Source organism: Bombus vancouverensis, chromosome 9 (assembly GCF_051014615.1).
Source record: "Bombus vancouverensis nearcticus chromosome 9, iyBomVanc1_principal, whole genome shotgun sequence".
NCBI classification, from domain to species: domain Eukaryota; kingdom Metazoa; phylum Arthropoda; class Insecta; order Hymenoptera; family Apidae; genus Bombus; species Bombus vancouverensis.
In genome coordinates this window covers 6,369,775-6,441,863 of record NC_134919.1, presented here as the reverse complement: position 1 = coordinate 6,441,863, position 72,089 = coordinate 6,369,775, and the positions used below count along the sequence as shown (strand labels likewise).

General features: G+C 32.9%; 5 protein-coding genes across 8 annotated transcripts; 3 read left to right on the top strand and 2 right to left on the bottom strand.

Annotated features, from left to right (window-relative positions):
• Positions 1-26,535: 26,535 nt before the first annotated feature.
• LOC117163389 (uncharacterized) lies at positions 26,536-28,333 on the top strand. The gene has a single exon (XM_033345625.2). The coding sequence runs from the start codon at positions 26,887-26,889 to the stop codon at positions 28,102-28,104; it is 1,218 nt and encodes a 405-aa protein (XP_033201516.1). The 5' UTR covers positions 26,536-26,886; the 3' UTR covers positions 28,105-28,333.
• Positions 28,334-28,417: 84 nt separating this feature from the next.
• Positions 28,418-33,061, bottom strand: Mfe2 (peroxisomal multifunctional enzyme type 2). Its single transcript, XM_076621270.1, has 17 exons — positions 32,905-33,061; positions 32,688-32,835; positions 32,469-32,606; positions 31,812-31,964; positions 31,463-31,735; positions 31,271-31,387; positions 30,856-30,986; positions 30,703-30,774; positions 30,570-30,630; positions 30,301-30,464; positions 30,114-30,237; positions 29,858-30,033; positions 29,613-29,789; positions 29,359-29,476; positions 29,059-29,256; positions 28,890-28,987; positions 28,418-28,783 (listed from the first exon to the last, which is right to left on the bottom strand). The coding sequence occupies exons 2-17, from the start codon at positions 32,749-32,751 to the stop codon at positions 28,664-28,666; spliced, it is 2,184 nt and encodes a 727-aa protein (XP_076477385.1). The 5' UTR covers positions 32,752-32,835; positions 32,905-33,061; the 3' UTR covers positions 28,418-28,663.
• Positions 33,062-33,676: 615 nt separating this feature from the next.
• Positions 33,677-35,428, bottom strand: veli (L27 and PDZ_signaling domain-containing protein veli). Of its 3 annotated transcripts, none has more exons than XM_033345626.2 (6): positions 35,281-35,428; positions 35,148-35,186; positions 34,863-34,904; positions 34,513-34,625; positions 34,176-34,421; positions 33,677-34,084 (listed from the first exon to the last, which is right to left on the bottom strand). In XM_033345626.2, the coding sequence occupies exons 2-6, from the start codon at positions 35,182-35,184 to the stop codon at positions 33,926-33,928; spliced, it is 597 nt and encodes a 198-aa protein (XP_033201517.1). In that variant the 5' UTR covers positions 35,185-35,186; positions 35,281-35,428; the 3' UTR covers positions 33,677-33,925. The 3 variants fall into 3 exon arrangements, with proteins under 3 accessions (XP_033201517.1, XP_033201518.1, XP_033201519.1); XM_033345627.2 differs by having other exon boundaries at positions 35,148-35,204; positions 35,281-35,407; XM_033345628.2 differs by having other exon boundaries at positions 35,277-35,396.
• On the top strand, positions 34,614-41,008 carry LOC117163387 (uncharacterized). 2 transcript variants are annotated; one of them, XM_076621269.1, is made up of 9 exons: positions 34,614-34,784; positions 35,580-35,753; positions 35,914-36,755; positions 36,835-36,996; positions 37,096-37,301; positions 37,390-39,953; positions 40,042-40,175; positions 40,247-40,459; positions 40,534-41,008. In XM_076621269.1, the coding sequence occupies exons 3-9, from the start codon at positions 36,075-36,077 to the stop codon at positions 40,693-40,695; spliced, it is 4,122 nt and encodes a 1,373-aa protein (XP_076477384.1). In that variant the 5' UTR covers positions 34,614-34,784; positions 35,580-35,753; positions 35,914-36,074; the 3' UTR covers positions 40,696-41,008. The 2 variants fall into 2 exon arrangements, with proteins under 2 accessions (XP_076477384.1, XP_033201514.2); XM_033345623.2 differs by having other exon boundaries at positions 35,914-36,767.
• A 10,055-nt stretch (positions 41,009-51,063) lies between these two features.
• On the top strand, positions 51,064-52,854 carry LOC117163741 (uncharacterized). Its single transcript, XM_033346341.2, has one exon. The coding sequence runs from the start codon at positions 51,388-51,390 to the stop codon at positions 52,780-52,782; it is 1,395 nt and encodes a 464-aa protein (XP_033202232.1). The 5' UTR covers positions 51,064-51,387; the 3' UTR covers positions 52,783-52,854.
• Positions 52,855-72,089: the final 19,235 nt, after the last annotated feature.

Below are 72,089 nucleotides of genomic sequence, written 5' to 3'. Positions count from 1 at the left end.
ACGGTGCGTTTTTACGGGATTTTAATAAATTTTGAAATTTATTTCACAGGATTTTGAAAGATTCTGACTTTTAGGCAATTGTATGTACTATACTATAAAAATTCTTAGTATAGTAAAAATCACCCTATGTCTAGTTTCAACATCCTTGCAATGACACTTAGCATACCAAAATTTAATACGAACTAATTGCGGAGCGATTTCCTTCAAACAGCACCTTAAAAAAAAAGAGTTAGCACGAATACGAGGAATAGAGCAACAATGAGAAGAATGGAACAAATCGCTGGTATTTTACGTTGCGGGATCACGTTATTTAATTAAAAACGCGTATCCGCTAGTTCTATCTACCAGTATCTAGAAAAAAAGGAAGAATCGAGAGTACGGTTGAAATAACAAAAAAAAAAAGACAGGAGAGAGGGAGAGAAGAGGTGAGATGAAAACACAAAGCTAGAACAAAGAAGCTAACGAGTCGAATAGAATGCAGGGGAATAGAAGAGCACCGCAACCGACGAACTACAAAAGAACTAACAATACGTATTTTTCGTTGCTTAGCGAGAATTCAAGAGTAAGATGGAAGGACAGTTTTTATTAGTGGGAGAGCTAACTGATTGAAGGATTTCGTCTTGAAAGTTACTAAGAGGAAATGGTAATTTTGTAGATAATAAAGGAAGGAGAAGTACGATTGAAGTCAATCCGCGAAGTGTCGGCTATCTACAAAGTAAATAAAACGAATTCACGAAGTACGCTTCTATATAAACGTAGAGAATTGGTGGAAGTATTTGTGCTTCTTCGATTAATTATTTGATTTCGAGCTGGTAGAAAGTAAATGATGAATAAGTGTACTCGATGAATCTTCATATCGATTTATTTAGAAATAAAATTCTGTATGAAAAAATGTAGTCTATATTTTCAACTTAATTTTTTATATAGATCCATTTTTCTTTTAGGCTGTATTACGTGGAAATATATGTATTTGTTACCTGATTCGTAGTTTACTAGAAAAAATAACCATTGTAATTCTCCCATTATCAGTTGTCTTCATCGATCCAATGATATGGATAAAATGAGATTGAAATGAGTAAATAAATTAATTTACTCAATTTCCAAATGAAGTTCAGCACTCCCGTTTTACAATTAAATTTACGTTTAGGGTAATTTAATGATTCAACTCTGTCATTTTCCAATACAAAATGCCCTACAAGAAAAATACATTAGAGTTTAATAAATATGTTCTAAACAACATTCTAAATAATTACAATCTAGTTATATATAATTATTTTTAAAATTCTTTTATGTATATATAGAAGATATTATATAGATTCAGTGTTAAATAGCAATTATATAGTACATATCATGGTATAGCAAAGATTCTTGGCTTCTGACCAAATATCTAAAACGCAATTTCAGGGTAGCCAGTTAGCCAACCATGGAACGTATGTATATTAGATATTTCGTTACATTAATTTGGTTTCAGTACCTGCGCTTATGGGACGCCTGGTTACATATACTCCAAAGCAAATTTTAGTACGATGTGGTTCCATTAATCTGGATCTTTACACAACGTAAACAAAACTTTACTTCAGCATCTATCTTTTCTAAATTACTCTCTCATTTCATTCTCTACTTGCTGCTTTCTTATTCCATTCTTATTTTCGCCAAAAAGAAGATTATTTCTTCGACAATGGTAAAATAGAATTTCATTATTTTGGATTAAAAAGGAAGATATCTAAAATTATTATTTAATTTGTTTGATCCACGCGATTCACGTGACAATATTACCAAAATATGCAATAACCTATTATTATGATATTTAAGAATATTTTTAAACGATTCCTAGTTCTTTACACCAAGAGAAGGTAAATTTACTTTAGCTAAAATAAGATAATTCCTATTTCGTAGAATTGAGAGTTTTTACGATATTTCAATGGCACAGATGCCAAGGCAATCTGTGGATTAATCTTGCAATATCCAATATATAATCTGATCCTCACACGTCTGCAAACTGTTTACTCGCGTTTAACTATGCTATACTACTGAGTATTTGAACCTGTATTTGAACAAAAGTAAACATTATATCTTTCCATTAAATCGTTTTGGTATTCTTGCCAAATCTTTTTGCTGATTAATTATACTACCATAACACAAACTACAGAAGCGTAATGTGCATCCTCTTGGGTATATACTCTTGAAACAGAGATCGGGAACCTGATTAGGTACATATTTACACAGTACTATACAAATAAGTTGTGAAGACGTAGACGTCAAAGTGAATTGGTAGAACTACTTTAACATCGAGCGTATCCATGCATTAGTATTTTGCATTTATCGGGAGGAAAGTTGAAAACGGGAATACGACTATTAATTATTGAGACAGTGATACAGTGTAATGTAATATCATAAATAATAAGGAGCCTGGTACTATGTATCAGAGACATTTGAAACGGATTTTCTCTCATAAATCGATTTAATTCCACCGAGCAAATGCGATTTTATTGCAATGGAATACCATGTATTATTAACGAATGTCAACAATTAATATAATGATAGACATTCATTATAATTTATGCCTTTCTTAATAATAAATTCGGTTTCTACGGAATTTCGTGTTTTTTATATTTCCATTTTGAAGAAGGACTTTTTTCGTTTATATGCGTTATTAATTTTTGTACGGTATATATTATACAGCAGTGAACATTTAAGTGAAACATTTTGTTTACATAACTCACGTAAAATATGTATATGTACTATTTATTTCGAAATGATTATCATTACGCTGTGGAATAAAATATTCGCAAAATTATAATAGATATTCGAGGCAAGAATATAAACGACATAAATTTATTTTTAAATTAAGTAAAATGAAATATTCGCATAACTGTAGTGAATATTCAAAGAATTCTGATAATAAAATGTACATATAAAAAAATTCAATTGCCATGTACTTTTCCATCTATTTATATGTTTACTACTCTATATAGTATATTAGATGAAAAACAATATCGCGTAGAAGATACTTCGTACTTTGAAAGTAAGAGTATTTTACATTTTTTTAATAACTATTTTAAGAAATGATATTATGTTTTTATACGATATATAATACTTTTTATACGAATGCTTTATTTTTCATATGTCTCGTGACTGTATATAATGAGGAACAGTAGAATGTTCGTTGCTTAATAGACGCAGACTCGAGACTATTATCAAGGGAGGTGGGTGTTCTGGGAATGCCGACTGTTATCTCTTCGGTTCGCTTGTTTCTTGAGTGCAACAGAGACGAAAAACGTTGAATATGACTTTATTATTATTATTATTATTATTCTCTTTTTTGTTTATTATTTTATTTCATTGCTATTATTTTTGTATTAAATGATATTAAATGATTGACAAAAACCAAAAAAAAATTGATTAAAAAATCCAGAAAATCATAACACATACATTAATATAAATTTCTATCGTAATAATTTAATGTACTTATTTTATTCTGCTCACCTTTCTGGTCTGTGAAGAAACATATTTGCTTTCGAACAATTAGAAATTCGCAGAGTCGTAGGACGATTCGAATCGGGAGTGACTGATGTTGTTGTGCCTTGGAGTATTAACGCTGTTTTGGATTTGCGAAGTTCTAGAATAAACGAACTCCAGACAGAAACAGTATCGCCCTTATGAGCAATCGTCGATGTGAACGAAATACGACCTTCTGTAAGTCCGCCAGACAATATAAATAGACGAGCGTCCTCTCTAGGAGGACAGTATAGAGAAAACGAACCAGTATAGCGAATATAGCGAATTATCATAGCGAGTCATACGAACGACAGTTATAACCGACCTACACTATCTCTGTACTTGTACTTGAAGTAACTTTAATATATTTGACTATTACAAATTTCCACTCGTCTCGTTAATAACTAACACGTTTAATACCACCTCAGAGCTTTCCAGAGAAAGGGTTCGTAAGGTAAAATAAACTCCGGTTCTATTTTAGTTCTAGTTTCTTGAATATTAGCTACGTTGGTTTTGATAATTGTAACGGTTAAAGAATTTCGTTCTTCTCGTATTCACAAAATCAATCAGAATTTCATAACAGTTCAGCTCAGTTCGGCCAAAAAATTTCTTAAATCTAAGAAAAATATGAAAAGATCGGTAGTGTGCCTTGTTCCGCGAGCTCGAGACATATAAAAGAAGAAATCGAGGATCGCGGTAGAGTTAAACAGTACGTAGCATTTTCCAACAAAACAGTCATCGGTATGAGATTATATTCGAAGCGAGTTGAATTTTACATCGCTGTTGGAAAAGCACGGTTCCAACATCGAATACGAAGGAAGTTTAGGGAACCACGAAACGCAATAGAAACTAAACGTAATTGAATGTCATGTTTCATATCTGTCCTTTCTCAAGCAGAAGAAATAGCAACATTGCATCGCGCATCTCTGAATTCCCGACATTTTCCGGGGATCTTTGGTTGGATTCGCGCAACCTTTCTAGCCTATGGTGTTTACTCAAACCTGTGCCTCATGCACGTGGAACGCACGCATGTATGAGACTGATATGAGTTCCGGCAGGGAAGTGCATGGCCATGCAATGTGTCCTGGCATATCGAACGTAGCTTCAGACGACAAGGCGTCGAAAGGAAATGCTTCCGGAATGTAAACTCCCGGTCTGCGGAAACATTGAATGTTTGTGTGGCTCAGATTACCGATATTTTAGAAATCCAATGTCTTCATATCCATGATTCGTCCATATTTTATAGAACACGATCTTTTTATAGATAGTTGATATCCGATAGCGATACGAATAATAGAATTTATATATGTTAAAGTTCAAATATATATTCTAGGTTCTTATTCTATTCATATATAGAGTAATTGTATACGTATATATGTGTGAATTTCTGGATAAAAAGCAATTCGGTAATAGTTTTCTATTTTCAAGACTCAAAGTAAGGAAGATACTACAACGGTTCAGATACGTGCGGCGAGGATATTTCTAAGGTACATCTACCTTCAGAAATCAATTCATTTATTAGGTTGATTATTCTTCGTGTTCTATCGACGTTGAAGGAACACATTTTTGATGAAATAAGCAATTTTTATAAATACAGCCAGTGTTTGAATTGATATGTTTACCGCTTATTTATTTTAAACACTCTATTACCATACATTCTTCCTTAAATTAATTTTTAAAATTTCTTTCCGTGATATTATCTGATACAGAACTTGTAAAGAAATTCTCTAGAATTTAAATAATTCTTCCTTTAAAATGCACGATAACCTTTTGCAGAATGTCGTTCAGAAAATAAATGGTATCAATAGGAAACAGAATTTTTGATCCCGTGAAAAATAACTTGATAGCAGCACTCCAAGGTCTATAAGCCTAATGCGTCCATTAAAGGGGACGAGATCTTACGTAAGCCGCAAACATCACTTAATCTTTAAATCAAGAATTTTATTGCACGTCCCTTTTCCGTTTTTATAGAGAAAGATCGTATCACAACCGTGTTATAGTTATAACTTTATGATTGCACGGTTGCGAGGCACGTGGCGTATATCATTAGAACTTTTAAACTTTTCATCCACAATGTGCAATCACTTATGGATATTTTCCTACCTTTTATAAAAAAATAACACAATCTAGTCTGAATAAAACTTTTCCAAATTTCATCAGAGAAAATTAACGTGTTTCATTCTAATTGGAGGCTAATTGAACTGTTTTATCGAAAAATGGATCTCAACAAAATATTAATATAACTCGTAGTTTGAAATAATAAGAGTGTACAAAGTATTCGTTTTCTCCTTCATTTATTACATGTTTCTATAGAATAATACGTTTTATTATAAAACTTATTATTAAAGAATAAGGAATAGAATAAAGAGTATTTAAAAAGAATAAAGAATGATTCAATAAAGTTGCACTTTTATAAGATGTACCATGACTATCACGAATGACTATAGCTTCGACGATAAATCTAACGATATCAATCGATTCGCTTCAAAAATTAAACAGTTCACAATTTCGTTATATTATATGTATTCCTATCAACAAGAATAATTTTTCAAAACGAGTTACACCACTTGTTTCCTACATTCTCCACATCGTGAACCTTCGATCTCACTTCAGATCGTGTTTGCGTCCTTCGAATCGAATTTGCGAGCTTTGACAAATGGTCCAAGCTTGCTTCTGACATCTTTCTAATCTCCTCAGCTTTCGATCTTAATTCACCTGCTTTCCCGGTACATGCTGAGAAAATCCATCTTCCAGATATACTTGGCTACTTCCTCTAAGAAAATCCCCCGTAGTCAAATTCTTCCAACGAATTATTTAAAACTGACTGGCAGCGAATACCTTCAATCATGTAATACACGATGTGACTCTCTTCAATAATTTGTTTATCATTTCGAAATCGTGCACACTTTAATATGTCGGCTATCATTAGACTTTATGAAATGTTTTAATGAAATTGAATTTTAATTAACAAATATCGATAAACGCATCAAAGGAAGATTCTATATGGCAGAAAAGTTATTTTGGATGTTAATGAATTTTCATTAATCGCTAAAGTAGCAAAGAGGATGCAGAGAAAATGTTTATATTAGATGCATATGAAATATGTATCGTTTACTCAAATAAAATAAATTGAAATCCTTTTTCATACATTAAATGAATATCTGTGTGGCTTATTTTCATATATCTCTATTAAATCATTCTTTCTGTACATCCTATGAATTTAAATAATTTTTTATGTAAACAGATTTGCTATCAGTATAATTATTAATCTAGTGAGATTTCTCGGTTACAACGTCAATTAATCGAGTACGCCTAATAAAGAGACTTTAATTGTTACTTACCATAGTAAATTACCAAATCTTAACCCTATTTCCACAACATCAATCAAATTTCATGACTATTTCTGTGTAAGACATACTTTGTTACTACTTCGTCTAAAGTACAAACGTCATATGTTAACTAGACTACATATTTATATAATTATTATAAAAATATTAAATTTAAAGGTACACAAATTTGCAGTATAATATGAAATAAACAAGAGGAAATATATATATATATATAAAATATCTGAAGTGAAATACTTGTTATAATTAAATCCTATAATATATAATAATATAAAATATATTATGTATTTTATAAATATATTATTATTATATTATATATATAAAAATATAATAGATAATAATATAAAATAGGCGACAAACCACTTGGTTAGTTGATCAACTGGCATTTTAATTACCACAACCAATTTCATACATGAAATTAAGTAATGTGATTAATATTCTAGCTCGCGATGTCAAAACAAGAGACTTTCTTTGTATTCGAAGTATGACTATTTTACTCGCAGCTAGGTCCCATAAGGGTCTAAGTAAGGTGATAAGTACATCCTTCAACAGAGCTCCCTCATTAGGCTCATTAGCCGCCGCTCTATTTCATTAGCGAAGTGGCAACGAGCAAGGGAGCGTAGTCAAAGAAAATTATGACTGTCGCACGTTTTGTGCTCAGACATGTAACTTCCCTCTAAAGTGCCTTCTCTATTTGCTTTGTAACGATCCGTACCAACCCGCGGAGATTCGAACTTCTCTCCGCTGTCTAGCGGCGGCGTTAAGCATTCGACTCTGGTCCAGACTAACCCACTCTGAATTTTTATTCAGCCAGAGGAATCGTGAGAAGCTTCATGGAAACTCAGTTTCTTCATTCTGTGAGGAAAATAAAAAACATTCTCTCGATGTTTCGTAGAAAACAATTTATAAGAGAATTTGGGAAAGTAATGTAATATGTATGTGATTAAAGTTTTTGAATTAAATTTAACTCTTAACACTGGAATTACTGATTTAATTAACTAAATAACCAGATACTAAATACCATAATCAAACACCGTATATATGTGCATAACTAATATACATATTCATGTAACGTATATGATTCTGATTAAAATAATATGACAGAAATAAATTATAGATAAAAACATGTTCCTGTCATATTAAAAATTTACGTTAATCTTGTCAAAAATATCTGTATGTTTTTGATAATTACAAAAACAATTAATCTGAAACCCGTCATTTGAATAACTTGATAATTCCATAAATGTATGATCCTTTTCAAATACATATACTAACACTTTGAAATAGTAAATTTATTAGATTATTTTTAATATTTTAATAAATATCTTACGATATAATAATAATGAAAATTTAATAAGAGTTCGAATGTTATTAATCCTTTGCATTCGATGCTTATAACGATTCAATACGTACAGTTATGTATCAGTATCGAGGCGTTATTGACATTCAGTAGTGCATGGCGACATGTTAAAATAAATATAAATCCAACAAATATTGGAATATTTCTCTGATAACATTTATCGTTATATGCGCATTTGTACCTGTCATTACAACAGTTTAATTTTTTTATTATTGCACATGGTGCAAAGTTTTCGAAACAATCGCTCCACACCCATAGCTGATTTATCAAAGAATCGCAACAAAATTGTATAATAACATTCCATACTCAAATTTATGTAATATCTTTCATTTGGAAACAAACAGTTCGATGAAACAATATACGTTTATCAATTGTTCAAGATTTTTCCAATCATTTAACACGCAACCCCAGAAATTTTAAGACTTTACTTTAGAATTTACGATATTAATATTGCCTATTTGCAAGAAATAAGTTTGTGAAAGTAAGTCTTTTGCTTATTAAGATGTTAAATAATTATTATATGCACAGAAAATGAAATTGGAAACTACATAGAAAAAGACGGATCGGTTGATAACTTCCGAAACGACGTAAAAGTCAAACGAACTTATTCTGACAAACCTAAGTTTACAGTTATTTAGATCAGCAATAGTCAGTCTGTTTCATCTAGTGACGCGCATAGACTAATTACTAAAATTCTGCGGTATATACACAAAGTAGACTGTATTTGCTTCGATATAACGTATTCACATCGGATGGCTATTATTTTTACTTGACGATCCAAGGAGAAAAGGGGCAACACCCCTGCTAGGTAGTCAGGCATTGCATGTTTTAAGAATCCTTGCGGCACACCAGTACGTCGCTGCACGCTGATTGAAAATCGCGGATTTAGGTCAAGTAAAAAATCCATCGAGAGAAACACAAAACAAGAATAATCCTTCCCTAGTCACGGTATAACCATCGTCTCTCACTGCTCCGGTCTTTCTCTCCATACAGTTTCGAGCGATTTTCTTTCCCCCGATTCATCCGCAAACAACGGCACCTCACCATCAAACGCAATCAGTTAGGAAAACAGCTCGTTCGTCTTGCCTATCTGCTTCGTATGCGCTTATGTTGGGACGAACTAATTAATCCGCAGCATGATTGCAAGTAAATCGAATCCGGACAGCGTGGCAGAGAGTGGCGAAGGATCCCAGGAAAGGACACGGATGGGTGGAGAGTATGTTAAAGGAACGGCGAGGGTTCAGCACGCTCGTCGAGTTAAATATGCAAATCGAGTTGCACTTATGTCTCGGGCTGCAGAAGCTACGGGAGAGCTTGCCACAGGCAGGTGCAAACACTGCCTTCGTGCATACCCTCGAACCTGTCGGCGGTGGCGTACTTGAAGGGAAGTGCTCCCTGACCCGGTATGCGCTTTCTAATGTTTGTTCAATCGAATCCCATCCGTGAGCTACTGATTTCCTTCATCTCCTCGGCCTCGTAATTTTCGTCTTTCCCGTGCAATCTCTGCAAATTTATTACCCCCTTTTTACGTCCTGTAATTTATCGACGATTCCTGGAAATCTGAATATGAATTAAAGTATGGCACGTAAAATACGGGTTTCGTGCTTTGGAAATTGTTTCTATATGCGGTGAATAAAGCGGTTTCTACATAAGGCATTGATTCTTAAAAAAAAAATACTAGCATCGTAATTAAAGGAAGAAGAAAGTATTTGATTTATTTAGAAATTAATATGATTTATGTACGTATAGCTAAGAATCTGATGGTATAATTGTGTACATGAATAGTACAAAAGACCAGGCATGATCTATGATGTAATTACTATGGCTTCTCTACATATAGTGAAACGAGTAATAACAAAATTCGGTAAAACATTCGAATTCCCAGAGATAGCAGATGCAAATTTGGTCCAGTTCCCTATTAACATGAATGGACGTAGATTTTCCATGGTCAATGGTATTGTACATGTTTTTACATTCGACGGTACAAATACTGAAGAAAAGTAATAAATCTAGCATGAGTTTTTAATTAAAACTTTTTAATTAAAATCTACTTCGGTATTTTTTTAATGAAAATAATTCCTTTGCTCCTTTGTTTCTTGGTAACACAGTTCTAGCAATCTATACATCAACGAGTTTACGAAATATCTTTCCTCAGAAATGATTTTACAATAATTCCGGATAATCTTTCAGTGTTTTCTCCAATTTTATATAGTTGTTTTCTTATTAAATCCATCAACTTTATCCTGTATTTTCTCAATAGAAAATGAAAAGTTATAATAAACACTTGATCATTTGGAACAGTTCTTTTCTGCTTTTATCAATTGAAGATAATTTTGATAGAAATTTCAATCCATGTTCGAGATCGTGATAATCTAAAATACATTTTTTAGTACGCTAAATAGTTTTTTTTTTTTAGCCAGAATACTCGAATAGTTGAAACTTCTCGCAACCTGTATATTCAAATGGCAGTGGATTCGCATAGTTTTACCAGAATTACAAAATATTATAAGTAAAAAGTTCCTTTTAGTACTTTGAGATGAGACTGTCTCATCTACTTTAAAAGCCAGTTGTTCTTTTACTTGTTTTAGTCACATGCTAAAACATTTTCATTTGCATATGGTACAGTATGAAAAATACTTATCTCGGTTTTATTTTCCATTATTTTTCTCTCGTAAGTTTCATATTTAAGCACCCACTTTTACGGTAAGCTAAAAAAAGAAATTTCAAAAATCGGTATATTCTTTAATCTTCGAAAAGCACTAATTCCTTTTTTTACCCCAATTCAATTTTGCACCAATTCCTTCTCGTATTAATTAACACTGTGCCAGTAGAATATACAACATTTTACGCTTTCATTTTTACCACTTCTCGATGAATCACGAATTATTATATCGACATCCATTAATCAGGATGAAAATCATAATAACTAATATTGTACTAAAAAGCTACAACACAATTGCATAATACGTTATATGATACAATAAATGCATAATTATTCGAAATCTATAAATAGATGTTCATAAATTAAAAGTGTGAAATATAGGCAAACCAACTAACTTCATCTTAACGAAATAATAATAATCATATCATGTTAGAGTTTATAATGCAAAAGAAGTGAACATACCTGCAAGGTATGCGAAACGAAAACGATAATTACCATCCGGAAACAATACGAAAGTTATGAAGAAGGAAATTCTATAGTCTGGCAAGCTGCAAGTAGCTCGATGAAGAAGTTGAGTCATGAGTGGCGAGAGAAACAATAAATCCTTCATACTGAACTGAGTATTATAATTAATGGACCCTCGAAAATGGAAAAAAGTTAGGAGAAGCGAAGTATGATTGGTACAAGAGGACTGTGCTTGAAGTTATGGTAAGTTGATGTGGTCAAGGTAAATGCAATCCCTTAAGACAAAACCTTTTTTGAGGTGGAATAATTTTATAACTTCTTTTTAAGTCGAATTTGACAATGTTCTCAAATCAGTACCTGAAAAGATAGGCTTGTATCTAGATTAAAGATAATCATTTCAAGCACTTGCTATAGATTTGAAGAATTAAGTATTTCTGTAATATAAAAATGACTGTATTTCGGAAACGTGTAAAACAAGTAAAAGTAGAACTGGAAGACTTGTGTCGCTGTACATATAAACATAAATTTCCAAAAATAGCTTTTTAAGAAAAATAAGATACAAAGCTTGGCAATATATGGATGAAATTGGGAAAAGATCTAACATATACCGAATCGCATCGAGTACGAACATATAATCGAAACTAAATCCATAAGTTTATTTCTTGCAAAATGGTATACATACATAATAGTAAATTCTAAACTTAAAGAACATAATCCTCATTATAGGATCTTTATTACAATTAGTTTATTTACAATAAATGGATTAAAATAGATGTTGGTTAAACAGGAAACGATGGTTGTTTAAAGTGAACTAATCACAATAACGTATTATAATTAAGACAACTAGATAGTTAACTTGCAATTCTCGTCACCATGGATCCAACGCTCTCTTTCTCACGCGGACCATACTCTCTCGAGCAACACACTCTCAACAACGCAATTCGCACTCCCTGACTTCTCCGTTTACACTCTCTGACTTCTCAACTAACACTGATTGTTAATTCGTCTTTCTCTCTTAGCATCCCTTTCTTTTGTCTTTTGTCTTAGCCCCACCACGCACGTGTTCCGCAAACGCTCGTAGCCAAGGTCACGCAGGCCTTTTCCGCGTAACTATTCGATTGAAGGACCGACGATACATTGTTGGATCTGTCGGCACTTAGGCTTTCTCGCGACATTGTTTATAGTTCGCCCGATATCTCTTAGGCCTCTCGTCCACGATACTACATTATATTACGATATATATATATATATCATCGTTTTGCTTTATTTTTCAATTTACGCAATTGATCAACGTGACTTCAAAAGGATTTAATTATTTCTCCATTAATTTATCTCAACGCTTAATTCGACCATCTTTGTTATTAATTAAGCGTATATGAACTTTTTTCACCGCGTTTGTCTTCTCAATTCACTGTCGAAACATGGCACACATATTATGAAACTCCGTCACGTTTAATAAGGCGCGCACCTGGCATGTATCGTGCCATATACATACATGCATATGTCATAAAGTGACGCGATCAGATGAAGTTACATACAGTAACTGCAAATATTTTGGCTATACATGATTCGCGCGCATCGTTCCGTTACATGAACGCGTATAACGTGTCAATGGCAGTCGTTATCTTATTGCACCTCCTATTAACCCGTGAAACAAACAAGGCCTCCCCTGCTCGTATAACACGCGGTATACATCATCGATGGACTGTTTCCAATAAACTATAGCGGCAGTTTCTGCCATGTCATTAATCATTCGAAAGACGGTGCCAAAGAGAGCAATATCGAACAGTATGGGAACAGAAATCCCTTCGGACTAATCGTTCAGAAGTTTCTTGCGTGAAATTCCAACATGAATAGTTGGCGACTAAAACGAGATTTGACAATGTAGAATCATGACGAATCATTTTACAAGTAATCCTATAATTTATGATACAATATGATTATAAAATTATTTGAAATAAATTTATGTAATATAATTGCTACATCGCTATCGAAATTTACTGAAACTGATGTTCAGTACGGCTTTAGCATTCTCGATGAACTTAATATGCCGGGATTAAACATGATTTGCCACTGTTAGGATAGGGGAGATTACATCGCATCAGTGATTGTATATCGAAATCAGTATATTTATAAGACAATATTATATGGCTAATATGTATTATACTTAATCACAAAATTTCCATTGTTTCTGTCGACGTAACTTATAAAGAATATAAATGGAAGTTACAAAAGTAATAAAAAGACTTGTTATCATCTTTTAGTTGGAGTTGCCACTATATTTTATTATAAGGTAGAATCTCTGTTTGCTTACGAACTATATGTAAATATTCCTGTAGTATATTCTGTGAATTGTTATTATTCGTTCTCATGGGAAGAATAACTTCAAATAGCTTCAAGAGCTTCCAGTAGACCCTACTGTAAAAACATATAAATATATTAACATGTGACATATAGATGCAAACTTACAAAATTAGTTATTTTAACAATTTAACAATACTAATTGTTATATAACCCGTCCTTACATTTACTCCTACATTTCATTCGTATCCCATTTTTCTTCGAATTAAGCAGCTTCCTGTGAAAAAGGACCCATAGATATCTGGTAAATGTATATAGCGTATTTCCTAGTAAAATAATTGGAATATTGTGGAATTTTTATACGTAACAAATATTTAAAAACTGGAACTAAACCTTCCAACGTAATTTATTCAGTTCACGGCACCGTTCTCCCAGAAAGCACTTCAATTGTTCAATTTATAAAACTCGAATCATAAAGGAAAAATAATCCGATTAAAATATTAACGAATGCTTAGTCATTAGTTGTTGCGATTTATCCACTGCATTAATTAAAGCAGCAGTAACAAATACGATGCCGCTAATATATCATATCACGCTTATGCAAAGATGTAAATCCACGAGCTTCAGCTAGGTTGCAGCTTGTTAAACTGGTTACGGAGACAAGCATAAGAGCCAAAAGCCTCGGAGCAACAACTATGTACAACATCAACAGTACGTACATATATTGTTTAATTAACAAGTCATCGCAGCGCATCTGCCCTGTTGTCCATTACAAAATTATATACATACATGTAATTTTAATTAAATTACTGCGTGTTAGTGGCTGGAGCAAATCGATAACTGAACGTATTGGGGGACTTTAAATTAGTCACCGAAATCGATATAGTGACCAGCTGATAACCTCTTTCCAGTAATTATTTCTTAAGGTAGTGATTATTCGTAATCACGTTGCATCGGGTAAGTTATTTAAAAACGTAGGAAAGTATAAAACAGATGATGAATTTTTAACAGATTATGCATTGCACGGTTCAATCATACATATTTCCTAAATATTGGATATCTTTGGTAATTTTATATTTGGAACACTACCGTCCAAATTTTTATACGAAAGATCTTCTTAAAGAAACATTTTTTAATTGTATAATAAGATTCTGTCATGATAATTGTGAATATTATATCTAAATATATTTAGATTGTATAAAAAGCTTTGGAAAATGAAGAGTAGGAATTTTATAATAAAATTATTTTATACCATGAAAGTATTTTGTCAACCTACTTCAAAATTATCCTATTTTGCACTGAAAGGAACATGTGACAAAATTATGATTTAAAATTAAACGACGATCGAGATTCAGGTTGAAAGATATTTTGCCCGATTTGATGGGAGTATTAAGCTGATTGACCGTAGGGTATTGCTATCAAGATTGCCTTCCCCCCTATTTTCAAGGGATCGAATTTACAGTATATTTCCGCGTCTATTTAAAAAGTTTCGAACTGTTATTGCTAAAAAAATCGACCCCACGTTCCAACAGAACATTTTACAATAAATTCATATTAGCGCAGAATAAACGTCAAATTCAGCCGAAGACTCGACAATTCTATTGCCATTCAGGTCATTCTAAGAATTATCGACAGAAATGATTTGCTTCAAGGCTTTAACGTAGATAGATTGAATTCGTTTGGATTTTTCAGGGAAATCGTGCTCATTCTTAATCGAACGTGATAATTAATTTTTCACTAAATTTATTTTAGCGAAAAATAACCATCCGCTCTGAAGGATATCAAGTAATGATGCAAGAATCAGAAATTTTAATAAAATCATTCTTTTGAAAAGATGACAGACACATCTGGGTTAATTTCAAGCCATATTTAAGCAAGTATAATAGACGTACAAAGCAGTCTTTATTTTCTAGAGAATTAATTATTAAAGATAGATAGAACTATTCAATAAACAACTTTCGTCGTGCTAATCACATTACCGATAATTACATAGTGAAAACATAGTTATAGTTAAATCTATTTTGGCATCGCAGGAGAAATTTTCCCCAGGTAATGTTCTTGTCATTCAAGCTACCTCTGACGTCAATGTGCACCTCCGTGTATCTTTTGTTCTCCGTGTGTGTCCACTTGAAAAGCATGACGGTAGGAGGATTGCGTGACACACGTTGTAAACGTTCGTGGGGCGTGAACTTATAGACACATCGACAGAGTGACGCTTGACATGTAATTTCCTAGAAACTCCCATGTACCTGACGATATCAATAGAGAGCACCTAGTACGCGTCCAGCTAGTAGGTACACTTTTGAAAAAAGTTATCGCGCGAAAAAAAGTTCTCTAGATGGGGTGTGAACTTTATAATAATTGTAGGAGGAAAGTTTTTCTAATTAGAATAAAATTAATCTGTTGCACGTTGTATTACATTACGTTCGTAGAGATATAAAATAAAAAACAGCGTGTTTGTCATTTTCTCGACTAGGAAGTTAGAATTTTAGAAGGTCTTCGAATCTTAAATAAGTTTCTCAAGTTATAAAATTTTCTATGTTTGTAACAAGATATTTAAAGTGATTGGAGCTTTTAAATATTAATTAACTATTAATCTTCTATATATATATATAGAAAATTGAACAGGACATAAGATCATTAGGGAAGATGCTGTAAAAAAAGGCGCATTGAACGTATTCGTTGTGTTCTTCTCGTTATTTTAAATTCCCTGTCCAAATTTCTCTGAGGAACGCGATAAATATAGGAGGATCAGCGTTAGTGGTCAGGACTTAGAATATCACGGACTACGAATTATATAAATCCTCCAACAAATCCCGATAGCTTTAGCCCGTTACGTGTAAGGTGCAGCCGAAATCGCAATACGAAAGAGAAAGGTATGATATTTACCGTGTAAAAATCTGTAGAAATTGAGAAATTTTTATTATTAGAAAGATAGAAATTTTTCTTTGTAAAAGGATTTTCTTTGCACGATATCGATAAGAATAACAAAATACGAGAATTAAGTAATTAAGCTATTTTAAAAGTTTTATTTACTTTTGATATATTTATGTACAATTTATTATTTATAAGTTAATTAACTAAATTTGTTACTATATCACCGTTTCATCTTGTCGTGCAAATAAATTTTGATCGTAGGTTGTGTAATTTATACTAGGAAATGCGTTTTATGATACATGGTATCATATACGTATGATTGTACTACTGTCGCGTCTGAATATATGCATACAGCTTCCACTGAAGAAACACGCCATCAGCAAGAAAGATCTTCCTGACCTATATTTCTAGCTCTGTCAAGCCTCTGCCGTGAAAAGATAAGCGAAGTGAACTATTCCCGTGTTCTTTCTCGGAATTGATACAAACCACACGAAATGTTACGAAAGATCTACAAATATTAGGAAACTGTCACAATATAGTAACGAAAGAAAGAATTCGAACTTTTTAAATTGATTATCATCCGATATAATAATGTAGTAGAAAATTAATTGCATTGTTTATTAATGATCCTTTGCACATCCCTTACTGCCACAGAATCATCAACGAGTTTATATGCATTTTTTAGATTAATTGATATTGCACAATTGAGATTAACACGATATATGAAATATGCAATAACACAAAAAAGTTCCTGGCCAGATGAACGTCTTACTTTATATATCACAGAAGCGATATTTCAAAGAATTTCAGTTAATATTACATAATTATATAACAATGTTTATATTTTATAGTGTTTCTTTTTACTTATCATACCCTCATATCTAATATTAAATTAAAAATTTTCTTGATATTGCTTTTGGCACATAGAGCGTGCAACCTATCTGACCGAAAATTTTTGCACATCGCTATAGCGTAATATAAATTATAAATAAATCACACAGGAACTCAGATATCTTTGCATTGCAGCGACAAAAACAGAGCACCTCTCTCTTACTAAACTTTCTCTCACCACTGTCCTCCAAAATATTCAAATTAAAATTTACAATTATATAAATATTTCAATCATAAAATGAAAAAAATTCAGATTCGTTTAAAAAGTTGCAAGGAGCATACGATTTAAACTTGGAAATCTTCTTTGATATTGCGTGGGTTTGTCGCACATTTAGAAAGTCCTTGTTCCGGTAATAATGATGCTACTGATAATTTGGCTAAATGAGAACGTAGACCCTTGGAGAGAAGATACGTTTGAAACGTAATCTGATTACGTGTATCAATTACGTTTGTCGTAAGCTGTGCTAATCAAGCACAGTTGGTTCAGATAGCGCTGTATAACAGAGATAATACAAGGAAATGGCGAGGATGCGTCCGCTCCATTGTTCAACTGGCCTCTGACGAGTGACTAATTACTGTGCTCTCTACCGGCGAATGCATTATTGTTTCTCGAAGAATGCTTCGTCGCTTGTTCTTCGTCCATCGATGAATAAAAGAGGCAGAAGGAGAAGAAGAAGAAGAGAATGAAAGGTCGAGGTCGAGGGGGGAAAATAAACGACAAGAGAAAAAGGTTAAAAGACGACGAAGGAGGATCCAAGCCGTTGCGCCTCTCGATTCAGCTTCGTTTCTCGGCTCATTAGCTTCAGAATGGCGTCTAATGTGATTTACACGGTTCCTTACTACACGACAGACACGAGCTTCGATTATTTTCGTGGTACAGTAAACGGGACAAACCCAATAACTGAAGGAAATCTAAAAGAAAATGTTTTTTCTGTTTGATTAAATGGGAATCAGTCTGTACAATTACCGAACCAATTGAAAATTAACAGTTGTTCTTTATTATGGCCTGCTGTGCTTTCGATTTAATAATTTTCAATGGAACGAGATGAATAACCATTAAAATAAATTTTAAAACGTCGGAGGATATTTCATTTTTTATGTAATTAAATTGGTAATTACTTCTTTGAATTGGGACAATTAAAATCCTTCGTTTGTGCAGTTATTTGGCATCGTTCCTATGGAATAAATTGTCGATTTTTAAATGAAAAATCAATGAATTTTCGCGAGCTAGCGAATTTTCACGAAAGGATCAGATGGACGGATATATCGCTAACGTTTAGAATCAGAAGATAGGCAAACATAGACGAATCAATGGTACACGATCATTGAGAGTCAGAAGCTAAGCTTTCGTGGATGAATTGGTACTCGAGCATCATTGGAACCACTGAGGATGTCGTGGATAAACTAAACTAGTGCAACATGATCATTGAAAGCTATTTGGATAAAGGATCGTGGACCTAGTAATCTGCTATCCGGTGATATCTTCACATCTTAAATAGCAAAGGTATATCGATGTGAAATATCCACTAATTGAACTATCAAGACATTAAAGTCTCGAATTGATGAGAGGAGGAGAACACGATAAGCCACAGTTTTCGTTTTTCACAGAGGAGCAATCTGAAAACTCACACGTTATCAGTCGACCTTATGTTACTAATTTCTTTCCATTTGATTTTGTAACTAAATATCTGTTTTCCTATTCTTTCTTCATAATTTAGAAAATCACGAAACTTCGTTGATCTATCAGCAATTTAAAAAGAAAGCTTCCAATCCTTGAGCTTAATAGCTTCTTCCTATTTTTAATGTTTATATTAAAATATATTCCTTCCTAGTTATAAAGTGACATAAAAATAAGAAAGTCAAAAAAAATATATTTTTCCCTTGCGATTTTCATACATTTATGTATCTATTGTACTGTATATGTATAAATGAAACTTAAGCTTACTAAGTATTGGAATTAAGATTTCTATCAGAGTAAAGACTGATCCCGAAAGCATTTCAGATCCCAAATATGCTTGATGCACAAAGCATGCAGCCATTTGGTATGAGTTAATCCTTTCTAGAAAGGGTATTAACCCAAACACACAATTCATTTCCATGAAGCGATTGTATGTACGTAATACAATATTAACCTATATCAATTTATACCTCTCGTAACGTCAATAAATATCCACTCCATAGTCTCAGAAATGTACATACACAAGCCTGATTTTGATTTAAAATTTTATTAAATAATACTATATTTGCAAAGGGGAGGAAACCTTTTATTCCAGCAAAAATATATCTACCTATATATATATATATGTGTGTGTATTATCGATATATATTTAGCTATACTCAATTCATTGCTTTTCATTTTTATTCCCTACATGACTAAATCTCCGCTATATTTTGTAATAAGAGAGTAATACACATTTATCTCGTCCAAAATTCGCCGACTAAAAATGAATAGAGATTAATCAAACAATGTCTTTCAATATACGAGGGAATCACTACATTTTTTTCCGAAAATGGAGATCTCTTTCAATATCGACCGTTGTGTCGTATGAATTTTCCACTTTGGCTTCATGTTCAAATATTTTACATTAGCTTTTTTGTACGAGTGTTTTGCATCGTTCTTTCGTGAATTTTTTTACATCGTTCTGGAAAATTTCATTCTATGAAAATGTTGTAAATCGCAATTAACATGTTGTATTAATTTTCACGGGTTTATTACTGCTCCACTTGGTGTTGTCAGAATTGACGTAATTCCAAACTGAACTAGAGTAGGGTCAGTGCATAACATCCATCACCACTGCGAGGCAGTTCGTAAATTTACTTCAACCAGAAATTCCGCCTTTCAGTTTCACCGGTTCTGCCTCCTTCACGTATGTTTTTTAACATACTGTCAACCATGTATATAGATCTACAATCTACCGTGTATTTTCCACTGCATCACCCATATTAAATAATACTATTACTCCACTTCTACGTTTCATCTTATTTATTAAGTAATACTAATAATTATTTTTATACAAATATTCTGATGTAGAAAGATACAAGATATAAACAACGCTCTCTTTACATTAGAGTGCAATTTCTAATATAATTACGTACAAATGTTAAATAATTATACATTTGTTTAACGAAGACTAACAATATTCTGTCATATGATTTATGTCGTTTCTTTATTTGACAATCTATAGTAAAAGAAGTCAGTGCTTCTGACTAAATATAGTCAGATATTTTAAAAGTTCTCGCGACTAAAAATCGTTGTTCTATCGTATTTAAGAAATGAATTTACTTGCGAGTCGAAATTTAGAAATTAATTTTTTACACACAAAACTTGGAAATTTTGTAAGAAAGTCGACTTAGAAATTCTATTTAAACGTGAATTTCTTTATTTCTTAAATGAATACATATTAAACATTCCACGTAGGTACGACTTCCTTTCTCTTTATCCCGATAATTCCAGGGGAGAATTCGCAGAATACATTCACCAAGCGACGAAGAAGGCCAATGACGATAATTCTTGGATCATAATTCCATTTGAGTCGGGAAAGATTCGTGACGGAGAACGGGACACCGCAATTGCGGGGCTGACGGCGATGTTCGAGGAACGAGGAGGGAATTTCCTGTTGTTCCTGCTTCATTCCTGCGAACGAAGGGGATTTAATTAGTCGAAAAGCTAGCTACCAGTGTCACGTGCATTCGAACGTACGTTGATACCGTGTCGCTAGGACGACACTAAAAGCGAGAAACGAACGAAATGAGGAATAAAGATGTGACGATAGAAATACTGCGTTTGAGAAAAGAGAGAGAGAGAAAAGTAAAGAATAGGATAGGAGAAACAAAGGTACGCGAAAAAATAGCAGATTTAGAGGAAAAAAGAGAGAGAAGGAAGATGATAAAAGAAGGAAAGAAATGTACAAATGCGATGGATTTGGCTCGTTAGAAATAGCGAATTTTCTTTGAATTAGAATGAAAATTTTCTCTTGTATACGTTATTAAATTTTGTGCTATTCAGAGACACTTTGATCGCCAGAAATTAGTTCAAGAGATATACGCTACAAAAGTAATGAATTTTATTTCTTACAATAAATAATACAGGATCATTCTGTTCAAGTCAGATGATCTATTAATTAATACGCATCAATAACGATATTTTGACGTCGACTCCTCTTTCATTGTTTAATCAATTATTAATATATATACATATATATATAAATAATTAAATATACATAATATTTAATAGTAGCGATTCGTTAATTTTCAGGTTTAGCTTTCAGTATTTCCTAAAATCAATATTTCCCGAAAGCCCTTTAATGTTACCAATTCTTTAATAAAACCAATGATTAAAGGTTGATTATTCTGAAAACACGGTCTAGAATGAAAATTTATTTGAAAATGATCAAACTTGTACGTAAAAGTAGAGTAGATAAAACATAATTAAGGTGGATGTCCAATTACTGCAACTTCCATGTGGTGCATCGAGATTCTGGGCTATCGGTATTATATGATATATAATTATTAATTGCATCGTTATACGATACAATTATCAATTGCATAACAAATAATATGAGCTAATTGGCTGCGTTCGCGGTTACGTGTATACAGTTACACAATTTATTAAATTATTATCAATTATTATCGACAACCTTATTTCACCAACGCCATACCAAGAATACAATTATGTATCCTTAAAATTAATTAGTCAAACCCGGACAAATATTACACCATATTACGCTATAATACATATACAGTAGAACGGAGTATAGTATTAATTGAGGAGAAAATGTAATAATTTTTCGGAAACAATCTTTATCGAGCATCCAAAACTTACTCACTAACGTGATTTAATTAAATAATTCTTTTACATAATAAATAATACTTTGTTAAAAAAAATGAAAATGTATCGAGCAAAAATAAAAGATGCTAGAGTAATCTTTCATCGTTCTAGAAAAAGACAAAAATATGACCAAGGGTCATTTTTGTTACGAGCCCTTAAATCGTAATATACGAGCAGATTCAGTGGTTACGATAATAGGATTTCCCAGGGTTCGCCAAGGTAACCTCAAATTCGTCGATTTTTCCCATAGTCGTTATGTCTTCGTCGGGCATTTACAGCGTTGAGTGTGCGCCAGAATCTACTCGTTTGCGGTGTGGCGCGTGAAGAGAACCGGAAACCGTGGTTTCACGACGAACACGTATGCGCTGCGAGCCTGTATACGCGTGCAATAATTCACCGATCCGTAATAACGAGTTAGTAACTGGCTAATGAATAACCGGTGAAAATTAAACAGCTCGCAAATCGAGTTTCGAGTTTCCGCACGGATCTGTGGAACAACGGTCGCGATCTGTTACACACTTCTCCAACTGTGCTAATTGCGCGGTCATTGTAAAGGGAAGAAACGAAAACATCGAGCGATACTTTCGATGGTTGCCTCATAATTCGTTGTTCACTGCATGGTGAACAAATACTGGTAATTAATTAAGGAATTTTTCAGAATTTTCATTTTGACTAACGCATCCAAAGAGTGGGGAGATTTAGACAGAATGTTTAGTAACAGATGATGGCAATTTAAATAGAGCTCCTATGAGCCAAAATCAGACGAAAATGAAGAATAATTAGATTGTGCTTGATATTTTCTCTACTTATTTATTGATATTTCAAAATTAACCAAAGTATCCTTGAGGTATGATAACGCGTATGACGTGTATAACGTAAACAAAAGACTGCGACGCACTCTGATGGAGGATATGAAAGTTGGTCACTATACATAGTGTATAGTGAGTATAATAGTTATTTATTTTAATCTATAATCAATTTCTTTCTCAAATTTATTAATTCGCTCTGTTCTTAGTTCGTTATTACAATAGAAATCATCTAAGAATTTCTGTCCCATCCTGTATCAGTTTAGTAAACCAGTAAACGTCTTTTTCTGAATAAAACTTACTGATGGTGTGTGTATATAAGCCTTTCATATATCAATAGACGTGTGAAACCGTACACAGGTTAGGGCGATAATCGTAGTACAATCGAGCAAGGGTGATTATAAAATAAGGAAAATATACAAAATAAGAAAAAGGTTTGCTATAACATTTTTTCATTTGAGGCTTTGTTTTCGAGTAAATCGACTTTGAATATTTGACAAGTATACTAAAATTTCGTTAATTCCGAAATGAGAAAAGGCGAATAATCGACAAAGTTTAAGCTACATTTGAAAATAAATGTATTGTATTGTAAATATAATTACATGTAAAATAAATGTAGCTACATTTGAAAAATAATAATGTAAAATACATATTTTCGTAATGCTTCATTTTCGAGAGAAAAAATTTAAAAAATGCGGCACGCATACACATCAGACTAGTTCGTTTTCAATTATACATGTTTAAACGTTATTTTCTCGAAAATGAGGCCTTCGACGGAAACATTTTATTTTACATTTCTGTATAATGACCTACTGCTTGTTGCATATTTATAGATAACCTGTACTTAGTCAAGTTAAAGTATACTTGACAACTCGATTTTCTCAGAAACGGAGTGTCACGTGGAAAAATTTTATTCCATATTTTCCACACATCTTTTCACGTAAAATCATTCCCTGTTCGGTTGTACTATGATTACCGCCCCACCGTGTATGTAAACCTTTATATATATATACAAAAAAATATTTGCATGTCACTGTATTGGATTTATGTTGCATATATTTATGTAGTATATAATATATAATAATATATTATATATAATATATAATATATATAATATAAATAATATAATATATAATAGTGTATTATATAATATATTTATATAGTTGCATATATTTTGCATAAGAATTCAAATACTACATGATTCAAGCTACAAAGATGATCCAAGATTAAATGATGGTAAATTATACAATATTACTTATCGATGCAAGAAAAGCACAGATCATTTGGCTGGTGTAATGATAAGGTGTGTTGTATTTAAATATCGACTATGTTCGCTAGACCGAAAGACTAACACGATTTGGACACGATCGCGAGTTCTGGCAGCTAGATTAGCAGATATGCTGTGTAAACATCCACCTAATTATGTGCTACACTATGATCGTACGATACTGTACTCGTTTCCCTCTTGCAAAATGTGTCCATTCGCTCTTCGTGCACATGGCTTACGGTTTAAACAAACGAACAAAATTGGGGAGAGCTAAACTGTGGAGTAAAAGTGTAATACTTCTATAGTGTATCTGTGGATCACAGGTACAGATAATTCTTTTATTTTACTAACAATAAAATCGGATATATATATATATATCGAATCCAATTTGTAGTATAAAATAATTCAATTTATTCATATATTAATTTGTAATATAAAGATATTTACAATTATATTTGTATGGCTGATAAAAATTGTAATTGTCTTTTCTTACAAAATAACACATGCATAATTCATAGTACAACGGGTATTGTAAAACGGATTATAAACTTTTAAATTTTAGCTATAAACTTAATCGCTTTAAAATATTGACCTATATAAAATGAATGAATACTCGTGAATCCAATTTCATAAAAATCGGATATAAGAAATTATTGATAATATTATTGTCTAAAAAGAGATATTGGATGTATGTATTGGATTATATATTCAAATTAATTTTATATGTTCTATCTATCTATAAAAGAATTACTACAACATAAAATATTATATCCAAATTAGAACTTTTTATCGAAATTTATTTAAATGTAGGCAGCGTTAAAGAAGATAATGAACATATAACACATGCAAAATTTCTCAAATTTAAGCTTGAAATATCTTTTAAAAAATATGATTCTATTTAAAAAATTAAAGCTAATCTTCAGTTCTATAAAACACCTCCACTTCTGTACACACACATATATATATATGCACCACATGATCATTTAATACCATCTTCTTTTGTCTTCTTTTCTCTGGCATAAAATTTCTAGTAACTTTTTTCTAGCTTCTATCTTTCCAAAGCTATAGCTTGGCCTAGTTATGTGTATACAGAATTCGGTAAGAAATTGTACGTGAGAATACATTATGTCGCTGTGCAGTGTGTACCTACATACATATTATCTGTACCTCTGCAGATATGTCGCATTATGCACATACCTTACATCCGATTATATGTACAGATATAGGATATGCAGTGGTTGCTGAGTTTAGATAAACCAATGCATTGATTGAATATGCTCGTAAATTCTCTATACCATGAATATTAGTATATATCTAAATATATTTTGTAAATTTCCTACCAATATATGTAAGAAAGTACATGTAGCGATTCATTTTTTGACTTTAATAACAATTTACATTTGACAATTACAATTTAGAAAAATCGCCTCTATAATTTAAGTAGAGCAGATTAAACTCTTCATATATAATGATTCCAGTTTTCACGCAAACTCATTTCATAAATTAACTTCAGCTAACTAAAAAATAAGATTAGTCAATATAAATAAACCTAGATTTATATGCGAATAACACAAATAATAATTAACACGGTTACGGTTTCTGCTTTGTGCCTAATAATATTTGTGAATATATGTATCTACGTTCTTCGTTTCAACCGACTTCTTGCCCTCAATGTTATATGATCTTAAAAAGAAAGCCTTAAGCTAAAGCTAGAAAAGTATGATCACGTAATAATTCTAAAACCAATATGTATCAATTAAGAATCTCAATTCTTACTGTACCCTACTGTACTTAAAAGGATGTTGCGACAAATACCTCCAGCAGGTAAAAATTATTAGGTACTGGAATATTATGCAGTAAACGCATTAATTGTAAATTCATGATTCTTCATACATATATATGGAAAGCATCTTTTCTCGACTTTTAAAGGCAATGTCCTAAATTGTAATTTTCCTCTTTAAAATGTTCGGAGAAACAGCTCCTACTTTTTGTGAGCTATAATTTTAATAAATTCAGTGCCTCAATCAAGCTACTTTCTTTTCCTCAATATTTTTAGGTAAACTAAAAAATAAATATTATATTTTCCTTGTTTTATTCAAGCTTAAACGTCAACAATATCAATTCAATATTGTCTAATATTATCTATTTGATAATAAAGCATCATATATAACAAATTGTTGCCTACTTTTGTTGATTAAGTATGTATCTGTAAGCACTTTTGTATGCAACGAAATAATGTATTATCAGATACTAGTATTTATTGCTATGTAGCATAATCTGTCTTGAACTTTAGACTGCTAGCCACTGCCGGGATAGTAGAAATCGTATTAGAAGTTGTATTTGTATGAATTACTCGGAGTTGAACCACTAGCGTGTGTTTCGGCGTATTATAGACCTCTGGTAGCAAAGTGGGAAGGTTGGCACTACATAAATACTTAACGATATCTAATATAACTCAATTCAAAACAATGAAAAGAAACATGTCCTCAAATGTCTTCTCAATTAATTTAGAAACATTTTGTCACAACAAGCAAAATGTGTATAATTGATATTTTGGAAATAACGTAATATTTTTTCTCAATCCATGGTGATAATTTTGTACAGAGCGATGTCTTCGCTTACTTTGAGTAAATTAAAAAAAGCACCGATAGGAAAGATTGATAAACAACGAAAAAAAATTAACCGGTTTGATGGATTAACGGAAGAAGAAGTGCAAAAGTATACTTTGCCAGATTATTTGGAAATGAATTTAGATATAGTTTTCGTCGGTATAAACCCAAGTTTAATGGCAGCCCATCGTGGTAGATACTACGCTGGTCCAGGTAACCATTTTTATAAACTTTTGCATGAATCAAGACTAACATCTCGATGTTTAAGTTACGAAGAAGATCATAAACTTCTTCAATTTAGAATTGGTTTAACAAACATAGTACCTCGAGCTACAAAGTCTTCTGCTGATTTAAAGCGTACAGAGATCAAAGAGGGTTCTAAAATTGTAGAAGAAAAATTAAAACTTTATAAGCCAAAGATTGCTGTTTTCAATGGCAAATGTATCTATGAAGTATTTGCTAATAAAACAGATAATTTCAATTTTGGATTGCAACCAGAAAAAGTTGATGAAACTGCAATTTGGGTCACTCCATCAAGTAGTGCGCGTTGTGCAAATTTTCCAAGAATGACAGACAAATTACATTTCTTTACTTCCTTGAAAAAATATTTGCAGTTCCTAAAAGGAGAAATCAAAGATATTGATATGAAAGAATTCTTGTTCGAAGGAAAATGCAAACAGTTTATTCCACAAACGTCAAAAATGTGGCGGCGAAAAAATATGTCTACATTCCTACATGGAGGAAGAATTGCTAATAAAGATACAATATGTCTAGATACATCTGATGAAAATGTAGCAATAGCACATAGTACAGAGTTCATTGTAAAGAAACTTGAACCTGATAAAAGTGATAAAACTGATGAAATATTTGATACAGATGAATCTGATTCATCACAAAATTTTGAGGCATGTATTTCTCAAGATATTGTAAAAACATTTTTTGGAAATGATGGAACTTCACAAAAAGAACAATCACTAGCTGTAAAGAATGTAAAAATCAAACAACCCAACAATCAAGCTATGACCAGTGATATAAAAAAATCTAAACGCCAAACAAACAGGAAAGAGAAAAAGATTGTTAAAAGATTTCCTAACAAACCAGTTAGAAGTAAAGATCTTGAAAATAACACTAATGATTTTATAAATTTGATAAAACAAAGACTGATAGGAAAGCTAAACAATTTTGATGAATAGATTGGACGTGTTTTAACTTGTAACATTTGTTATTAGTAGCATACAATTTAATTATAATATAATTTAATATTAGAATAATTCAATAAAAATAGAAATAGGATACAAATGTATATCTCTTGCATGGAAGATTGACATCTTTAAATTTTATATTTTTATAATTATGTTTTGTATAAAACTGAAATTGTGGCAATAATAAAATTTTAGGTAATAAAACTTATCATTATAAAAATATTGAAGACATTATTCTCCATATAAATTTACAGAATATTTTTCTTTTTCAATTATTAATCTTGAAAATAATCAAAATTCAGAATAATATGAAATTTTAATTTATTCAAAATTGAATATACAAATACATATAACCTTTTAGAATATGCAATATAAAACAGGTTTATTAATATTTATATTATATTTTATCCCAAACCATATGTATAACTCAGTTTTAAAGCGAATAAAAATTGGTATAAAAATACTTAATAACAAATACAATTATATATATATATATCTCTCAATATAATAACAAATATATCGTAATACTAATTAACCAATTATATTAATATTACAATTTTGATCTACTAGCTGTTATGAGTGATGTTAATTTTTGAGTGAGCATGATATTTCCAGTGATTTTTATCTTCCTTTGCATGAACGCCATTTGTGGAGTTAATTTACCTAAAGCCTACAAACAAAGTAATTCATACATAGTAATTGAAGTGTATTATCATGAATTGTTTATTATATTTATTATATTAATATTATATTATTCTAAAGAATCATATATTTACTATTTGCATCATGTCCGCATCCTCAAGAGTTAATGTTGCATCAGGCTTGCCTGATTTTGGATTTCCTCTATATACCTCACCTTTTTTCATATCCAAAGCTTTGGAACAATGAGGAAGAATTAAAAATAAAGTGTAGACAATATTAATTAACACAAACAAATGTACTTACTCCATGTTGCTTCAGGCTTTCCTTTTACTAAAATGTGATAAAGAAATATTCCATTGATTTTCTCTACCTGTTCTGGATTTGCTTTTGCATATTCATCCATCATCTTAAATAATACATCACTTTCAAGAGATTCACTGCCAGATAAATGCTTCATTATTGGTTGCATTGATACCGTGCGTTTCAAATCAACATATCCACCTGCAATCGAAAAATTTAAAGCTTAATACATATAGTAATTATACATACTTAACAATTATATTCCAAAAATTATATCACCAAATATACAAATATATAACTTACCTGTTAAAACGGGTAGATTCCCTTCTACAGTAGATGTTTGGAAATGTATTCTATTTCCTTCTTGCCACATATTTGTTTGCAATGTTTGTCCAGGAACTACTGGTTTCACGAAACGTGTCTGCAATGTGTATCAAGGATATGAATTTACATAAAATATTTATTTATTTAACAATAAGAAGAAGCAAAAAGAGCCAGTAAGTTATTGCACATTTAGTGCATCATAGCATTGATTATATAACTATTGATCAACCAACCTTTACAGCCTTAAATAAGTTTTGATCACCGTTAGCGTAAGTTTGAAGAACATGACGAACAGAAAATCCAAGAGAACATAATCCATGTAAGATTGGTTGTTTGAAACCAGCCATCATTGATACATTTGAATCGATATGCAAGGGATTTCTATCACCACTTAATCTGTATAATGCAGCCTGTAAATTGGAACATGATATTTTAAGTAAAGATTAGTAGATACATCGAAATTATAATTACCTTTTACCTGATCATGACTTGTTTGTTGAGTAACCGATGCATCTGGTTGTCGATCAGGAGCATCGATAGTTGGTATAATTTTTGAAGATGATCGTTTTCCTTGAAAGCCTCCAGCTCCTGCTATAAATAATATCATTTGTCCTGTAGATAATTTATCTCCATTGCTAGTATCAAATGTTTCATCTGTAAAAATAAATCAAATTTAGTTAATTTCATTTTACATAGAACAAAATATTATTTGTGAAAATGACGAATTAGCATACTTTGCAGCACAAATACAGCACCCTTTCCCTTATCCAATACATCCACAACTTTGAGACGTATTTCGACCGTAGCTTCCGTTGGTAATTCTTTATGAATTTCGATATATTGCTCCCCATGCAATAACTGAAATTATAGTAAATTCATAAAGATACTAATATACTAAAAATATTATATAAAATAAATTACCTTCATTGGATTTAGTTCAACATTTGGTAAAGATTTTTCTAATATGGAGATATCCGTGGCGGACATTGCATCAAACGTAGTATAAAATGTAGGAAATACAGCAAAATTGCTGTCATTTTCGTACAAATAACGAAAGTCAGCTGGTATCTTAACAGAGGCACCAACTAAAGCATATTTTAATTTTGTGATTATAATTGCCAAAAAATAATGAGTAATGATTAATGATAATTAACAATTAATGTAATTATAATTAAAATTAATAATTATACCTCCTAATGCATATAATATAATGTCCCGGTAATTATAAGTATGTCTAAGGATGCCACAGTCCTAAAAAAGAAAAATTCAAAATAAAATATAATAATATTTAACTTCCAGTTACAAGATAATTGTTTTAACTACCTCTAATCCAGAATTTTCAGAATTTCCAGATTTCATTGTATCAACTGCAACCATAAATTGTCCTGTTACTTCCTGCAAAATGTAGCAATGTAAAAATATCACAAAACAACCATTAAAAAATAAACTTTTTATAAAATGGAAAAAAATATGTACTTCAAGAGAATCAAAATGTTTAGCAGCTGACATATCGGTAACAGCCGACCATTTCTTTTCGACATCTTCGGGAGTGACATTGCTAGATAAATCTTGCCTTAATGTCGATCCTGATGAACGAACTACATGGCCTAAAAGTACATATTAATATATCAACTTATTTGTAATTAATAAAGTTCTGAAATAGAGTACTAAAGTAACTCCAAATTTTTTATTATTTATTCTTTTCATAATCTTCATATCTTTTTCATTAAAAATATTCATATAAATTAAATATCTCAATTTTAACACACTAGTCACTCTGTTGTTTGTACATCTTCAGTTTTCTTTCGTAAAACACAAAAATAAGTACAAAGACTACATTAGCATCACTATAGTAGTGAATACATTAAAAACTAGTTAAATCTATACTTACATTTTCCTGCCCAACCTAATGCAGATTCAATAATAGAGCCATTTTCCATACATTTTTCATGACACAGCCAAACAACTACAGGGGCTATTAATTCAGGTTTTAATTGTTCAAAGAACTCTAGAAAATAAATAAAAGTGATATTAATACATTCAGATGTAATGTGATATATGTAACGTCAAGTATTGTTTTTACCTGGTGGTAAAATATCTTCTGTTAAACGAGAACCAGCTGTTGGTATTATTACATTTGTATGAATGTTTCTCTTTCTGCCTTCAATAGCTAATGTATTACTCAAACCAATAAGACCCATTTTTGCTGCACTATAATTAGCTTGACCAAAGTTTCCATACAAACCACTGTTGCTTGCTGTCATGATGACTCTGCCATAATTTTGTTTAACAAAATAAGGCCAAGCAGCTTGAGTGACTTTAAATGCTCCTTTTAGATGAACACTTTGTACCAAATCTGAAATTAGATATAAATAATTGTAGTTGCAATCTGGAGAAATAGAAATTAAAGTAACAATATATATCGCACATACCCCAATCAGCCTCTGACATTTTAGCAAAAGATCTATCCCTTAAAATTCCAGCATTATTAACAACTACATCTATTCGTCCAAATGCATCAATAGCTGTTTTTACAATTTTTTCTCCATCAAGAACAGAATCATAATTGGCCACTGCTTTTCCACCTATTTACAAAAACACAAATAATAGTTCCTTCTTCAAAGTTATCTAATATATATTGAAATCTTTTATCAACTGCAATTAAAAAGAGAAATTATACAATAAGGAGAATAATGACAAGATTATAAGATATTAATACTTCCTGTCACAGCAATACATAATAGGATAAACTTTCATTTCAAAATTTTAAGATATGCAGATTTATATTAATAATTTACAAAATTGTAATGAAAAATTTATAATAAAAATTTATATCAAGAAATAGATATTCATACGACTAGATTGTGAATATATACATTTTAATTTAAGAATACTAAGCTCTACAGAATGCATACAACGCATAAAAATACATAAAAATTTATAATATTAGTAGATGAAACAAATTCAGGTTCCACTTTTTAATTATGTTCATAGAAATATAAAACTGCATTTAGTTCATCCGCAATCTACTCATACAATTATGAATAGAAAATTAAAAGTACTCAAATAAATTCTGAATGTATTGTTACCATTCTTTTTAATTTCATTGACAACTGAGTCTGCACTTTTTGTACTCTTTCCATCACCGTGTCTACTTCCTCCTAAATCATTTACGACGACACTCGCACCCCTTGAAGCAAAAAGTAAGGCGTATGCACGGCCCAAACCTAAGGACAAATTAAAATATCGCAAAATAAAATTGTATATAAGCAAACTAATCTCTAAAAATTGAAAATAAGAATAATTACCTGCTCCAGCTCCGGTTACAATAACTACGCGATCAACAAAACGTAATTCTTCTGGTTGTTTCATTATGCTAGCTCAAAATTATTTAACTGCTTAAAGTAAACTAGTAAGTGATGACTTTATATATAAATTTCTGCCTTCGTAATGAAACTGCAGAATTAAAGGTAGTTCAAAGTTCGTTACTTTTTAAAATAAATACATACATTACAGTATACACACCGTTCTCCAGATCGTGAGATATAAAGTCCAATATTATCAAGTGATTAAAACCTCTCGTTTCTCTGCATTATCAAAACATACATATATGAAAATACATACTACATATTATCGTTGTGTGAATGGTTACGAATGTATACATATATATTTATAAGACTCGGTACACACGAGTGACACTTTGACACTGCACTCTCATTGCGTTCTGCGTCATATAATGTCTGCTTTTGATGCTTTTAACTTCTAAAACAGCAAAAAATATATAACGCAACGTCAAAAAGTCATTCATCTGTACTGGGCCCTATTCTTAATAAGAAAACAAAGAAAGATATGGTCGTGGAATCGCGTGATAAAATGTCGTTCATGCGCATTCAGCCTTAATGCATATAATCTAATTTTTTAAACGTTACATTTTTTTAATTAAATGTCTATGACTACTAAAACAAAAAATTGCTTAAGATTTATCCGAGCTTAGTATTGATATTATCTAACACGCAATAATGTAAGAGAAAGGTGAAATATAAAATTGTACTCATATATTTCCAATATTTTTAATAGCATTCACTATTTCTAATATATTTCATAATAGCATATAGTATGTAAAATATTATCTAATATTATTTAAAATTATTAGGTTTATTTTTTATTTGTTCTGTAGTAGTTATATAACTTCTTCAGAACCTTTAAGATTATAATACAAAAAATGGGTATTTTATGAATAAAAGAATTATATCTCGTCGTTTTACTTTCATAGCAAATAAATGAAAAAAAAAATAGATTTTACTTTATTTTTCAAGTTTATTTCTTAAAACTATATAACATTCATACACAATATCTTTTTAAAACATATGAAGCAGCGATAGTTGCAATAATTGTAAAATATTATTAAAATCAAATCTCATAAATGTCATAAGTCATTGCTTGAATAACTTCATAGTGTACATACGAATAATGAAGTAAACATTTAAATGATATCAATATGTATATGGTCATTGAAAAAAGTAATGAAATATAACAACTTTTGTTTTTATTGCATATGCTGGCGCCTACGTGCAGCCCTTTGTTTGTCAAATCGTAATTCCATTTCCTCCAGAACACGTGGAGTATATCGCACGACTAGTTTCACAGAATTCTGTGCTTGTTTTAAAAGTTCTACTGCTTTTTCATGGTTTTCTCCCTCCACACACTGAAAAAGTTGTACATTTAATATAGGAAATTAACTATTTGTGTATTAAATTATATAAAGGTACAAAACAAATCATAAAAGCGATACTAACCACTCCATTCACTGAGAGAAGCTGATCACCCCGTTTTAAACCACCATGACGATCAGCAACACCGCCAGGTATAATTCGTGAAATATAAATTGGCGAATTTTGCTCTTTGCCGCCCATTACATTAAAACCAAGACCTTCCTCGGTTTTTGGTAATTCCACCACTCGTGGATGTGCATGACCCTCGCTTGCTGCAAAAGCAGCAACTGTTGCTTTTGCTGTAGCTGATGCACGAACATCTTGAGATCCCTACAATTATTAATACTAGCATTAAATTTAAATTTTCTGGAGGAAAATCTATTGTTAATTATATAATCACTAATAAGTAAATATATCGTACCTGTATGTCCACTGTTTCATATACATGTTCGTATACTTCACGAACAGCACTAAGAAAATCACTTTGCAAAACTTTCTGTAAGGCAGCTAATTTTGTTGCAGGTACCTCGCCGCCTAAAAGATTTGTATAGTTAACATACATATACATATTAAAATTACAATTACTAAATGAACATTCATTACAAAGTAAAATGACGTACATGATCTACATAAGAAAGTAAATTAAACCAAGAACATTATGAAGAAACCAATATGAGGACCTACATCAACAAGGTAATTCTTGCAATAATATTTGACATATAGCGGTCTTATCCTTTACTTTTTGTTAATAAAATACACTTAATCAATTACCTTTTTGTAATTTGTCTAGTAATTCAATAGATCTTTTAACATCTGTAAATAAAAATAAAATATTTGATTACAGTTCAAAGTAATCTAGTTTTGTCATCTTAATCTGTATATTTATTATTTCTCATTTTATATTTTATATTCTAAAGCGAGTATATTTCATCAAGATTATTTAAATTTGAAATAGTCGTCATATACTAAGCCCAGTTTATATCTGTTGTAAAATTACACATATTATTTAAATAAGTGTATATATTTATTTAAACAACTGTACATGAAGAAATTTACCATTTGCTAAAGTGAGGGGTTCGCCCATCGTAACCATGTCTGAAAATAAATAAAAATCTTAAAAGATACCTTATACGATAGTTATATTTCATTATTGTTGAAAGATATACTGTAAATAATTTAGACAACCTACAGATACAGTATTTGCTTCAACTCTGATCGTAACGTAGTCACAAACTAACTTAAAAATACGTCAACAATTTGATCTATCGACTATTGACCAACTATAGTCAGCCAAGAATCTACGGTATCTTGAAAGGTATTTAAATGTTTTTTCGCGATTATCTAGTAACTTGACAACATTAAAATAATTCCCTACCAAGAAATAGCGAATTCGCGAATGTATCTTGAATCTTGTGATTTCCTTAAATTTTAATTATTATTAAAATATTTACTAATTATAACTCATTTTATTTAAATAAATTTCGAAAGATGATAGATACATCAATGTAATGTGTAATATTATCCGAACAAAAGGATAAAAAGAGCTAGTATGAAAAACAAAATTCCTGAATGACAAACAACATTGCTGCCACCTGGGACTGGTAATTTAAGATGAAACATCGAATCTAGCTTAGCTCTTTCGCGCCAAATTTGTTGACCATAGTAAGTAGAACCAATAGAACTAGTTAGTAATTGTGTTTTGTGATAAGTTGTAAATAATTTTAATATATTGTGTTCTTGTAAATTTGAGGATGAGGAAAATAATCCCTTTCTCTCTCTCTCTCTCTCTTAACTAAATAATAACAAACAATTATATTTTTAGAGGAACAATTTAAAAAGGATGACAGCTATTACATTGTGATTTAATAATTTTATTATAGATAGTAATACATATGTTAAATACAAAATTGTCATTATAGTAAAAGCTAGTAAAGAAAAGTACAAAAATTTTAAGAATATAATAAGAAATTAGGAATTTGAACAATGAGTGAAAATGAGGATTTGGATAACAACAATGAATGTCATGTACAACTTGAATTTAGAGAATCTGAAATTACTGAACAATCAGAACAGTACACAGAAGAACAGAAAAACAAATGTTTGGAAATCAAAAACTGTTCTGATATTGAAAAAGAAAATATATTTAATGAAACTTTAAGAGAAGAAAATCAGGAACGTGCTCACAAAAATGATAAACATGAAAATGAAACTAATTACTCTGAAAGTAATGTTGACAATAGTGACTTTATATTAAATAAATTTGTAAAAGAAAAAGATTGTGAGTCAGAGCAAAAAAATGATGAATCCAAAAGTCAAGTTAATAATAATTCTGACATCAATACTGACATGCTTAATAGAAGCATAAAAGATAAAGATAAAACACCTGACCAAAAAGATGATAAACTTAAAAACAACAATATTCATAGTAGATTATTCAGCATAATAGATAGTGACTCAGAAGAAGAAAATATATTTACTTCTAAATCCAAGAAAAAGAATGTTATAGATGATGAAGATGAAATTTCTAATTCTAAGCACGACAATATGTCCACAAAGAATTTAAATAAAAGCAGTACTATGAAACTCATTGATAGTGACTCTGATGATACATCTAATACTATTCATGTTATTGATACTGAAAAAACTGCTTCAAATGGGGTAAAGGTTGTAAATAATGTGAGTAATAATTATAACAAATATATAATTCAATTATTAAATAATTATTTAATCACATGTTCCACAGATGAAAAGCAGACTTCAAGATCTAGTAGATTTAGAATCAGATAAAGAAAGAGAAGAATCAGACGAAGAAAGAGAAGAATCAGACGAACCATCAAGTCCTGTAAGACAAAGTAAAACAACTGAAAAACATAAAAAAAAAGATCCTAAACCTAAACCAAGGAAAGTAAGTTGTTGAAAGGTTTTAGCGATTAAATTGTATATATATATCTTACTCTGCACATGTTAGATAGTTAAACTTAGTAAAAATAATATTGTATTGCAGGTTTCATTAAGAGCTTCTAAAGAAGAAGCTATGAAACAAATACAAAGTGAAACTCAACGTTTAGTACGAGAAACAGAAATTTCATTACCATATCATAATCCAAAACAACGAACAATACAAGAATTTCTAGAAAGAAGGAAGGTAATTTCATCTTTTCCAGTACCTACAGTGGCATCTAAACTGAAAGAGTTTTCTGGTATTGTTAGGTAAGCATTTCTAAAATTTAATGTTGAATATTATTATGTTTTCATTGAACATAATAATGAAGATAATGAAAATATTTTTATCAAACAGTGAAATTTTGAAGGAAAAAGAGAAAGAAGCAGAAATATTTTATAAATCTTCTGATTCAGAAGAAGAGAGTACAGAAAATAATAAAGAAAATACAGATAAAGGGCATATAAACATACAATGTACAGAAGATGTTAAAAAAGATAATGTTTCACGAAAGTTATTTGATGATGATTTATCTACTACAAAAAATAATGAAGAAGAAGATAATAGAAACACAATGGAAGTAGAGAATGAAACTTTAGCAGAAGCAGAAGACATTGAATGTAATAAGATAATAGCAACTAATGGAACAGAAAATAATGCAACTAATTCAGTACAAACAATAGAAACACATTGTAAATCTAGTATAGAGGATAAGACTGAAGCAAAAATTTCAGAAACAGTTGCAAATGAAAAAATAGATGGTTTATTACAAAAAGATATAAGTCAAAATGAGCACAAGGGAAAAAGCATATGCATTGATAATGATGAACATAGTTTAGAAATTCTAAATGATAATGCGAAAATTGCAAAAGATCCTTTTGGAATAACTACGAATGAATCTGATGAATATGACGAATATGATTTTCCACCGCTTAACTTGGATGACTTGGATGACCTGGATTCGCCAAATAGAACAAAACATTTACAGGATATAAGAAGTTTAAAACCTAAATTACGAGGTATTCCGGGGCAGATTATCGACTTGGCAGATGATATTACATCAGCTAAGAAAGGAATACATGGTTTGATAAATCGATTTGTAAAAAAGCATTCTAAACCCGATCGACCTGTTAAAAACATATCTAAAATTACAACAACACAAATAAAAGAAACTCCAAATGGTGGACTATCAATCATTAAAGAAACGCTCCCATATAGATTACCATACATAGAAAATAAAGATCCTAAATTAGAGAAACCTGGTGCAAAATTAATACGCTTAAAAGAAGAGTTGAAACGTAGAATGGCAATAAAACGCAACGAAGAGTGGAAACAGAGAGAACAAGAAATGAAAGAACAAGAAATTGAGTGGAATGAATCTATAAATGAAGAAGATACTTTTAATGAACCATATTCCCCAAATATAGAACCTCATATAAGCGAAGAGGATGACGTAGAAGAAGATGATGTCTATACAAAAATAGAAAAAAAGAAGAAAAAAAGTGCCTTTGTAGAAGATGAAGCTGAAGTCAGTGGGGATGAAATAAACGACAGCGATGAAATCGAAGATGAGGATGAAGATGAAGATGAACATGAAGTACAAGAAAGTTCAGAGGAAGATGAAAAATCTGAAAGACTTGATTCGGAAAATGAAAATGAGAATAGTACTTGTGATAGCAATGATGTACCTGCAAAATGTAAAACATTTAAGAGGATTGTAAAACCAGTAGAAGATGATTCAAAATCTTCGGTTATTGAAAATGATAAAAATAGTAAAGAACAGCCAACTTCTTTTTCTCAAATTAAATTAGATGATATGTTTGGTAAAAGCATTAAAGAAAATGAGTTAAGCAATAATGAAAGTATTCCAGTATCTCAAGTACATGTAGGAAGTGATCCAAAATATCAAATAAACCAAACACCACAATCTAAAAGCAACTCCTTTGATTTCATTTCTCCTATAACACAATTAACTGCATTAAATGTACACTTGGAGGAAGATAAAGAGTTAACAACAGAAGAGAAATTGTTGTTTATTGATCCTACTTTGACAGAAGTTATACAAACTCCAGAATCGCCTCAAATAAAACGAGGCATATCACAAAAGAAGTTATTTGCCGTTCAAGGTGATGTACTGGATGAAGAACTCATGGAAATCTCTTCAGGTAAATTTCCAGAAGATAAGATTCAATTGAATTTCGCAAAAGAACCTAATGTAAGCGAATCACAATTATTAGAATTATGTTCGGGAACATTTAGTTCTCAATCAAATAATGATAAAGAGTCAATTGATATCACACACAGAATACTTCAGAATACACAAGCACCTAATGAAAAAGATTCATCAACCACTGAAACAGAGGAAAAAAATAGTCAACACTTAAGGAAGGAAACAGCATCTTGGAACAAGTTACGCATTTTATCTTCTGATGAAGATGATTCAGTTGAAGAAGAAATGAAGATGCGATTTAAAAAAGTTAGGAAGTTAAATGTATCTGACGACGAAGATGAAAACAGTTCTGCAATAAGCAGTAATAATGAAGAAGAAGAAGAAGAAGATGATGATGAGGATGAAAAATTTGTAGATTATGACTCAGAGGAAAACGAAGTCATTGTTCCAAAGAAAGAAATAAGACAATATGCAGCTAAATTCTTGGAAGAAGAAGCCGAACTTAGTGAAAGTGATTGTGATGTATCTGCTGACGAAGATGAACAAGATCTGGATAAATTGGAATTAGAAGATGGAGACAATGAAGAAATTGATGAAACACAAGTTAAGAATCAATTAGGAAAACTTCATATGAAACAGATGTTAGATGAAGATAAAAGAGAAGTAAGAATGCTTCAAGAGATGTTATTCGAGGATGGAGATCTGTTCAGTGAAAGCACACGCGAGAGGAAATTCAGATGGAGAAATATAGGTATCTAAAAAATCGAAATCCATCTTTATTTCTTTGCATCAATTTACATCAATGATAGTAATTATTAGCCTTCTATTTTTTCTTTCAGGCAAGCAAGATGATAACAATGACGTTCAACTATTAGAAGGTAAAGATGGTTGGGTAGACGTATCTGATGACGAAGATCAAGAAAAGTGGCGTAAGATGAGATTCGAAAGAGAGGCATTTTTGGCAGCAAACGCAGTAAGATAAATTAGAAAATTTGTGATCATTTAGAATCGTATCTTCTTATTTGATATATTGTCAATTTGCAGAAAAATATAGACACCGAAATCGAAAATGAATTAAATAGCAGTCAAATATTTAAATTTGGCTTGAAGATTTTAAAGAAAAGACGAATTAACGAATTAGAAAAAGAAAATACGTTGGTAGAAGCACTTGATTCCAAAACGGAACCAAAAGTATCTCATACTGTTGCAGAAATGTTAAACACTTCAAGATTGGATGGAACATCGCGTACGATATATGTAAGTTTTTTAAAAACATGTCCACTGACAACTAGAATACATAGAGCTGATTATAATTTATATAAATTTTCTAGAATGTCATGCAAAAACGTTCGTTTCTTGCCAGAGGAGAAGAAGCGTTAACGCGTTTAGCTACTTTAGCTAAACGAAATAAAGGACCACTCTCATCAATAAAGGCAAAAAATTTTGTGTTTACGAATATTGATTCGATAAATGATAATGCCTCAAACAAATGAAATCGTAAAAATAGAATTAATAGTTTATTAATTTAATGTTTATTTTTATATATATACATATATGTAACTAATAGATAAGTAATATGCAGACTGTTATAAAGATTTGTATAATTTTATTATATATTTGTTTTTTTTCTATATGTATAGACATATTTTTAGAAATAAAGAAATACTTGTTATAAAACTAAAGTATTAATTATGTTATGTAATAGCAGACAGGGTAATAGAAATAACTGAAGACTGATAAATGTGATGGAATTTCGATAATATTTTTGACAAATAAAACAATTACAAATGAACAAATATAATACAATTTTTACAGTAAACCCATTAACTAGTTCTCGATACAGGACAAATACTTTCGTTAAGAGAATTTGTTTAATTTGTTTAATTAAAGCATAATTGTTTAATTTGATATTTTAGTTGCTTACTGCGTCGGAAAAGAAATATATAAAAGTGAAAAAGTTTGACGTTAAAATTGCACATGTCTATATATGTATTTAAAAAAACATTGCTAAAAAGAGGTAGAACAATATATCAAATGTTTGTTTAATGTAATTCAAGCCAATAATGTGCGACCATGCCTAGGGCAACTTTCTCATACAGTATGAAACATACAGTCTGTTCATCTAAATCGTTTCGTTTCAAAGGGATATTTAGTTGATATCATTGACATTTATTTTATTTCTCAATTTCTGTATCGACGATATATCGACAACATCTATTTAATTTGATTTTTTACCAAAGAATTTTGATCTATGTGTATATTTCTTCATTTTGCCGTATTTCTGTTCCAATATTTTGTTTAAATATAAAAAGTATTTGATGTAAAAAGGACATAAATCGATCAAAAGTCCTAAAAATCCGAAATAAAATCCTAATGTTTAATAATACAATCCTGTAAATAATTATGTAGAAATAAATTGAAAATAGAAAGCATAATTGATCACAGTATAAAATGATAAAATACAAATCGTAAACAACTTAGTAGGTAATATTAAATTCACAGAATCATTTATCATAATTTTCTATCAAAACTAAAATACCTAATTGAATAATTAACACGTAATATTTCATATCGTCATTATCATTTGCTTCGCAATATAATAATCATGAACATAAATTTATAAATCGGTAACATAGGAATTCATTTCTGTATAATCTTTACAAATTACAATAGCTTAATATTAATTGTCCGAATTCACAGTTTTATTTATCAATCTTTTCTATCAAGATTATAAACATTACAAATATTCTAAATAACAAAACATTCCAATATAATACATATTTTCTTACAAATAAAAAATTACAGAACAATTATATTATCATCAGAGAAAACTACTAAACCGCTGAAATGAAAAACCATTTGTAATCCTCAAAACTACCTTTTCAACTACTGCTTTTCTTACAAACAAAATATTACAGAGCAATCATTAGCATCTGAGAAAACTAGTAATTTCTTGAACGCGAAAAATCCTCGCATTCGTAATCCTGAAAATTCTCCACTTCTTTACTTACCGAGCAGCTACTTAATATTTCCGCTCTTCTCTCTTTAAAAAGGGGCCGTAAAAAAACAGCTAAATAAACGGAGGAAGAAAACTAAACGCAAATGAAAAACGAATGAAAAGGAAAATGCACGAGTGACTGCGCTGAAATGGCAGGTGGACTTTTTCCAAAAAGGGAAACAAAGATACTTATATATATTTTAAGCGTGGTATAAAGTAAGCAGGGAAGAAGATCACATATAGAGCCGAACCGCAGAGTAACGGGTACTGAGCGTCGAAGCAAGGGGCTGGAGGACGTAGTTCGAGGCGAGGCAAGAGCGCTGCGCTGAGAACTCAGGATAAGGGTGGCTTGTTGCGTAAGCCGATTACAGCATCACGGCAGTCAGTGGTGCCTCGTGCGGCGGCCTGCTGTTCATGTTGCTATTGGTGCACAGAACGCGGATATGCCGGGCAGAGACATTAAAATCGCATCAAATATGTAGAGCCGTCCTCTCGCCCCTTCCATACCGGCGGATGCGGGAGCCACTCGTCGACATCCGTGCAGGCAAAAAGGTTGCCTGTCCTGGAAGTCGCATTACTCTCCTTTCCTCTCCTTTCCTCCTTCGACTCCTCTTCTCCTTCTTCGTCCCTCCTACACTTTACACGTGTTTTGAGGACACTCGTATATTAGGTTAGGAATACAGTATATGAATTTATGGAAGAAAATACTTCAGAAAAGATTTCGTCGATTTTCTTTTAAGAGATTTGAAGTTTTTGTTAATGTAAAGAGGACTGGATGTATATTTTATGAAGTGCAGGTGAATGTTTTAAGAGGTTGTAGAAACTGGTTACATATTAGATTTGGATGATTTTGTAGGTAGGAAGAATTGGTTGGCTAATGTGATATTAATTATTTATGGTAATACGTCGAACTGGAATTGGTATTGTATTTTATTGCATTCTATTGGTTCCTAACGCGTAAAACATAATATTTTGCATTATATACTAATCGTTCTAAAAGTATGAAGTATGAAGATCTTTGGAAAGTAGTTTATTGAATATGAACATGAAAGTGTGTTTTTGTACAGACTTGGATTAATTACACAATTGGTTGAGTCAGAGATTTATATAGGGTTAATGTACATTAAAAGAAGATCGAGCGTAAGGGAAAATATGATTATACAAGATATTTTGCACTTTTCCCTCATGTATAAGTAACAATAAGAAAAGAATATTAGATAAACAGAAATTTATGAACGCTTCATTAAAAAGGTACACGAGAAACACGAGTTTTTTTGTTAGAGAACGTCACGGTAAATTAAGATTCTTTATTACTTGGCAAAGTTGGGCAGATATAGTGTTCAGGCTAAAAAATAATTGTTAATTTCTGCTATGCGGAACGTCTCAGTCTAATGCACGTATTAATTCTTCGATCGAACGTGGCAATACTCGAATAGCAAAACTTTCTGAAATCCGTATTTGAATATTCCAAGATACAAGATAATGACTTTTCAGCTTCTATATAAATTAAATGAACAAAAAGCTTGAATTCTTTTACAAAAATAATGAAACACGGTACATGATCAAAAAGTAAACAGTGTTATAGAAGCGAGTAACGGGAAATGTTGAACTATTATCAAGCAGATTTTCGCGTATAGGGTAACCCATTCCATTCGGGTGCCTGTATATGTGAGCAGAATATGGAGAAGCGAGGTTTTAGCGCTCTGTAATTCGAGTATCGAACGCGTCACGGTGTTTTCAGACGTTCATGCATACGTAGTCGGCAGCGGAGAGTGCAACACGTGGTAAAATGTTTCACGGAGTATCAAATAATCATGGCAAATCCGTATCGACCGACTTATTCCACGTTAATACCTATATTTTATGGCTACCGCAAGCGGTATTAGTCCACGCGATGTTTGCACGTAATAATGGATCATTTGCCATTTGTTTTCGTACCTTCAGCCAATAGAATGATTGCGTCCGGCATGAAATTTTGAAACTTATTCCCCCGTGCAAATACGCGATCGATTCGCGTGTTTTCGATGTTTCGTATAAATTTTCATATATGTTTTCATATAAACATTGGCATGAAGAATGACATCGAACGGATGCCGGTCGTTTATTCTTAATTAAGAAACATTTAATACTTTGAGTGCCACGGTCATTGGTGAGCGGAGCGCTTGAACTTCTTACAATTGTACAAATTGAATGAAAATTGACAGTTAAGGCATTTTGAATATAACCGATAAATAGAAGATACTTTGAAATAAAAAGTGCCCCATTGAACGATTAAACGTTTTCATTGGAACATCGATAAAAAAAAAAAAATGAGAACAAATCTTGCATCTAACGCTGCACTGTGTTAAAATACTTTAAACATAAATGTGGCTCATCAATACAATCTGGACAATAGGTGGTCACCTTTTTGGTCCGATTCTTAGCAATTTTTGATCCTAACTGTTTAACATTTTTGTTGAGAATTTTGGATCTTAATAGCCGAGATAATGGTATAGAAACACTAAATTTACACTTAGAATTTACATTAGAATAGTTATATATGTGGGAGACGAAAGGACACCGGGGCCTTCCCCTGGAACTTCGGGAAAATCCGTAAAATCGTAATTAAAGTTTACAGTCGTAATTAAACAATTTGCCGTCATTCTGTCCAATTGTGCTTGCTTGCGATTTGTGATAATAAACTTGGGCCCAAGGCGACCATCAGTCCCCGAACGTAGCCGCGGTCAACGGGACGGGCGCTCCGTCTAACAAAGGTGTGGAGTGGTAGTATGACAGTAGAAACGACAGTAAAACATGCCAACGGTTCCTTCGGACAATGACTACCTGATGTTGAAGCACTTACACAGCACAAATCTTACTTGCCGAGAAAACCCAGGTTTTATAGCGGGTCCTCGGGCTAACTGGACTTGTGCTGTGTACGTGTCTCAACATCAGGTAGTCATTGTCCGAAGGAACCGTTGGAACGTTTTACTGTCAAGTACCTCTATTGGTATTTCTTTTAATGAGGGTCATACTATTTAACCGCGGCTACGTTCGGGGACTGATGGTCGCCTTGGGCCCAAGTTTATTATCACAAATCGCAAACAAGTACAATTGGGCAGGATGACGGCAAATTGCTTAATTACGACTGTAAACATTAATTACGATTTTACGGATTTTCCCGAGGTTCCAGAGGGAAGGCTCCGGTGTCCTTTCATCTCCGACATTCTTATCTATAATAAGTACTAACTTATTATAAATAATCAGCCATGTCACTGCGCCACGCCAGAAAAATTACTGAAAATTCTCAACGCGAGAATTGATTGTAATTTTAATAAATAAATAAAGAAAAAAGTACCTCTATGGGTATTTCTTTTAATGAGGGTCATACTATAATTCCACACCTTTGTTAAGCGAAGTGCCTGTCCCGTTGACCGCGGCTACGTTCGGCGACTGATGGTCGCCTTGGGCCCAAGTTTATTATCACAAATCGCAAACAAGTACAATTGGGCAGGATGACGGCAAATTGCTTAATTACGACTGTAAACTTTAATTACGATTTTACGGATTTTCCCGAGGTTCCAGAGGGAAGGCTCCGGTGTCCTGTCACCTCCGACATGTAGAATGAGCAAATACTGTTTACTAATATCTTCTGCACGTTTCAACAATATATTCTGCACGTTTTGCTTACGACGAAATAACGGGTGCGAATGATTTGTTGAAATAAACGAAACCTTGTTATAATATGTCGCTATCAAACTGTCACCAAGGCGTCATGGTGGTCACTCGTGGCCGCCAATAAAATAAACGGTCCATTGGGGAAGGATGTTGTCTTGCATCATCAATTTATTATTATTTTGCTATTATATTCTTTGAATAATAAAAATACTCCCGTGACGTCCTCAGCGAAACATGTGATTTCGACGTGGCAGACAAAGTGTTTTAAAGGATGAACGAAATGGGACGAAGTGGAAAGCAAATGGAAAAGTGGAAAACGTTTGAACTAGCTATGTTGTCTTAAAGCATCGATAAATAAATTTTCGATAGAAGCAAAGTTTTGAACATTTACCAGCTACGGATTTCCGACGCTTACCATTTTGACAAATTTAAGGGCAGAATAAATGTTAAAAATATATTGTTTTATTGATTAGTTACATTTATTTGGCAGATTAATTAGTAGTTAATTAGATAGTTTGAAAAGCTAAAATAAGTTATTCTCACACTCACAATTTGCAACTTTCAACTGGTAGGTGTAAGTTTGAATATTCTGTGTATTTTTGTATATTATATGTATTTTCTGGTGTTTAAAATTCTTTTTTTCTTAACGCCGAAACATCAGCAGTCTTTGTAACGACGAGATTAGAAGAATGAGTTGTCCACGTTGCGTTCAAAATGAATTGCGCGGCGAAGTGTTACGAGAGCATTAAAGATTATAGGGAATAAATGAAATGAGAGAAGTAACACAGAGATATGTTTCGTTTCAAACAAATTACATATATAAAAATATTGATTATTTCATCGGTATAATTTTGGAACTGTTTTATAAGCAGATTTACCTATCAATTTTAAATAACGATGGGATTCAAATTTTATTCAATATTTACACGCTTCGCCAATAAAATCTTCGTAAAAAATAACATTTATACATAGTTCATTACCAGAGTTTGGAATTTTTTCCAAATGACAAATATAAGTAGGTAATTTCTCTACGCAAAATCGAGTAATTCTATCCTTAAGAAAAAAAAAAGACGACAAAAAGGGATAACAGAGCGAATTATATTTAAAATATAATTACTCATTCCTTATTTTTCATTTTTTTTTTTTTTTTATTTCACACTCCTCTTGCTTTGCGGCTAAAGGATCACCTCCCGTTGTCTTCTGCATAGGCTAATCCCATACTTAATCATAATTACTAGAAAATAATGGTACTATATTCTTAACAAAAAAAAAAAAAAAAAGAAACGAAAATAAAAACTCTTCAGTTCATTCTCTTTGTTAAAAATTTATTAACTGTATTACAGCATCAACATCTGAAATACGTAGCTATACATAAAAAGCGAAATAAAAGTGGCGGCAGCCAGTGATTCCGTGACCGCATCGTAATCTCTTGATCTTCTTACTAAATTAGCTGCGGAGTATGTTCAATTAATCGTCATAAATAATTTTACGTTGCTGATGGATTCACCATGCAACGAGGCCGCGTTTCCATGTCGACGTCAATGGACTTACGTGTGAACGTGTAGAGGCTTCAGCCGATTTTGCCAGTTAATCCTCACCCTTGGGAACCGTTCAGGCCGGACAATCGGCCACTGTAATTGCACGAGAGCCAGTTGAGGTCTCGTCAAGACGTTCGCCAGACCAACGACAATCGACAATCAACGAAATCGCCGTAAAGTTGTTGTCCTTACCGATGGATAATTTTGACGATTAATTGGTTCGAACGTTTTAACGTTTCTTTCGCGTTTTAACGTTTCCTAAGTTTTATGAAATTGCTCGTACTTCGTTTCTCATTTTCGCAGTTAAACGCGTTCCTCGTGCGTCAAGTTGACTCAATGGCAAAACACCGATGAAATGAGAAAATGAATAATTAATTTTGGTCTTTGTCGCTGGCGGCCATTCACGCTAAATTGTCTTTCACACATAACGAGTTTCATTGACACGTCGAGAAAAAAGAAAATCTCGGAAAAATCGTTCTACAAACGACCGAATAATATTAAGTTGCCCTCGGAAGGTTCGTTCCGATTTTTCAGGAATTTTGTCGACACGAAAGATCATATTGAAATGTTTCTCACCGAAAAACCTGAGAGATTCTAGAAGCATGAAATATTCAAATTGCGTGAAAGATGGAGAAAGATTGTGGAAGAAAATGGCATCTATATAATTCGATAAATGTATATCGAATCGAAACGTATTAAATTTGAATCGGGTTATTCGATCTTAGGCTACTTCATTTCAACGCGTATTTATAAATGCCATTAATAATTTCTGTCGAACAAGATAGAGAATAGAAATAAGAATGACGAACTCAAAAAGTGTCGTGAATGGTTCACTATGTAGGTTCAATAATTTATCTCAATCTATTAATGGTATCTAGCGTCGAACAAATCTTTCATTGTAAACTTTGGATATCCTATATCGTTAATTTTTCAAAATCAATAGTTTCTCATTTATAATTCTCTTAATTTTACAGCAATCTATACAGTAGGTCGATACCTATTATTTAGATATTAGGTTGTCCGGAAAGTGTCTTTCTTTTGCAAACGTGTTATTTACAACAGTGCACCTTCATGGAAACGTAAAACCAAGTCTGTGAAACGTCGCGGTGTTTATCTCAAGAGAACAAAATGGATTTATTAGTGTAAAAGTTTTTAATTATTTCAGCTATTTAAAAAGTCAGAGCCACTAAATTTTCAGCTTGGTGCAACGTGCACAGGTCTCATTTCCTAACTTCACCTTTCATTTGTACATTGGGTCGTTTTCGACCAATGTTTCAAGTAATTTTTCATTTTCTCCATGTCCTTGTTTAAAATTTTGGTCTGCTTAAAAAAGTTAAGGTAACGTAATATAATATAGGTGTCGATAAAAACTATTGGATGATGTCCTAGAAACTTGGAAGAGCATTCAAGAATTTTGGGAGACTTTAAAATACGGAAAATTGAAAAGAACCGCATGTGAATAAAATGAAGGTTGCAGACGGATCTACTAATTGCTTAACAGTCACATAACAATACCAATCACACAACAATCTATCTAATTTCAATATTCTAGTAACTATATCTAACATTCTAACATTTTTTTTATAACGTTTATAACGTTTATAACGATATTTTATAACGTTTTAACATTTTAATATTCCATAACATTCTAACATTCTAATATCCTATAACATTCTAACATTCTAACCTTCTAACATTCTACGACATTCTAATACTCTATAACATTCTAACATTCCGATATTCTATAACGTTTTAACCTTCCGATATTCTATAACGTTTTAATATTCTAACATCCTATAACATTGTAACATTCCGATATTTTATAACGTTTTAACATTTTAATATTCCATAACATTCTAACATTCTAATATCCTATAACATTCTAACATTCTAACCTTCTAACATTCTACGACATTCTAACACTATAATATTCTAACATTCCGATATTCTATAACGTTTTAATATTCTAATATCCTATAACATTGTAACATTCCGACGTTCTATAATGTTTTAACGTTCTAATATTCTTATAACATTCTAACATTTCGATATTTTATAACGTTTTAACATTTTAACATTCCGTAACATTCTAACATTCTAATATCCTATAACATTCTAACATTCTAACCTTCTAACATTCTACGACATTCTAACACTCTATAATATTCTGACATTCCGATATTCTATAACGTTTTAATATTCTAATATCCTATAACATTGTAACATTCTAACCTTCTAACATTCTACGACATTCTAACATTCTATAACATTCTAACATTCTAATATCCTATAACATTCTAACATTCCGATATTCTATAACGTTTTAACCTTCCGATATTCTATAACGTTTTAATATTCTAACATCCTATAACATTGTAACATTCCGATGTTCTATAACGTTTTAACATTTTAACATTCCATAACATTCTAACATTCTTATATCCTATAACATTCTAACATTCTAACCTTCTAACATTCTACGACATTCTAACACTATAATATTCTAACATTCTAATATCCTATAACATTCTAACATTCCGATATTCTATAACGTTTTAACCTTCCGATATTCTATAACGTTTTAATATTCTAACATCCTATAACATTGTAACATTCCGACGTTCTATAATGTTTTAACGTTCTAATATTCTTATAACATTCTAACATTTCGATATTTTATAACGTTTTAACATTTTAACATTCCATAACATTCTAACATTCTAATATCCTATAACATTCTAACATTCTAACCTTTTAACATTCTACGACATTCTAACATTCTATAACATTCTAACATTCTAATATCCTATAACATTCTAACATTCCGATATTCTATAACGTTTTAACCTTCCGATATTCTATAACGTTTTAACATTCTAATATGCTATAACATTCTAACATTCTCATATTCTATAACATTCTGACATTCTAACCTCCTAACATTCTACGACATTCTAACACTCTAATATTCCATAACATTCTAACATTCTAACATTCTAACCTTCTAACATACTAGTATTCCATAACATTCTAACATTCTAATGTCATACAGTATCCTAACATTCTCGTATTCAACGCTATAACATTCTAACGGGCTAACAATTATTTATCTAAACAATTAAATCTCATTTTTGCGCCAGTACGTTCCCCAAAACCATGCATTTCCACGAACACAGCCAATCGACTCGCCATCAACCTAACCTCCAATAAATTCACCATATTGAATCCGTGCAGGCTCGAAGAAAGCTCGTCGGAAGGAAATAACGTTGGGGAAGGGATCCGTTTAAAGGGTAGCATTCTCTATTAAAGAATCGACAGGAACGACATCGTTCTCCAGTGGAGAGGCCACGGTACAGCGGCGTAGGAGATATACATTCATTAGTCAGGCGGTTGGACGGGGCGGTGAGTGTTTACATGAGCACGCGCCAGAATTCCACCGGAGTGGTGGCAAATATGCACAATGGTGGGGGTAGGAGGCCGGAGATCGGTCGACCAATAGGAAACAAAGCGAGACGCGGCTCCCGGGCGGAGCGTTCGAATATACCAGAGGTTCGACTCGCGTACTTCTGTCAAACGGCGTTCAGCCGTCGAGGGAGCAGATAGCGTGTCTTATATACTGGAAAATATCGGAAAAATCTTTGACAAGTCTTTCAAATCGTCAAGAAATCCCATCTGTTCGCCAAGTGAGAAACAAATATATTGAAAAATCATCGGACGTCGTCTAATCGTTGTAGAATTATCAATTGATAAGACATCGAGAAACTCACCATCTGTTTGACGAGTGAAAGATTAGCGATCATCGGACATCGTGAGTCGCAGAATTATTAGATGAAGAACGTTGGTAGGAGACTGCATTGTGCACGTTAGAGAAGATCCCAGTGTTCCTAAGAATTATTAATCAACGTAAAATGGAAACGGTTGAAATATCGAATATATGGTTCGTCTAAGGAGAAACGTAAGGAAAGAGACATTTGGCAGAGACGAACGTCAGTATGTTGCACAGTTCGTTGCCACGGGCGTTCCTGGCCCCTGGGTTGAATTATCTGGGTTACTACGGTGACGAGATCCACCAGCATTCGTACGGCGCGGCTACCAGTTGGCACATTCCTATGGAGAACCCTCCTACCTACTCCAGGGTTCCCGATCATCACGTTCTTCAAAACTGGGACTTGTCCAGATCGTCTACCCCGTGTCCCCTGGATCTGTCTCTGAAACCTCCGCCTACACCGATCACGCCGAAAACCGAAGATCTCGTAGATTCCAAGAAAGATCAGAGAACGTTGGACGATGTGCAGAAAGAATTGGAAAACACCGGGTACGGAAGGAACAGCGACGAAACGAGTCCCCTGGTGGTCGACGACTTCGACACGGTTCCACGAAGTTCCTCGGTGCACAGTCATTCCAGTTACGAGCTACTTTCCAAGAAAGAACCACTGCAAACTCCGGAACCAACGGTGAAAGCCTGCACTTTGGAAGAGGCCACCAGACTAGCTCCCTTTGGTTCAAGCTCGAACGAGATCGCTTCCAAGTATTACACGCACAATCAGAAGCTTCTATTAACCAGTCCTAGTCATCTTCAATCGGTACAAGGCTACCACCAGCAGCTTCTTCTAACGCCGCAGCATCACCTGCAAGGGATGCAGCACGCTCCCATGACTCCTCCGAGCACACCGTCGCCTCCGCAATGTCCAAGACGAAAAGTAAGAGAGGAGGACTCGAGTCCAGCCTCGACGACCAGCAACAACAACGTCGCGTCTAGTAGCTCCAGATCCAGTTCCACCGAGAAGCTTCTTCAGAGACCCAAAAAGAAGCACGCTAGAAGATTGAAATTCGACGAGGATACCAGTAGCCCGGTGTCGGGTACCGTGATTTTGGGCCCGGACGAGGCTGTAGTCACCGGAGACATCGATCCGGCATTCAACATCGTTGAAGTCACCGAGGAGGCGCGAGCGGAGCTAGCTAAGATCGAGAACAGGCTTGGCCCTTATCAGTGCAAGCTCTGCAGGCAATTGCACGAGGACGCGTTCCAGTTGGCCCAGCACAGGTGCTCCAGGATAGCCCACGTCGAGTACAGATGTCCAGAATGCGACAAGAGATTCTCGTGTCCGGCGAATTTGGCCTCTCACAGACGCTGGCATAAACCAAGACTGGCCAACGGAGAACACTCGTCGTCTACCGGAAGTATCGAGATATCGTGCACCAGGTGCGACGCGAAGTTCACCAGGCAAGCAGCGCTGAGGAAACACCTAGCCAGTCAACATCCAGAGACCAACAACAACAACAATCACAACAACAATAACGTGGTGTTGGAGCAAGGAGGAGCTGTTGGTAAGACTGACGTCGTTCAGGTGGTTTCCAAGGGTACGTTGAACACCGAGATCCCCTGACACCAGTTCCCCGCGAGACCCTTGCCCAGAAGACCAGGACTCTACTGGAGATTTGGCCTTGATTTGTAAAGACCGAGTCTCCTAGCGGAGGGCTCTATTTTTTCGCAATCTAACGTTTGAGAATTTTTTTCGAATTTTTTTATAGTTGCTTGGTTCGAGATATGATAAAGAGCAGTTGATATATTATCTTTGCATTCCCCTTTGTTCTTGTTGTCATAGGGTATTTTTGGCATTTTTTAAGTTTCATATTATATAGTAATGGGATAAATTTTGTTCTTCTTTTTATTTTTTATTTTTCTAGTTTTGTATTTTTCCTTAGGATCGTAACACGTGCAATTTTATGTTAATATTTCATTAATGGAATAGACTTTTCTTAAAGGATAGGTTTTTTTCTTTTTTTTTTTTTTCTTAGAGCGTGTAACTCAACCGGTGTCGTATACAGGGAATGATGCAAGAGGGAAGGAGTAACGTGTTATTTGATTAGTAAATAATAGCGAAAGCAAAATTTAATACGACATTCTTCTCTGTACGCGTTATATAGTCATTATGTTGGAGAATACGTCGGTCGAGGATTGAGAATTTTCTTTCGGAAACTGAATATTTCGATTTATATAACGCCTGAAAGGTTTTGTATATATTTTCAACTATACAGTGATTTTTTAACCTTTATGCTAAATTTATTTTCATTACGTAAATATGTTTCATATTCCGATACGCTTATCGTATTTTTTTATATAAACTTATTCATTAATAGATTGCACATATCTTGGAGTTTCATAAGTTTTATAGTAAGGTATAAAATATCCTACTTCATATCATGATAAAATTTATCAAACGATAGAGTGTGTTACTACCGATAAAAAGATTTTGCAGCAGCTGAGAATATTGCTTTTAAAAACAACAGAACGAAACAAGCGTAAATTTCAATCGTGATTGTAGACATTTTACTGACGGCGAAATTTCAGTTATCAATAATTCGGGACGATATTACGACGCACAATCGTAAAGTACAGCTAACGATCAATTTCAGAATTTCTATAATAATTCAAACGTTTTTTTTTTTTTTTTTTTTAAGAAACATCGATTACGATATCTATTAGGTCGTTTCATAAATTTTGTCGCTTTTCGATAACAAAATTTGGCAGGAAATTGCGAAGAATCATTGTGAGATCAATCGTAAATTCCCTCGTCTTCTCGCCTCTTCTCATCTAGAAATTGTGTTTGTTTCTTTTTTCAATTTATTTCACTTGCTTCTATTTACTCTTCTTTCGCGAAATTTCAAAAATCTCCGTTTCTTATTAATCTTCGACAAAAATATCTCCTACTAAAAACTACGTAGTAATTAATACAATTAAGAGAACTAGAAAACGGATGAAAGAAAACTAGACGATTTTTTAATGAATGGAAAAAAAACAAATATAAATAGGCAATATTTGACAAATAGGAAAAATAAGTAACAACAGAGAAAACGACCAATCTTATGGAACAACCTAACGGAATCGCGTTAAAGAAACCAAGAAAAGATTTCACTGACAACTTTTCGTTTACCAATAAAATTTTGGTTCTCCAAAACTCGAGACAATAACAGCCGTTGCAACGGAACAGTTAAATACTAACGTGTGTGCTTACGAATGGCACGAGGGCCGAATCGGACTGTAAATTTGCATAGAATTAGAAGTAGCGAAGCAGCAAGGTTAATACGATGTTGCGTGCGATGTAAATCTGTAGATAGTAGAGAGAGGTCGGTTATAAAGCGTGACTGTGCGTGTACATATACCTAGCTGGCAATTTATCTGTGTTGTAATATTTATCCAAGGCGACGATTCCCCATCTTTCATCCTAAGTTAACACGTTGCCTGTCACGGTGGCCATCGGTGAGCCACGTTACTAAATTCTTTAGAACAGCGATCTTCCATCCTTTTCATCTTATGGCACGCATAGACTAATTGCTAAAATTTTGCCACAGACTAAAAACTATGATAAATAGATATATTTGATCGGAGACAAGGCTATCGTTTTGACCATCGTCGTCTTTTTATTTGACGATTCTTTGAAAAGAGAGTCGATCAGGAACCGATTGAATACGTTAGGTATCGCGTGTCTGAAAATTTTTGCTGCACACCTCTGTATCCATAGTTGATAATGATTGAGAATTGCTGTTTCAGAATGATTAAAATAAGATAAAGATCACGGGCTGAAAAGTGTTTAACAACGTGAATTTCTTGGATAACATTGTTGGAGGAAAAAATGAGTAAATCGGATCTAATACTTTGCGCGAATGAAAGTTTATTGATTGAAAATACATAGAACTGGCGTGACAGCCGACGTGTTAAGAGGACGTACGTTATTCTGATAAGTATTCCTTAGCGTCATAAATTTAACTTAACTCGCTGATTGGACTCATCGAATCGAGTGAATCGTGATCATACAGCAGAATATCAAAGATATTTAAGGCGATCGAATTAGCGCGTATCTAGTCGACAGGGTTATCAACTACTCGCTGATTACTTTTAATGTAGGATTAAGTAAGTTGGATAGGTAGTTTTTAATCGTGAGAATTAGATTCAGTGGATATTTCGTGGATAAATTTCTAATCAAACAGCCACTGTAATGCATATCGTGTATTATTTCTTATTAATCGTAAATAGATGTAGGAGGGAAAATGTTATTAAATCGTTGGTATGTTTTATAGTGACAGAATTGCATGTATAGTAGTCCTGAATCATTCATTATTTGCCATTAAATTCTGCGAATTTTAATGCAATTATGAGAAATTCGAAAACGCAAAAATACGCAAAGTATAGTGTTCGTTATATCGTTTGGTAGATAAAAGAAATTTTTGTCTACTTTGTAAATTACATTTCCCAATGAGAGGAAAATAAATACGTTTATTTCGTTCATAGCAAATGAAACTACATCTTAGCCCTTTGCACTCCGAATTTTATTTCAATTTCGTTACCACCGACATCCAACGCTTTTAAGTATTTTATTTGAAATTTATTCTAACTAAAAAATAAGTCGATTTGAATAGGTAAAGGAAGAAACAAATTCACTTAAATACCAGTTTTGTTCACACTATTGTTGTATTTTGTAATTTTTAAGTGTGTGATATATCTTGAAGCAATTTCCAGGATGCAATCCTGGTTTCCTTTCGCACGTTTCACAACAAAAGGTGAACATGAAAGAATGTCGAGTGGGACTCGACAAAGGAGATAAAAACTCACACTCGACATAGAAGTGCAAAGGGTTAGTAATACTTTTTATAAAAATATAACGATACATTGAAGCAAGAGAGAGCTGACAGTAACTAAACGAAAAAGCCATTAGTAAAAGGGAAGATATTTGCTAATAAGGAATTACACGTGTTGTCATGTCATAGATGAAAAAGTCAACATGGGAGGGAAGTACCATAGGAAAATTTCTCGATTCAGTAAATTCAGTGACTACATAGCGTATTTCAATTTTGCGTGAATATGATCGTCCGAGTTAGTATGTACGGCTGCGTGTAATAAAGAGTTGCTTCTAGTCTCTGCTCAGACAGCATAGTTTAACGATCATTGCCAAATCGTAGCAGTTGTATCTAGTTAGAGAATGAGAATGTATTCACTGTTCTAAAACGTACTCCGATAACATGTATTATTTAGATAGAAACACATATTGATTGAAAATTCGTAGTTAATCGAAACGTTGCATCTATCAAATTATTTCGAACGAGCAAAACGATGTTCAGTTCTCGGAATATAAATTCTACGACGCACCATTTTCCATATATTTAAACATTTAATAACAAATTATTTTTTCGCCCATAACAAAGAAAGGCAACTTGTGTGAACGATAATATCGTTACATCATAGTACACGTTATTATTATTGCCATCGTTCTTTGCCACTCGTTTCGCTTAATTACTGGGTTTCATCATAGTAAGGTGGTTTGAGGTGACAGTGACACGTTGTAAATATTCTTTCAATTTTTTTAATTAAAGAATTTCACAAAATCCTTTTATTACTATTATTATTCGTTAGTTCGGTATTATTGTATTGTAAATTAATATTAAGATAGAATACAATGATTTAGAATATCAAACACTTGTTCAATAATATTCAGTTTAGTTCTTTTTTTTCAGTTTTCCATTCTGCTTTATTCTACTCATTTAGAATAAAAGAGTATAATCTAGTCGAAGAGTAGTGAGCGAAGGTGTCTTTTTTAAGTTTAAGTAGATAATAAAAATCACGAAGAACAATCACGAGAAGCTTGTACCGAGTGACTGGTTTAGGTATATGTCATAAGGATAGCCATCTATGTATAATTCCGATATAATGAAATTTAATTAGCGTTCGGAAACGTAGAAAATCGTGAAATAATTACACGTGGATTGTAGCTCGAGACATTCGAGCGACGACCAACCGGCGAACGAAAAAAAGTAGGGCACCGTTAAAAGATAAACGTATCTAGATGAACGCGGTGAATGTTAATTAAACAAAGCCTAGTCAGAACTAGTCGTGAGTAAGCATACAAATATATATACTATCTCTAGAAAGTGTATGAAAGGAACTTAAAAATGGAGAAGTTTATCAGCGACAAGGGGCAAACGATTATTCGTAGACTGCGGATTTTTATGTATTTATTTTATTTTTTATTTCCCTTGGACTAACGCTGCTTTATTAGGAAATAATTATGTTTTATCTAAATATTAATTTATGGATAACGCGATAATAATTTAAAGATGTAAAGATACACGTAACATGTGAAAATATATATAAGATATCCGAAGTAGAATATTTATTAAATTCCATTTGTTTAATCGTGTTCGCAGACATCTGAATCTGCATAAATATCCACAGTCGAATTATCTGTATAGGTAGTTATATCTTCTGATCGTCGTTAATTATGTGTCTGTAACACGATAGTCAACGAATCAGGCGATCGTATGTACATATGTATGCGTTAGATTGTTACAAAGAATTTGTCCGGCTATATCGCGTGATATATTTTTTAACGAATTATTTATACGCTGTTGAAAGCGATTAGAATTAAGTTGTCTTACTTAAATAGTACATAGCGAAGAATATTTTATTTAACCGAAGCTCGATATGCAAGAGCATGTAAGAATTATACCTACGTACTTAGAAGATTAATACGTGGTGCTATAACTCTAACAGCACTCATGATAGCACAACAGGTTGCGTGTTTAAGCGAATCAAAGAGGTTGTCACCTATCAAATTAAAGTAAGCACTTCGTGTTCACATTTTCCTTTTTGTTTATCTATACATGATGTAATAAAAGATCACGATTAAATATGTAAAAATTATCGATAAGGAGAAGTACGAAATTTTTGATTGGAAAATCGACAAAATGTTTGTAATAATCTTGTCTGCGATACATGCACATGTATCTATAAATATGTATAATAACGATCCGCGTCCATGTGAGCTGAGTATCATCGCACATTTAAGAAACTGCAAGTATAATTGATTGTATGTAACGTAGGCTAGTCACCAGATGTATTTTCTGTTCATATCTGTATATATCAAAATTTCATTTCTCGTAAATATACGAATCTTGAAGGCGAATCTCTGTTTGAAGATTATTCATTCGCAATTTGTTCACGATAATTATTTCTTCCTTCCTTCCTTCAACTTCCTCCTCGATATATCATTTTTGTTCTACCATTGAATACGATGACTCCAATGAAGATGAGTTGCTTCAGCTTACGTTACGCGTTTTCGTTCGCATCTTAACTTAACTTTTGCTGCTACTGACGCACATGTTGCGTCAACGCAATTATCTACATAATCGTAACACATATGAAAAACTATCACGTTCTTGTTCGTTTGCATCGTTTCCACAGAAGATTTAACAAATTTTGAAGATCAAAACAGACAAAACCAGCAACGATCCTCAAGAAATACAGATATTCTTGACAAATACACCTATTGGTAGCATCAAGGCTGAAGTAGCTATCAAGTAATCCAATGAATCACACAGCAATAGATCACCATTTTCATATTTTTCTGGATAGCACTCTCAGGTATTTCAATGGCACGAACAACTTGTACGATTTATGGTATCGATATCGTATAGGTCGATCTACATTAATGTGAATTACAATTATTAGGTTGTCCGGAAAGTATCTTTCTTTTGCAAACAACAGTGTTTTTTACCTCAGTGCACCTTCGTACAAACGTGAAATCAAGTTTGTGAAATGTCGCGGTGTTTATCTCAACAGAACAAAAAATATAAAACAAAAAATCTTGTGCGTCTATCATTTCCTCATAAAACGAAAGAAACTTTTCAGACAACCCAATACATTTGAAGTATATTACTAGATAAGTGTAGACGCCACGCGAAGAAAGATGAGAGGAGATTGCAAACAAATAGGTTTCAAAAACAAACAAATTTCCATCGTTGTGTGAATACCATTGATATAAAATCCTCGACTGCTTGTTCATCTACCGATAGATTCTGTCTGCGAATTAAGAGTCACAATATCGAGGATGATTGATTTTCATTGATCCAAAGGAAATTGCGTAAGGATCAACAAAAAAGATATAGATATAGAGTGATCGAAGTCAGTATTGTCCAGGGATGATGCCCTTGGACGTTACTTGGCCCCGTGTGCCAGCATAATGCCTCACCGTAGAATCCATAGAGGGATTGCTGGCTCTGTAATCTGCGCGGTGCCTTTGTGCCGGCTGAATAAGGAGATCTGTCGCGCCCTCGCCGTTCAACAGGGGCCATTAAATCCGTGAAGCTGATTTTTCGAAATTCCCGCTTCCGCGATCGGCTCTTTAAATCGTACGTGAATTCCCCTGTTCTTTTGTACGCGTAATAAGGCTTACGCGTACTGCATCGTGTTCCCAGAAGGTTCTCGTTAATTTTTCTCGCGCGGACTTTCGTTTTCATTACGTTTTAAGAATCCTGGAAGATTATGAAATTGAAATAATAAATGACGCGAATGCTAGAAGAAGTTAGGATTTCTTTTCGTGGAAGAAAAAAAGATACATTACGAGGCTTTTCACCTGCTTAAGGGGGTGTCCTGAATTAGAATGTTCTAAAACAGCGTCATTTTGTGACTTTTTTTTTTAGAAGGGAAAGAAAGAAATGAAGTTATTGAATTTTGAGTATGGTTTTATATATATTTAACGAATAAAAAAAATTTTTTTTTTAAGTAAAAAAAAATTATAACAGATTTCTAAGCCTATTTCATGGGCTGCAGTTTTCAATCGGTGGGAAAGATCCAGCTCGTAATTCTTGACTGAAATAAAAGACCAAAAGAGGATTAAATTATAATATATTTTTCTTCTCGATGAACTAAAAAAAAAGGCAGAAAATAGTGTGAAATTAAAAATTTTGGCGGGTTTAAAGAAAAAATGTGTTTTATAAAAAGAAAAAATAAACTTTGAGGTGCTATAACAATTATTTGAATACACCTTTTGACGAACTTTTTTAGTTCATCGAGAAGAATAATATATAATAATTTAATCCTCTTTTGGTTTTTTGTTTCAGTCAAGAATTACGAGGTAGATCTTTCACACCGATTGAAAACTGCAGCCCATGAAATAGGCTTAGAAATCTGTTATAAGATGTAGGTATCTAGGCAGGTATTTGAGTAAATGGAACGAGAATTGAAATGGTACGAACGTTAGAAATGAAGATCATTTTTCTAGGAACAAAGTGTACTGACGCTTATGAATTAAAAGAATTAGGAATTGGAATTAAAAGTTAATGTTTGGAAGGATATTTTACTGCTTATAAACATCTTCAACTTCTTTTGATGCCTACGTCAAGATAAGCCTGTTGACTACAACATCACGTTATAGAAGGTAGCTATCGGTGTGCGGAAAAATGTATTAGATCGTGTTTATGTTTCGTTGAATCCTAAAGGAAACATTTTTCCTATACATACGAAGCAAGTATATGGATAAGTTATGTATAAAAGTCAGTATACCAAAATTATTGATTCATTGAAAATTCATGATTTTCATACGATATACGAAACGATGTACGAAGATAAAAATATTCTTCGAACCGTGTGAACTCCTGGTAATTGTTCTTTCTTATCTTCGGTAACAACATCTAAATTGATTTAGACGTTCGATCTAAACGAAATGCACTATGTACTTTATCTACATAAAGCTCCCTTTCCTTGGTTCCTCTTTTGGGCGACAAGAATTCGATTTTCTGTGCATTTCTAGCACATTAACGTAGTCAAAGGATCACACCGGTATTCGAGAAGGTCTGTGCCAGTGGAAATCGAAGTATCCACTTACCTATCCTCGGCCTCTGTTCTTGTTTTTCCTCTTTCTATCGTAGATCGATCGATGAAACGGAGAAGAAGCTACGATTCGAGAAAGGTTAGATACACCTCTTCCAAGTATCCGAGTGCGCCACTGCAGCAGCAAGCAATTTCGTAATTTTTCTTTCGTGACTTTGTCATCTTCGCTTTGCTATTCGTCGGGTCGAAATACAATTTCCCCGGCGCGATGGATAAGAAAGCGTTGGCAAAAGAGAGACGAAGACGAGTGCTCTCTTGAGTGTAGCAGCATAGTCCTTTTATCGACGTGTCTTCGAAGAATTTTCAGAATCGCTTTCTCCCGTGGGAAGCTCTCCCTCGCCATGTCACACATATCTATCTCCACACGTGTGATCGTGTGCGCTTATGCGAGCTTGTTCCTACGGTGTTCATGTCGATTCGACAAATTTTTCCAAAAAATCACTTTCTCTCTGTGTAGAATGTAGAAGATTTTTTTAGGAATTATCTCTCATAAATTTCTTATTCGTAATAAAATATTGAATAATTGATTTATATAATATAGTATTGCAGTTGAGTTGTTATTTTTTATATATTTTTATGTAAACCTGTTCGCATGGTATTTATACCGATTTGACACAATTCCTGAGAAATCATCTTTCTTTCGTGTCGAGTGAATTTTTGTTAACAAAGTTTTATCAAACTTTGAATCACGAAGATCTCATAAGTCAGTTAGTACTGTTATTTTTTATATATTTTTATGTAAACCTGTTCGCATGGTACTTATACCGATTTGACAAAATTCCTGAGAAACCATCTTTCTTTCGTGTCGAGTGAATTTTTGTTAACAAAGTTTTATCAAACTTTGAATCACGAAGATCTCATAAGTCAGTTAGTACTGTTATTTTTTATATATTTTTATGTAAACCTGTTCGCATGGTATTTATACCGATTTGACAAAATTCCTGAGAAACCATCTTTCTTTCGTGTCGAGTGAATTTTTGTTAACAAAGTTTTATCAAACTGTGAATCATGAAGATCTCATAAGTCAGTTGGTACTGTTATTTTTTATATATTTTTATGTAAACCTGTTCGCATGGTACTTATACCGATTTGACACAATTCCTGAGAAACCATCTTTCTTTCGTGTCGAGTAAATTTTTGTGAACAAAGTTTTATCAAACTGTGAATCATGAAGATCTCATAAGTCAGTTGGTACTGTTATTTTTTATATATTTTTACGTAAACCTGTTCGCATGGTATTTATACCGATTTGACACAATTCCTGAGAAACCATCTTTCTTTCGTGTCGAGTGAATTTTTGTTAACAAAGTTTTATCAAACTTTGAATCATGAAGATCCCATAAGTCAGTTAGTACTGTTATTTTTTATATATTTTTATGTAAACCTGTTCGCATGATATTTATACTGATTTGACAAAATTCCTGAGAAACCATCTTTCTTTCGTGTCGAGTGAATTTTTGTTAACAAAGTTTTATCAAACTTTGAATCATAAGGACCTCATAAGTCAGTTAGTACAGGCGGAAGAATTGATGTCTAATTGGAAAGAAGCGACAATTGCACTCACGCTGCTTTTTGGTAATTTCCAACTCTTAATAAAAGGAACGGCGAAACTTATGAAGTCATAAAACGAATCTATAAATGAAACATTTGTAAAACGAAAACTCATGAAATGAAATTTATGAAATGAGATGAAGCTTGGAGTGAAATTTATGAACTATATAATAATTTTGTTTTTCACGTTAATACAATAAAAAGCAAGTTCCATGGACTGTAATTAAAAGCGTGAGAGACAAATTAAGAAAAGGAGAAACGAACAAGGCGTTACTATAGAAACGATGGAGGTCGAATACTATTTGAAAAATTGTATTTGAGAAACGGTCGTGCAAACAGAAAACGGTGCTTTTATCATTAGGTAAACAATGGCAGCTATAGAGCACGATCCGCGATGCCACAATATCGCCTCGATATCCTGTAAACGACAAACATCTGTGGGATAATAACTGTAAAAGCTTTGGGAAAGCACATCTCAGAAATCTCTGCCGCTTCTCGGCACATTGGATTTCTCGGAAGAGAAATTTTCGCCTCGAGCATTCCGAATATCTCCTTGATTCACGTACTCGTCCTACAAATCTGTTATATACGTGCTGTACAATGCTATAGAAAGGATGACGCGCGGAGAAATATTTTGCAATCGTTTTAAAAGCTTATTTCTTTCAACGTTTTCGTTAAATTTTTCTGTTTAAAGAAATAATAATTTTGTATAAATAACAAGTTTTTATTGCTTTCCTTCTTTCGAAGCAATTGAAATCTACGTATTTCATAATGTGACATTTTGCAATCTAGCAGAATAAAATTAAATTTTGGCGCACAGTATGGTCACATGATTAAATAAAATTTATTGTAAATCAATCATAAGATGTTTCGTAGTTTAAGAATTGATATGTCTAGTGATCGAATGAGAAGAAGCGAATCTCATTTTGCGTGAACATTTCACTGGAAGATTTAAATATTATCGCAAAAAACGTGTATTATCTGCTTCAACATTTTTTAATCATTAGCATAGGAAGAATAAATATCAGCGTTTTGAAATTAAAAGTTACAATTCAATTAAATTTTACTTTTACAACGAAACTGCACGCTACTGTACATTGTTCAATAGGTATTTTATTATTTAGATAATGTTGATCTTCTAAATCAACTTCCATTTTCAAATCTCTGCTTTAGGTTTTTCGCGATACTAAAACAAACATTGACAAAATCGTTTATATAATTACGCATTATATTAGCATTGAACAAAATGAAAGATACAACAAATACAAATTGTTTTCTTGAGAAGTCTGGAAAAAAATGAAATTTTCTCTTAAAATTTTGTTTTCGCTTGTGAAAAACAATATAAACTCAATTAATTATTAATTTGTCAATAGTTAATTTAATTACGTTTTCATTCGATATTTAGTGGATATTTCTTTATTTTTGATTACTTTTATTAATCTGTTAGACACACTGTCCTCTATTTTTTATTTTATTCTATTCTACTTTTTTATTTTATTCTATTTTTCAACTTCAACGATATCTTCCATACGTGGCTCCTTCCGATCCTAAACATTTCTTGCTAGAATTCCCCATGGATTTTCGATCGGTTGCAGATCAGAACTGAATACCATGGTAATAATTCGAAAATCTTGAAACCATTTTTTTCTAGTGGCGATCGTGTGAATAGGAGCATCATCATGTTGGAAAATTGTCTCTTGTCTTCCACCTCAGTTATGAAAGCCATTAATTCGCCATGTAACATCTCCCACGTCTTATTATGTTCAATTCACGCTTTATAAAAACAATTTCACTTAACATATCCAGCTATGACCTGTAGTTTCTTGAAAATATCGAAGAAATAATGCAGAACATGTGTTTGAGTTTATAATCGAGGAGTGTTTGTAAACAAAGCTGTAAGTGCAAAAATAGAAAACTTTTAATTTTGTATTGGAAAATGTTTCACATACCAATGAAAATACCGTGGTATAGAATTTAAGCGCAATTCCCCTGGTATGGAGAAAATGATAGAAAAACAGTTAATTGTTTCTTGGCCTTTGTTTATATCATCCGACTAAATGAATGAAACATTGAATTTTCTTTGCAACTGATTTTGTTTACAACAGATGCACTTTTCATTTTCATGAATTTGGACTACATGAACGGATAAGCTTTCTTTTCCTCCGGAAAAACTTGTTTCTTGGCGTTTTCAGCGCTCTTCGATTACTCACAGCACTCTAAACGGTAGAATTTTCCCAAAAATTCTAAGAAATTCTTCAAAAATTCTCGAGAGAGACACACGTGTGAACATTCCTTAAAATGCCTTAAAATTTGCCATCAAACGAAAAAGGCAACTTGACTATAGAAAAGTTTAAAATGAAATCAACTGGCGAGAACGAGATTTGTCATTCGCGCGAAATCGCTTTCACGGAGGGCACGCCGGCTTTGGTTTTATTTTATCTCGGGGTATTAGAGCACGATTGCCTCCGAAGCCGAAAATTGCTTTGACCCGACCCCAACCGTGTCTCCGTTCGTCACCAGACTTCATCCATCCTTCGACCATTCTCGAAACATCCCCATGGATCAATTGATTCTCTCCGTAATATTTCTTCGGGACTCGAACTTGCTCTTCTATGGGATATTAACAAAAATCAGGGATCTTTGTATAAGAATCCGTTTGATCTTCAGCGGTTGTTACGCGAAAGTAAATATGAACAGTGTGTCAGCGTCGTTGCTTGGCCCTTTTTTTATCTTCCTTGATAGGCAAATATCATAAATTTTTATCTATCTTTGCAAACTCACAACATTCGTTATATTGGCTTGATTTATGGTGAAATAAGGTGTTCTGAGTTATTTCGAATAATGCATTGTGCTATGTTGTAAAATATCAAAGATCTGTATCTAGAAGATAATATCGCTGAATCTAAATTTAGTATTTACAGTGACTTACTGAAGTATAATACTTGAACACTTTTATGAACATACACATTACTGTCTCTGTTATACGAAACATTGAAAAATTCCATTGCACTTTTACACGACACGTAGTTATCATATTGATAAATTTTGAGACCAATGCTGGAACGTACAGTACGTACCTGGGTGGGAAATAAAAGGTAAGAAAATGTTTATTGCAACTACATATATATGCTGCGAAGATCAGAAATGTATTTAAACGATCAATTAAATATTTCTTACATTAATAAACCTCAGTTCTAATTTTAAGACTAAGGATCTAGGACAATTGTTTTAAATAAAAAATAAATAATTGTATTACATAAATGTTTTGTAATTTATACACATATATTAGGTCGTCTGAAAAATTTCTTTCGTTTTATAAGGAAATAATGGATTTTCCGTGTTATATTATTTTATCGAATTACGTATGATCCATTTTGTCCTATCAAACTAAAGATCACAACGTTCGAAAGATTGGGTTTCGTGTTTGTATAAAGATGCGTTGTAAAAGACGTGTCTGCAAGAGAAAGACACTATAAACTAATATATATACAGGCTGATTGGTAACTGGTGGTACAAGCGGAAAGGGGGTGATTCTACGCGAAAAAAGAAGTCGAAAATATAGAATAACAATTTTTCGTTTGAGGCTTTGTTTCCGAGAAAATCGACTTTGAATTTTCGCTCGGTACGCGTGTAAAAAAAAAATTAAAAAATATTTTTATTCCATATTTTCGACTTCTTTTTTCGCGTAGAATCACCCCCTTTCCGCTTGCACCACCAGTTACCAACCACCCTGTACATGTACATTTTCATATTGGTCGTGATTTTTTTCGATATAATGTAATTAAATTTCAGAGAGTGTTGCACAATACACGTAAAATAAAAGTGACAAAAAATGTTCTTCTTTTAAATATGCATATATTCTTCTGAATTTATCTATCACAATGAATTTATCTGATAATTATTGAAAACGATAGATAATACATAGTACATAAACCGAGTAAAATTCTCATATTCATTGGCAGGGTACGCATACATACAGACCTACGTTAAATAGCAAGCGTTGCCAATGAACTAGTGGCTGGGTACACGGATGACGGGGACGTCGAAGATCTCCAGTGTGTCCCACATAGCGGATCTGAGATTACTGTGATATTTATTTCTCCCTTTGTATAGACTCTCTCGCTGCGACAGAACGAACCGGTGTGGGCATATATACCTATATCAAAGAACTCTCGGGAATTAGATATCGTAGACTCGGTGTAAGATGCTTTTCCACGGCTGATCCTCCTTTACGTGAATGCGGATTTCTCCGATGCTTGAATCCAACCGCCGTTCTACCCTAACCACCCCACCTTCTTCCAGTTCTTTTCTTCCCTTCTCTGTCTCTTTCGACCCGCCACCAAGCGTACTCCGGTAATTATGCTCCTTTCGATCGTGATTTTGATTAAACCAGCACATAGGCTAAATGGTCTGGTTGCCGTTGCTTTTGCAGTTTCGTGGATAGCGAATTAATTTTTGAGAAATTTAAGGAGACATGTGTTTTACGCATAAAAAATATAACGACGCCTATAGATATTGATTTTTCATGTAATAAGAGCATCGTTGGAAACCTAACGCTTGCGTTCTTAGTGTACAGCCATTAATCTTCTGCACTTTTTATTAATAAACGGTAAATAAAAAATATAGAATAAGATTGTCGAAAAGAGGCGATACGCTTTCGAGAAAATGGAACTACAAAAATACGAAGTAATTAATATTAGTGTCCAGGTACCTATAGTTAAGTATTAATCCTAAGTATAGGTATTAATCTTTGAACACATAAGAATGTGGAAAATATAGAACCCAACGACTCGAGTACAAATTGAATGCAAACTCCGCCTTCATATCAAAGGATCACATCACCGACGTTCTAAATTACCCAAAGAAACTGAGTTTTACCACGAAACCTAATTTAAGAATAACGAGGCGAGATGGCCGCTAATAATTCAGGTGCCAATGCGACATAAAGCCGAAATAAAAAGAAATGTATCTGTCGATGATATTAATAAATTGGCAAGTTATAAATTCGAACAATTGAAGATTATATAGACCTTGGTTCTACAATCGTACAATTTCACGTTAAATAAAATAATTTGAAACTTAAAAAACTCCATTCGATTTATCACCGAAAACATTGCTATCAAACGCTGTCACAAACACATCCAACTTGTAACCTGTAAAATGTCGTCAATGATATTAATTTAGTCATGCAAGGGGGTTCGGTATATCATAACCAAATATCTGTAACTTTTCTTCATTCTACGCAGCCGTACTCGCAATGATCTCTTTTCGGCATCAAGAGGATCGTGAAACAATTTAAATACGTCAAGACCGTTTTGTATCACGAGAACCAAGAAGGACAGAGACCGGAAGTAAAAGAGACGAAGAGACTGTGGACGCGTTCCGGTGAAAGGAACGGAAAGTAATTTCCAGGAAATGACCAGCGTTCAGTATCCAAAGCGAGATTTCTTTTGATCGGTAGCGTCGTTCAGTAGCGACGTCAGTTTTTCCAGCAGACTTTTCCGGACCCTTCGTTTAATAGAGAATTGGTTGCCCCGTTGTCTATTGATGTTGGGCAACTGATACACAGAAAGATTGAGAAGAGAAAGACGTCGTAGTCTTGTACCTTGTCGACACGACAGAGAACGTGGAAAAGGCCAGTCCGGGCCAGTCTGTTGGTCGTTTATGCATTTCCGCTCGGCTGGCTATCGAGTGTCCTCTCGTTTCGTCGCCTTGCCCTCAAAGGAAACCACATTACAAAGACGGTCAGCCTCGTCTAATGATGTGGTCGAACTTCTGTTGGACCAGTCTAGAATCGACGTGTCTCTACATTTTCATTGTTGCCGCGTCTCCGAGCACTTTGACTTTTCACACTTCTCTCACTTAGCGTCCTTTCACGGAACTCTGCTCTTTTGTTGTTCTGTTTGCTTATTTGCGTGCTGCAAAGGGATATTCGAGGGATCGTAAAGCGTCAATGCGTAAAAGTAATATCTATCTTTGCTGGCCAGATGGGTTTATGGCTATTCGATTCATGGGGTTGAGTATCGATCGATCGATAGTAATGATTAGACTAGTTGTTATGTATTGTCATGCATGTGTATATGTCTTATGCTTCCTTTCAGCGTGGAGTATGTCGTTACAGCTAACGTAAAGGTCATGTAAGTCGGTAACAAGAAAAGGTAAGGGAGGAAGTAAAATGAATTGTGTCTAACAGATGATTACGTTTAAATCTTCTAACATGCCATCTAACGTTAGACTTAAACGTAATCATCAAATCAGACACAATTCATTTCCTTATGTGCGAGGTGGATTGAATAATGTCAGAATTTGGCTAGTTTAAAGAGCGTATGAAGTGTCTAATTGAAAGATCCAGTATAGTGTCCTGTACTATTGGGATTGCCATCTGAGTAGGTATGTCCGTATTTCGTACCAGTCTCAGTTCGTTGTCTGTTCACGAGGCTTTGAACTGAGACTATTTCTTCGATGTAAATCAAATTAGGCAAGCATATGATAAGTCCAAATGGGCTTTTAATTATATATAATAATTAATATATATAATAAAAAACAACGAGATATATTTATGAAAGGTGATAACTGTGCGATCGATGATTAGCGGATTCTTATGCAGATTCATATTTCTATGAATATAATTAAAGTTAGATAGGAAATTGTTTTATTTACTAAATATTACAGATACTACTATACTCTGAATATTTCACGCTATTTTCTAAACTGTTTACATTCTCATAAATGCATAAAAATCTGCCGTTTAGAATAAAAATCTTTATGATAAGAAGCTTTTATTAACGTTGTATACTAATCTAGAATACTAACTTTGGTTAGTAACAAGTTCTGCGACTCAACAAAACTAGTTGAAATAATTGGAGATTGGTAATTTCGTATCTTCAAATTGTGCTTTAAGGCGTGATACTTGTTCCGATTTCTTAGAAAACTATATGTGATCGATTTCAGAATCAGAAAAGGAGAACAAGGGTGGCGTGGAGCTACTTATGACCCAATCATCGTCGTTCAGCCGCGGAGAAGATTCGAATTTGCTGGTAGAGCTTCGTTTTGAAATGCACCCTCTTACCCTCTGTGCCTGTTGTTTTATCAGGTATTAATTATACAGGGTGTCCGTGTCCTTCTTTCGGTCATGTCGTTGTCGACCTATATTCTATAGGTCGAGATAGGTAAAAAATGTCACATAAAAATATTTCATTGAAAGCATTGTTAAAGAGCTGTAACAAAAAAAAAAAAAGGAAGATGATAAATAAAATGGGCGGTAACGAACGTACGTTACTACAGTGCAACGCATAAATAGGTCAGGAATGTTCAACGGGTAATAAAGGAAAACTTTAAATAGTAATAAATTCAGTTTTTTTATCGCTGCCAATCTTATACTAACAGGAACGATGAAGATTTTAAAATGGAATTGTAGTTGGAGTCACAGAAATATACGATAGCTTCTGAATACTATCAAATCTAAATATTCCTAATCTGTTTTTTGTTATAACTCTTTAACAATGCATCCAATGATATACTTTTCTATGACATTTTTTTTCTTATCTTGGTCTATGGAATATACTGACAATGTATAGCCGGAGGAAATTGGGACAATCTATATTCTTTCTCGAAACTATATCGAAAATCTATATTGGATAATAAATTTTTTCATAGGATTACATGGCTAGAAATTTGAATTATTTGTAGAATTCAGCTTTTCGATCGATTTATAAGTACGTATAGTATTGTTCATAATTAATATAATGATATAATGAATATTAGTTCCATTAGATTCATAATGAATATTTGTTCTATTTCCAAATTCTATTTTATACGCGATCGAGCATTCCAATTAAAAAAAATGATGAATTTTGATACGGATTTAATATTCATAAAATTTTACAAAACTTAATTCTCTTACTTTTAGGATGTATATTTCGCTCGAAATAAATATAATACACAATATAAATTCTATAAATAATATTCTTACAAATATCGAAACATTTCTTAAAATACATAAAATACTGTGGTTCTATAATTTGTATAATTTTTACATCAAATTTCACAATACTATACGTATACAAATCATGTCTGTTCCAAATTAATCCAACTTATACAACTCAAACTTTCTCATAGCTTTTGAACTATCACTTAAAGAATTGTACATTCAATATTAAAAACCTCTAGACATACTTGTTGCCTATTCCTCCGTCGTTTACTCGTCGGCCTGTGTCTCGTAGAATTTTCCATCTTTCTCAATCTCGTCTTCGCCTTTCTTTCACTTAGAATCAGATTCTCTGTGAATTCTTTGATCACAACATCGATTCTTCGATCAAGCGATTCATCTGAATAACTGCTATCTGTGTCAAAATCGTAGGTAGGCAGCAAATCCACTTTTCTCACATAACCTTTCCACTCTTCTCTAACCTTCTTCTCGCTTTTCTCGTTAAGTCGTTCGTTCGACGTATTTCGAAACTGACCACGTGAACAATCAGTTAAGGTTCCAGAATCTAGAGATTCGGTGATCAATTTAGACGAATTCGAAAAGTTTGGCGTTGAGTTCCGTTGGTAATAGCACACAGTGTAGGAATCCACTGGGATGTGATCGAAAAATTCCCTAGTGTCTTGTAACATGTTGTCGTCTTTGAACGAAACGTCATTTGAAAAACAATCGTCGTGGGACGATTGCAACTTTGATAAAGAAATGTCCCTAGCGGAGCAATACTCGATCGACGAGCTTGGACTGCATTCTTGCTCTCTTAACGAGCTGCGATTGCAATTCAAGTTCGAATTTGCAAAACGGAATTTGTGAATGGAAGATGTACGGTTTCGGGAGGTTTGTACCGACTGTTCTGTCAATTCTTGCTTCGTTTTTTGGTGCTTCGTTGCCGACGCTGTCACCAGTACAGATTTCGGTTCGTTGGGGTAAATATTATATAACGTGTATCGATAGTAATCATAGTGATTCATAGTAACTTCTGTAGAAGGTTGATCTATTTCTAAAATATCGTTTGAATCCTCTGCATCGTGGAAAAGATCGTCATCGTGAAGCGAAAAATAATCATCATAGTCCTCTTCCAATCGTTTCTTCACGTTTCCAAGGATTATCACTTCGGAAGTTTTATCTTCGACCAAATAATTGTTCGATTTCCATGACACGTTTGAAGTTTTTAGTGAATTTACATTGGATTCAACGGGAACAGAATTTTCAAGCATAATTTTTTCTTCGTCTTCCACACGGTCTGTACTATCTATAAAATACGTGTCGTTGCAAGCTATCGATTTAGATATATCGACGTCGTTCTCCATCCTGTTATTCAACATTCTTTGAAGATCATACTTTCTGTTTTCGCTTAAAGCTTCTTTTCTTCTATTATACTTTCGCAGTATTTTCGTCAGATTATCGCTGGCGAAATTTGTCACGCTGCCATTACTGAAGAAATTTTCTGGTAACAAATTAATATTTTTAATCGTTCCGCGTCTTTTAAGTTTGACAAA

Coding starts and splice junctions, on each gene's coding strand:
- LOC117163389 (XM_033345625.2), top strand. CDS start 26,887: ATGGTGATAATTTTGTACAGAGCGATGTCTTCGCTTACTTTGAGTAAA.
- Mfe2 (XM_076621270.1), bottom strand. CDS start 32,751: ATGAAACAACCAGAAGAATTACGTTTTGTTGATCGCGTAGTTATTGTA. Junction 30,631..30,702: donor CTGAAAATTCTGGATTAGAG/GTAGTTAAAACA, acceptor TTTCTTTTTTAG/GACTGTGGCATCCTTAGACA. Junction 28,784..28,889: donor ATGCGGACATGATGCAAATA/GTAAATATATGA, acceptor CTTTGTTTGTAG/GCTTTAGGTAAATTAACTCC.
- veli (XM_033345626.2), bottom strand. CDS start 35,184: ATGGTTACGATGGGCGAACCCCTCACTTTAGCAAATG. Junction 34,626..34,862: donor ACTAGACAAATTACAAAAAG/GTAATTGATTAA, acceptor CAAATCTTTTAG/GCGGCGAGGTACCTGCAACA. Junction 34,422..34,512: donor ATGAAACAGTGGACATACAG/GTACGATATATT, acceptor TAATAATTGTAG/GGATCTCAAGATGTTCGTGC.
- LOC117163387 (XM_033345623.2), top strand. CDS start 36,075: ATGAGTGAAAATGAGGATTTGGATAACAACAATGAATGTCATGTACAA. Junction 36,997..37,095: donor CTAAACCTAAACCAAGGAAA/GTAAGTTGTTGA, acceptor ATTGTATTGCAG/GTTTCATTAAGAGCTTCTAA. Junction 37,302..37,389: donor GAGTTTTCTGGTATTGTTAG/GTAAGCATTTCT, acceptor TTTATCAAACAG/TGAAATTTTGAAGGAAAAAG.
- LOC117163741 (XM_033346341.2), top strand. CDS start 51,388: ATGTTGCACAGTTCGTTGCCACGGGCGTTCCTGGCCCCTGGGTTGAAT.